This window comes from Dasypus novemcinctus, chromosome X, assembly GCF_030445035.2.
Source record: "Dasypus novemcinctus isolate mDasNov1 chromosome X, mDasNov1.1.hap2, whole genome shotgun sequence".
In the NCBI taxonomy this organism is placed as follows: Eukaryota; Metazoa; Chordata; class Mammalia; order Cingulata; family Dasypodidae; genus Dasypus; species Dasypus novemcinctus.
The window spans coordinates 182,994,280-183,060,710 of NC_080704.1; the positions used below are offsets into that span (position 1 = coordinate 182,994,280).

Genomic DNA, 66,431 nt, shown 5'->3' on the forward strand with positions numbered 1-66,431 from the left:
ATCAAAGAAGACCTAAATAAATGGAAGAATAGTCCCTGTTCATGGATAGGAAGACTATATATTATTAAGGTGTCTATCCTACTAAAAGTGATCTACAGATTCAATGCAATCCAAATAAAAATCAACACAGCATTCTTTAAGGAACTAGAAAAACTAACTATGAAATTTATCTGGAAAGGAAAGAGGCCCTGAATAGCCAAAGACATATTGAGAGAGTAAAATGAAATTGGAGGAATCACACTACCTGACTTCAAAGCATCCTATAAACAACAGTAATGAAAACGGCACGGTATTGGCACAAGGATAGACACAGTGACCAATGGAACCGAATTGAGAGTTCTGATATAGAACCTCATATATATAGCCATATGGTTTTTGACAAGGCCATCACAACCTCTCAACTGGGAGAGAATAGCCTCTTCAACAAATGGTGCCTGGAGAATTGGATATCCATATGTAAAAGAATGAAAGAGGCTTACCAACTCATACCTTGTACAAAAATCACCTCAAGATGGATCAAAGACCTAAATATAAGAGCCGAGACCATCAAGACATTGAAAAGTAATGTCGGGTAGCATCTACAGGACCTTTTAATAGGAAATGGCTTCATGAAGTTCACAGCTAAAGCATGAGCAGCAAAAGAACAACTAGATAAATGGGACTTCCTCAAAATTAAAGCCTTCTGTACCTCAAAGGAGTTTGTCAAGAAAGTGAAAAGAGAGCCTACACAATAGGAGAAAATATTTGGTAACCATATATCAGATAGGAGACTTATATCCTGCATATATAAAGAAGTCCTCTATCTGGAAAATAAAAAGGCAAACAACCCATTTAAAAAATGGAAAAAAATATTTGAACAGACACTTCTCCAAAGAAGACATATAAGTGGTTAAAAAGGGAAGCAGACATAGCTCAATGGACAGGGCATCTGCCTACCATATGGGAGTTCTGTCATTCAAATCCCGGGCCTCCTTGAGCTGTGTGGAGTTGGGCCATGCTCAGTGCTTATGCACATAAGGAGTGTTGTGCCTTGCAGGGGTGTCCCCCGTGTAGGGGAGCCCCATGTGCAAGGAGTGCACCCCTTAAAGAGAGCCACTCAGTGTGAAAGAAAGTGCAGCCTGTCCAAGAATGATGCTGCACACACGGAGGGCTGACAAAACAAGATGATGCAACAAAAAGAAACACAGATTCCAGGTGCCCCTGACAAGAGTCCAAGTGGTCACAGAAGAACACCCAATGAATGGAAACAGAGAGCAGACACCTGGGGGGGGGGGGGAAGGGTAGAAAAATAAATTTTTAAAAATCTTAAAAAAATAGCTAAAAAACATATGCAAAAATGTTCAAAATCACTAGCTATTAGGGAAATACAAATGAAAACAATGAGATACCATCTTACATAAGATTGGCAGCTATCTTAAAAATCAGACTACAATTGTTGGAGAGGATGTGGAGGAATGGGAACACTAACCCACTGCTGGTGGGAATGCAGAAGGATCCAGTCATTCTGGAGCACAGTTCGGTGGTTTCTCAAAAAACTAGCTATAGATTTGCCATATGACCCAGTAGGTCCACTGCTGGGTATATACACAGTAGAATTGAAAACAAGGACACAAACCGATAAATGCACATGAATTTTCATAGCAGCACTATTCACTATTGCCAATATTTGGAATCAACCCAAATGCTCATCAACAGATGAATGGATAAAAAAATATGTTATATACATACAATGCAATACTACTCAGATATAAGAACAAATACAGTACAAACACATGTAATAACATGCATGAATCTTGAGAACCTTATGTTGAGTGAAGCTACCCAGGCATTCAAAGACAAATAGTACATGAGCTCTCTGATGAAATAAGTAAAGCAAGCTGTCTCAGAGAGCTAGAGACTGGATGATAAACTTAAAGGAAGTTGGAGGGTAGAGGAAGTTTGTGAACTGACACCTCCATGGGTGAATCTATGATAACCTGGAGGTAAGTATTTGGACATGGAAAGAATAAATTGGGGGCATAGGGATACCTTTGGGTGTAGCTTTGTGTGCTTGAGGGGGCTAGGTATGGGAGGATGCGTGAGATAGCCTAAGAAATTGAGGAAAGGGTGGGGGGAACATTTGAACATAAGAGATTGTCAGGTATGTGGTTGAAATTAGAATGCAGATAAAACTGTTTAGAAAACATAATATGGAAGGTTACCTTTTTAAGATGCTTAAGCGGGGGCATCTGAGAAAGGGCAAGCTTCTAGGAAGTGTGTGAGTGTTCATTTTGTCATAGTGGGTTATATCATTGGGTGGAGATCTGTACAATGAGAGTGAAGGTATAACCACATCCCATGGAGGACTGATGATCTCAAACAGAGGGAATTGTATCTCCCGAGATAATTGGAGACTCTGAATGGGTTAGGGCAGTCAAGTATGTGAAGCCCTCAACATTTTTGCAAATTCCTCTGAATATGGTCCTTTAAAATAATGAAGAATGATTGTAATTTTGGGCCCTGATGGGATGAGGAAAGAGATACTGAATAGATGGCATCAGTGTAAATGGGGGGCAATGGAAGTGTTTGAAAAGGTCGTGCAATGATGAATATAGGACATGTTAAATTACACCAAAAATGTATAAATGTCTATAGGCTAAAAGGTAAACCATAATGTAAAACATAAGATAACTAAATATTTAGAAAATGGTATATTCTAAAATATAAACCGTAATGCAAACCCAAATGGAATCATGTTTGAAATTTACTGTTTCCATATCTGTACATCAACTGCAGCAAATAAAATTTGAACATGTAAAAAGATCATTGCTGTGGAAGGGACAAAGGGTTTGATATTGGATATGTGGGAGTATCATATATTCTATATGTGAATTAATTACATTGATCTAAAAGTTATGTGAAGACAAACTTATAATTAGAAAGGAACAAAAAAGAAAGGATGTAGACACTGAAGAAGAAGTGGAAGAAATTTCCTTGCCACTGTACATACAGGGCAACAACTACAGCAGTGATGAAATGCAAAATTTCAAAAACACAGCTTTTTCATTTTTTCATTTTTTGATGCCCTAGTTTATTGCTTCTTTATTTAATTTTCTAAATTACTATATATTCTATATCTAACCATTAAACACAACACTATATTCCATTTTACTATTAATGGAATCTGGCATTATATTGAGCTTCCTTGTTGAAGTAATTTGGACTACTCAGAGGTTCAACTATGTTGGGGAAGGAGCACTTGTGTGGGGTGTCATTGTTGGGGGGCATCTGGTTGGGGGAAAGTCTCCAGGGCATGTATACAGGGTACATAGAAAGGTTTGGATATTTTTATAGTAGTTTCAGTTGGAAATGACAGCTGAGAGAGTGCCAGGTTCCTGGCCAGGGGAGTTCTATCCCATTCCTCAATGGAACAGCAACAATCCCCCAAGTGCAATGGCAAAGACCAACAAAGATGGATGGTCCAATGATGAGCCTTAATACTGATGTCTCTGATTATGAGCCTGTGTGCCTGAAATGTGAACTAGGCCTAGAGCTGTAGGGTGCCTAAGAGTTACCTCCTAAGAACCTCGATGTTGCTCAAATGTGACCCCTTTCTCAGACAAATTCAGCATGTACATGTGTTGTCTTCCCCCCAGCGTGGGACATGACTCCTGGGGATGAGCCCCCCTGGTGCCGAGGCATTACTTCCCAGCACCAGCTGATGATGTAACTAGAAGAAGATCTTGAATAAAGGGGTCAACTCAGACCAGCAGAATATCTTAGCTTTTATGTAATATCAGGTGTTAAAAACTGCTTTTTGACTTTGGATGAAAGGGGGAAATGGAAAGGACAAGTGAGCTTATATGGCTATGAGTCTCCAAAAAAATTCAGGAGGTCATCATAGGGGTGATGCTTATGCAAGCCTCAGCAAGGTACCCGGGACAGCCAAGGTAGATGGAAACCCAGGTGCTGGTTCTCCTAAGGCCTGCAGAGACACACAGGTTCTATGGTAATGGCAGATGGCTCTGGAGTTCAGGGCCATGTCAATTGGCCCTAATTTGGAGTTTGTGTTCTGAGTGTGATGGAGTTGGACTCAGATATGACCTTTCTAGAAATGCCTCTTCTGTTACTCTTACTGGACCTGTGGTTGACCCTTTGGTTTGTGTATCCTCAGGAGACCTGACTTTGGACTGTCCATGTGATGGCCATGTCCTTGGCCTCAGCTGACTTGCAGCTTCTACCCTCTGGTTTGTTGGACTTACCCTGTCCTGCTAACAGGGAGGTGAAGAGGGTCAACCACCACACCAGGGAGCCAAGAGTGCCTACAGCTGCCAGCAGGAGAATTGTATCCATCATCCATGTGGAATCTAAGCCCCTCTTGATGTTTAGGGGGACTGGACATAACCATCCCTGGTCCACAGGATGGAGGAATAAAGTATGTATAAGAGTGGACTTACTGGTGTTCTTCTGGGTAACTATTGTGATTAGTAAGAGAAGAAATTTTAGTGGTGATGTGGAGAGATTAGCCACAGTGGCTGCTGATTGGTAGGGGATGGAAGAAGAGAAATGGTATGGGGGCATTTTCAGGATTAGGAGTTGTCCTGGGGGTTGCTGCAGGGACTGATGCTGGATGTTGTGTGTCCTGCCGTGGCCCACTGGGTGGACTGGGGGAAAGTGTGGACTACTATGTGGACCAGCATCTATGTGGTGCAGCAGTTCTCCAGAATGTATTTGCCAGGTGCAGTTGATGTACTGCAATGATGGAAGAGGTTATTTATGTGGTAGGGCTGGAATGGGTGGGGTGGGGGATATATGGGGACCTCATATTTTTTGAATATATCAATTTAAACAAAATAAAGAAAAGAAATGGTAAAATGAGAGAACACACAAACACACAAAGAGACAATGGAAGATGACTTTTTTTTCTTTTTGAGCCAAGGCTATCATGTCTGGCAGGGGGATATCAGGGATTTAGCAATTCGACCTCAGTTGATATTTGGAATGCTGTGATTTCCAGGGCCATTCCTTTTTTACACTTACGAGGAAGGTGTTGGGTTTTGATTACCGAGGTAAGCTTATGCATCTGTGTAGATGTTTACTGGTCACTTTCACATAAGGAATCCCATTAAAACCCTACTGCAAATATCAGGGTGGTTTTCAAAACCCTCTCTCTAATGTCACTTCTCTATCCCAAAACCCAGTGGATTCTGTTCCAAATCAAAGTTTAGTAGCCAGCCCACTTGGAAAACACAATGCGATGTGTTGGAGATGCCCCAGGAGAATGAGCAGATGTCTAAATGTCACTGTCCAAAGCCATAAGGACTATAAGATAGCACTGAGAGTGTATGTCAGTGGTTCCTGAGGTACTGTCTCTAACTTTAGGGTTATATCCCAAGACACAGATCATGGATTGTGTCCTAATCATACTCCACTCACTAGCCCATTTGAAAACACTCTGAGAGTGCATTGAAGATACTGCGTTGAGGAGGTGTGTTACCAGGTGCCTAAACACCATTGTCCAAAGTGCATTGTTATGATGATGGGGCTGTTGCTATCAGAGGGATTTCCTGTCTTCTATAGGAAGTTGGAGGCTCTTCATGAGGGGAAGGGCAGAAGATTTTAGGCTAACTCACTGGGTGCAAGATACAGCCTTCAGAGCAGGCTGCAGTAATGAATTGCTCAGCAGGCTGGTTTCCAGAGGTGGGGAGGAGGACACTCTCTGGAAGAGCAGGGGAAGGGGGCTGCTATGCAGGGCATGCTGGGACTGTGCAAAAAGTCAGGCCCTTGGCTGAGTCAGCTCTCATGGAACCCTGGGGCTTGATGAAGAGGACACTATGTTACTAAGAGCCACAGAATGCCCCCATTTTCACCTTCCTTCTTTAGGTCTGCTTTTAGTTCTTTGGCAGCAGGACCCTTTGTGTCTCCTGAGAGACACTATGGAGTAGTGAGAAGAGAAATGCTTTGCCTTGGGCTAGTAGGAACAGGAACAACTTGGGCTCTAACTGAACTCAAAGCAGGGATTGAGTCCAGCCTTGACACTTCACAGCTAGCCCTGTGATATTAATCAAAAGACCCAGTGCTATGAGCCATAGCTTCTTCATCTGTAAAATGGGTTTCCTAAGCTCTGTCTTATCAGACTGGTGTGGTGCACTTAACATATGGACAGCCCCTCGGACAAAGACTGGCATAGATTGGATCTTCTCTGCACGGCAGTTCTTTCTATTATTATTTTCACCCCAGACTCTACCACCCTCTCCTCTGGCAATTAAAAAAAAATCCAGATCTCAGAGAATATGCAGCATCATTGGGCAGCTTTATTTTTCCTGACCTGCTAGGACGAATGTACAGCGGGATGGTTTGGCAAGAGGAATTTATTGGCTTGTGGTTTCAGAGACTGGAAGGCTGGCTTCCTCCTGGTGTGGGTAGCATCTGGCTGCCCAGCAATCCTTGGATTTCCCTTCACGTGGTGATGTACTCACCTTTCATTCTTGGTTCTGTTGCCTTCCATCTCTTGGCTCTTGCCCTTTGCTTTCTCTTACAGACACAGCTTGTTTGACTCTGCTTTGCTTTATTACACTTGGCAGATACAGAATTGACAGGCCTGAGTCTCCTACCCCTGCCCACCTGAGTTCTCACTCCACAGAATATAGCCCCTCCTGCCTCAGAATCCCTTCCCTAGGCAAAAGTCAGAGGAGCCACATCCAACATCCATATCCCTGGACACCCAGGACTGAAAGCAGGGGAAGAGCTGTATTCTGAGAGTCCCTCTCTCCTGGGGTAGGTAGTCCCTCAGTCCTCTCTCAGGAAGGCCACCTTCCTCTCTTTATGCCACTACCATCCTGCTTTCTCATCACTGTAGCTACGTAATACTTTTTAAAGTCCAGAAGTGAGAGTCTTCCAATTTTACCTTTTCTTTTTAAGAGGTTTCTGGCTATTTGGGACCCTGTACCCTTCCAAATAATTTTGATAATCATGTTTACCATTTATTTTAAAAATGTTTTTGATATTTTTAGTGGGATTGCATAGAATTTGTATAGCAGTTTCTGTAGAATTGACTTTCCTTTTTTTTAGAATTGGCATGTTAATGGTATTTAGTCTTCCAATCTGTGAGAATGGAATGTTCTTCCAATTATTTAGGTCTTTTTTAAACTTCTTTTAACAATGAATTTAGTTTTCTGAATACAAGTGCTTTCCATCGTTGGTTAAGTTTCTTCCTAAATATTAGGGTGTTAACTGTCATTTTTTTCCACCACTCTTTTGATACTTTTAGTTAGTTTTCTTGATATCATATTGATTTCTAGACTCTCTTCCAAGCCCCTCTCTCCTGTCTTTTCTTTTCAGGCTGTAGCAGTTAGTAATTACCCAGAGCTATCTAAAGCACCCGTTTGTTGTTTCCAGGAGACCAGAAAAGCATCTTGCAGTATCCTTGAAAGAATGGGAGGAGGAGACTGCCCATCTACAGAGAAAAAGACTGAGTAGAGCCCTCCACATTCCACAGGCCAGTGCTCATCCTCCACTGCTCTGGGTAATTACTAACTGTCCTGTAGTACTAGCTGACTCTAGGAGCTCCTTACTCTCCCATCATCTTGCTGGTTGTCCCTGAATTACTTTTATTAAAGTTGCAAAGTATACCTTTGAGGTTCATTGTCTTATAAATGGATGACTAAGGTGCCAGCATTATTTGTTGAAAAGACTTCCCTTTTTCAACTGAGTATCCTTGGACCTTTGGCAGGAAAAATCAGTTGACTATATTAGCACTGGCCATACCTGGGTTCTGTATGCTGTTGGCTTGATAGATATGCCTATCGTTTCCCCACAACTACACTCTCTTGATTACTTGGGCCTTATAATAAGACTTTATATTGGGTAAAGTAATTCCTCTGAGTTTTTTCTTTTTCAGATTCAGTATGACTCTTCTAGTTTCTTCTCTCTATACATAAATTTTAGACTCTGTCAATGTCTACAAAAATGATTAATGGGAATTTGTTTTTTTTTTTAATTGACTTTGTAATAATATTACATCAAAAATATATATGTGAGGTCCCATTCAACCCCACTCCCCCACCCCCCCTCTCCCCCCCAAAACACTCGTTCCCATCATCATGACACATCCATTGGATTTGGTAAGTAAATCTTTGGGCACCTCTGCACCTCATGGTCAATGGTCCACATCATGGCCCATACTCTCCTCCATTCCATCCAGTGGGCCCTGTGAGGATTTACAATGTCCGGTGATTGCCTCTGAAGTACCATCCAGGGCAGCTCCATGTCCCAAAGACACCTCCACCTCTCATCTCTTCCTGCCTTTCCCCATACCCATCGTCCACCATGTCCACTTTTCTCAATCCAATACCACCTCTTCTATGTGGACATTGGATTGGTTGTGTCCATTGCACCTCTATGTCAAGAGGAGGCTCAAATTCCACATGGATGCTGGATGCAATCCTCCCATTTTCAGTTGTAATCACTCTAGGCTCCATGGTGTGGTGATTGTCCTTCTTCAACTCCATCTTAGCTGAGTGTGGTAAGTCCAATAAATCAGATTGTAGGTGCTGGAGTCTGTTGAGGCTCAGGACCTGGCTATCACATTGTCAGTCCAGAGATTCAAATCCCCTAAATATATCTTAAATCCCAACATTAACTGCACCTCCAGCACATTAGCATGAAAGTCTTATGAAGGGAGATCCCATCTGAGTCCACATTCATCACACATAAACACCATTTCCAATGAGGGGCCATCTGACCTGGTAGTTAACCCCATCGGCCATGGCCATAACTCTCATGGGTCTCTTTAGCCTTCAAAGGAACCAATATCTGGGGGTTGTATCTGCTTTATCTGTCTCTCTGACTCTGCTCAGTTGTGCATGAGGGCAATCCTTCTGCCAGCCTCCAGACTCTTTTTTAGAAACTCGTAGCCATATAAACTCATTTCTCCTTTCCATTTCCCCCTTACTTTAGGTCAAACAGCATTTTAAAGTCATGTTATTTTATGTAGACATGGATATTCTGCTGATCCGCATTGAACCTTCCATATAAGGTCCTTTTCCAGTTGCATCATCAGTTAGTATTTGATAGTGGTCCCTCGTTGCCAGGGAGGCTCGTCCCCGGGTGTCATGTCCCACGCTGGAGGGAAGGCATTGCATTTACATGCTGAGTTTGGCTTCGAGACTGGCCACATTTGAGTAACATGAAGGCTGACAGGAGGAAATTCCCAGGCACAATGTTGCTCTAGGTCTTGTTCTTATTTTAGGTTTATCAGCTCACAAGCATAGTCATTAGCATCAGGGGCTCACTGTTGAACCCTCACTCCCTCCAGGTGCCCGCTGCTGTACCTGGGAGACTGTCGCTGCTCCCCTAGGGATTTGTAATTAACTGAATTTCTTGATCAACTTGGGGGGAATTGACATCTTAAATAATGAAGACTGAATTTTGTACCACAATTTGGACTTTGTGATGGTCCACATTCTGGCAGGGATGGACCCATCTCTTCAAGATGCTTATTTTAGTTAAGGTGTGTGCCAATTGAATCCGGTTGATCTTTAGCGCAGATTACTGGAGTCCTTTATAAGCAGAGTGAAAATCAGATGTAGAGAGAAACCATGGGGAGCAACCAGAATCCAAAAGTCAATGGAACCCACAGGAGAAGGGAGAGGACATCATCAAGTGCATTGCAATGTCACAGATGATCCAAGGACCAAGCATAGCTGGCAGCCAGCCCAGGGAACACAATCTCCTGGGAGAAAGCACCGCCTTGATGAAAATTCGATTTAGGATTTATTCTTGCCTCAAATCCGTGGGCCAAAAAATTCCTATTATTTAAGTCCACCAATTGTATGGTAATTGTTTAGCAGCTGGGAATCTAAAATACAACCATTGAGGATTGGAATCCACTAACATAGACTATCTATCCACATGTTTGGGTCTTTGAATTCTTTCATCAATATTTTGAAGTTATAATGATAAGTACTCTGAATATATATATTTTTATATTTATACATGAATACTTCATTTTTCTGGTACAATTCCAAATGGTGTTGCATTTTTTTCATATTTTTACTTTTCAAATTCCAATTGTTCACTGCTGGCATTTAGACGTATAATTGATTTTGTGTATTGACTTTGTATCCTGCAAACCTTAGTACACTCACTTATTAGTTCTAGATTTTTTTCTTTTCTTGTATATTCTTTGGAATTTCCTACGTAGACAATCCTATCATCTACAAAAAATGAGTTTTATTTCTTTATTTCCAATTTCGATTGATTTTATTTCTTCTATTGAGCCATTTTACTAGTTAAAAATTTCACTACTAGGATGAAGTGACATAGTGAAGGTAAACATCTTGTCTGTTTCCTTAGCTCATGGGAAAAGCATTCACCCTGTCACCAGTAAATATTATATGAGCTGTAGGGTTTTCATAGATACTTTTTATTTGGTTAAAGAAGTTCCCTTCTCTTCATAGTTCGCTGAGAATTTTTGTAACAACTGGATGTAACATTTTGTTGAAGGCTTTTTCTGAAGTAATTGATATGATGATTGGTGTTTCTTATTTAGACTCTTAACATGGTGGGTTTCATTGTCAACAATTGTTTCATTTATTTTTTAAATTTATTTTATTTTTTTAATTTTAATTTTAATTTTTAAAATTTAAAGTTAATAGATCACAAGGAATGTTACATTAAAAAACATAAGATGTTCCCATATAACCCACCCCCACCTCCACCGCATCATTGTTGTAAATAGTATTTTTTGAAGTTATATATATCACTAAAATGTTACTCTAAAAAGATAAGAGGTTCCTGTGTACCCCCCACCCCCCACCCCACTCCTCCCACACCAACAACCTCCCTCATCATTGTGGCACACTCACTGCACTCATTGAACGTATTTTGGGGCACTGCTGCACTAAACAGATAATAGTTTACCCTGCAGTTCGCACTCTCCCCCATTTCATTTAGTGGGTATGGCAGGATATATAAAGTCCAGCATCTGACCCTGCAATATCATTAAGGACAACGCAAAATCCCAAAAATGTCCCCACATCACATCTCTTCTACCCTCTCCCTGCTCTCAACAACTACTGTGGCTACTTTCTCCACCTCTATGCTACAATTTCTTCCATTACTCTTCACAATTGTTTTATAGTAAAATATCAGTAAGTTCACTCTACACCACATTTTATTCCTCCATTCTGTGGACCCTGGGACGGTGATGTCCTCTCCACCTCTAGATCAAGAGGGGACTTAGATTCCACGTGGATGATGGATGCAATTCCTCTGCTTACAGTCATAGGCACGCTTGATTCCCCGGTGTGGTGGCTGTCAAAAGTTTTTTTCAATTACAGCAATTAGGTTTAGAGAAAACTGATGGAGAGAGTACATTTTCAATATACCACCCCAATTATTACCAATTTGCATTAGTGTGCTATATTTGTTACAATTGATGAAAGAATAATACTGTAATTGTAGTAACTATAGCCCATGGTTGACATTAGGAGTTTCAGTAATTTGTGTTTTTCTATGAAATATTCTATTGCATCCAAGTTATTGAATTTATGGCCAAAGAGTTTTTTGTACTATTCCTTTATTTCCTTAATGCTGTGGATTCTTTAGAACTGTTCCACCTTCTACTTCTGACAATTTGTCACTCTTCTTATTCTTGGGTAGTCTGGCTAGCGTTTGTTCAATTTTTTAGATGTTTTCAAGGAAATTTTTTGTTTCACTGATTTTCTTTTTTTGTTTTCCTGTTTAATTATTATTTCCTCTCTTTGGTTTGCTTTACAATTAAATCGCACTTTTCTTTGATTTTCTAAGTTGTACACTTAGGTTCTTGAATACAAAATTTTTGCCTGTTTGAATATAAGCACTTAATGTGATAGTAAATGCCTCAAGACCTCAGGAATAATAAAAAAAAAAACAGGCATTCACTTTAAATATAGCATGATCCAAAGTTTCAGGTATGCAAAATCACTCTATTAGGCAGAGCATTCTAAAGGCTAAGAACTTTCCTCCATGGTTCCAGCCAAAAGCCAGTCCTTAAGACAGGATTTTATTTGGAATATGGAGTTTTTGAGCAACCCAAGTCTGCTGAAATATCCTTTTTTAAAAACAATCCTAAAAGGAAGTATTTATTTGAGATCAGTATAAAAACATACAAATAAAATTTGTATAAAACACAAATCCACACTGAGGCATAACACAGATATCAAACAAAGTAAAATCTAAGAATGCTAAGTAGCAGCTATATTCAGTTGACACAGGCGTATCTTGTACCTTAGGAAGTCTTTCATGCAATAATCTTGTTAAATCAACAGAAGACCAATCTTCAACCTGGTCTTTCAAGATGGGTTACTTTAGCATTTGCTCCTCTTTTCTCCAGGGTCCTCCTTTAGTATGCCTGGTGATTGTCTTGTTGATTGTCATCCCCTTGAGGTGCCTTGCCATATGTGTGCTGTTTATCACTGTAGTCTGCATTTCCCTGCCCATATTCATTATTCCCAAAGTTATACCCAGTATTATCAGATTGGCCATAGACACTGTAATTTTGATCACCACCATAGGCAGAGCTGTAATTTCTATATCCTTTATCATCATAGTTAATAAATCCTTGGTTCCAGTTTTGACCCTGATGTTGTCCATGACCACTAGTACAACTTCATCCGTCAGGTGCACCCCCTCTTCCTCTTTTCTTCGCTGCTGTCGCTGAGTATATACCTTTTAGGTTTTGTGCAACTTTGATTTCACACTTCCAAGATCCAATCTGATGATATTTGCTCCCTAATAATTTCTTTTTTTTTAATTGATTTTGTAATAATATTACATTAAAAATATATATATATGAGGTCCCTTTGAACCCTACCACCCCCACCCCACCTCTCCCCCCACCCCCAGCAACACTCCTTCCCATCATCATGACATATCCATTGCATTTAGCAAGTACATCTTTGGGCACCTCTGCACCTCATGTTCTTTACTGGCTCTTAATCTGCACATGTAATAAAAAACAAAGCCCTCTTCTTTCATTTGTTTTTGTATCCATAGCAAGTTCAATATTGTCAATCTCTGCAAATGCTCCAAAATATTCTGCTATTTGTTCTTTGGAAGTTCCTGGGCTCAATCCTCCCACCAAAATGTTTCGGGGGATTCTTTTCTTATTATGTTTTTAACATTTATGTATTCTTTCCCCCGCCCCCCCCCCCCCCCGTTATCTCCACTCTGAGTCATTCAGTGTGGATTCCGCTGCGTCCACCCGTACCCTCATCAGTGGGCTCCAGTAACTGATACTGGGACATTCTGGTGTGGGAGAGAGGCGATCACTCTCCTGCAGCACCCCAACCCCCGCTTTGCAACATCCCCTACCATCTCTCCTCTGTATCTCCCCCTGTTGTGTCATACTGATGCACTAAATGTTCACACAGGCCCGTGCTTGCCAGTGTGGTGCAGCACTCCTGGGTGGGGCAGAACTCCTTAATAGCGTAGCACTCTGGCGAGGGCCGGCAGTCTGCGTGGCTCTGCTTGCTTTCACCAGGAGGCCCTGGGCATTGAACCCTGGACATCCTATAGGGCAGACTAACTGATCGAACCACATCAGCTTCCTAGGTTGATTCCCTGTTAATGCTTTGCCCATTTGGTGTCTTTCAAATTGCCATCCAGTTTGTGTTTCTACAGTTCCAAACCTTATTAGCACTTGCAGCATTGAAGCTGGCTAGTAAGGTAGGGAATCAGTCGGTGGATCTGGAACCTGGCAAGAAGTCTACGTGGACTTCGAATCACCCTAGATGGCGACGAACCTCCCCCAAACTCTGCCATTTAGAACAAGATTTCCTTCGGAAGACAGGAGAAGCCCCGGATATTCCCCAAGGACTTTATCATTGGACCCACCCAGGGGATTGATGGGTAGAGTAATCATTCACAACAGTCAACAGCTGGCGGTCCTCCTATGCCATTAGAAAAGGGGGAAGTAATTTACAGTTTGAAAAGCAGATGCAATGTCTGAATGCTCTCTCTTGCCTTCTCCCTGTCCTGGTGCCAGTCTTGCCCTGTTCTTGACTTCTGTACCCTGGTCTCGCTGTGTCCCTTGACACGAAGCAATACACAAATGAAACCTGGGCATTTATAATCTATAATGGGGAATTGAACTCTGTAAATCAGCTTTTTTTAATCACTCTTCAGCCCCTTCCTCTCTACCTGGGACCCATGGGCTGTTATTTTCTCCCATTTCTCCTCCCTCCCTACCTAAATAAAATACTGGTCTCACTCCATTGACATGCTCTAGAAATCCTTTCTGCAGCAGAAGAATTTGACCAACACTGCCAGTTTTATACCCTACTGAGGCATAGTTATGGTCTAATTCAGTTTCCAAGTCAGGATGACAGAGTTGTTGGCTAGGCCATCCAGGAGGATCAGCCTTTTCTCACACCCCAGGTCTTTATAGATGGCATTTTTACAGGTGGTCACGATTCAGTAATTTCCACATTCCAAATCAGTTGGGGACTAGCATATTCACCCTGTTTAGGTTCACAGGCTTTCATGGTGACTTGATTCCACTAAGTACATTATGTGGCATGACCCACCTCCTTCCTAGAGGGAGAATGCAGGTGTTATTCAGAATTGTTCCTCTCCCTACTAACTGGGCAGAGGATAAGTTTTATTCGATTAATCTCAAAGTGGGGGCAGTGATATTGCATCAGTGTAAATTACGGTTGTTCCCAGTGACTGTCCATCAGTTTGGAGGTCTCTAAGATTCCATATCTGTATCTTTGGGGCTCAGAAATTTGGATGGTAGGCCATGGTGTCCTGTCTACTTTGTCCTCCATCTGAATTAAAATAATAAAGTATCTCTATTGGATCCTAGCATTACCCAGTATTAATTTGCATTTCCCTGATCTAATTTGCCAAAGAGCCGCCATCTTTCCAGGCTCATTCCCATCATATGCCTTACTACTTGAAGAGAAGTCTCTCTATTCAGCACATTCTAGTTAACAAATCTTTTCCCCCTGAATGCCACAATCCACTGAAATAGAATTCAGTTTGTACCACTTACTGTGGTAGATTGAATTAAGTACCCCAAATAAACATGTTCTTTACCTTAATCCTCATTCTGATGGTGACGAACCCATTCAAAATGGGAACACCTGACAAAGTGTGGGCCTTCGTGAGGAAACTCAAGCCTTTATAAAGGGAATATGGAATCTCAGAAGTCAGAAAGGAGAGACCATTGCCATGTGATGGAAGGTAGAAATGCAAACCATGAAACTGCAAGGCCTCCCCACAGCCTGAAGGAGAACTCTACTGTCTTGGGGAGAACGCAAGCCCTGTCTTTATCTTGATTTGGGACTTTTCCTAACCTCAAAACTATGAGTCAATCAATTTCCATTATTTAACCCAACTCATTATGTGGTATTTGTCATTGAAACCTGGCAAAACTAAGACAATTTTGGGTACCGAAGTGGGGTCCTAGTATTACAAATACCTAAAAATGTGGTTGCAGCATTGCAGTAGGGAAATGGCTGAAGCTGGGAATACCTATGAAGAGCTTTGTGCAAAAAAGCCTAACTTGCTTTCAACAGACCGTTGGTAGAAATGTGGACATTAAATTTATTACAAGCGAGTTCTCAGAAAAATATGATTAATGTGTTACCTGAAACTGGAGTTAAGGTGGTTCTTGTTGTAAAGTGGTAGAGATCTTGGCAACACTGTCTTCTAATGCTAGATGGAAGGCAGAATCCACAAGGAATGAACCTCGATATTTACTTGAGATTTACTACCTAAATATAGTAGGTGTGGACTGTTTTTTTCTTGCAGCTTCTGGAAAAACAGGATAACCCAGAATTGATACTAGCCATGAAGGAGAAGACGCTGCCATGTGACAGGAGGCAAAGATACTAGCCAACGACTGCAATGATTTCTGGTAGCCAGCATCAGAAATCATCATCTTCAGTGAAAATTCAAGCCTACCCAATGTGTGAATTCTGGGTTTCGTCTAGCCTCAAATCCATAACCCTATAAAATCTGGTTATTTACATCAGTCCAGTCTATATCATTTGCCACAAAGCCTGACAATCTAAGGCACCCACCATGTCATAGACCAGCCCATTCTCTCCCAAATCCTTTCTGCCATGTGTACCAATATTACTAAGTCAATTTCCATGTTGTTGAAAATGTGTACTAAAGGGATGTTGCAGTTAGGGTACATGTTCTGTGCACAAATAATGTTCAGTCCCCCATAGTAGGTTACAACATATAGTTGTAGCCACATGCCTATGTAATTTAGTCTGAGTATTCTGAAAGTCCTAGCACGCTTTCCTTGCCTTATGAGGGCTCCCATTCCCCATGGAATACAGACATACCATATGTTAACTACAGTTTGATTCATATCAGGAAATTATCATTCCTTTCTGTCCTTCCCATCCAGAGAAGCGAGAATGATATGTGTTTCTGCACAGCACATTGGGAATGTTCGTCAGGTAACTGCTCAACTTGCGCCTTATAACCAGAGACCTTTGTAAATGTTTGAATATTGAGATTTCGAGTTTCACAGGGATCAGTCTTCCAGGAGTTGTACACCACATTGCCTGATGGTCCAGAAGGGAGAGGTCCCAGAAACACCTGCACACGTGATATTCTTTGCAATAGACAGAATCTGAAAAATAATATAGATGCTGGCATGTTACTAAATGGCCCTTAGTCATCTACAATTGGTACAGTCCATAGTCATAACATATGACCCAAATGCCCCCTAGAGCAGTGTCACACAGGTGTGTAGCTTGTTTATTTCTGGTTATGTGCCTAAAGCACAGGTGGTTTTGCAGGTATATGGCTCCAATCTTTCAAGCATCTGATATAGTTGTACTAAAAGACGTTATCATTCTCTTGTTTGGAGCCTCTTTTGAGGCATTAATGAAATTCCAGATTTCCCTAATTGCATAATCCATTCATTCATTCACTGACTCTAACATACTGTTTCTCTTTCTATTTGTGAATAATTTTCAAAACTTTTTATTGGAGATAAAATTCACATGTCCTAAAATTCACCATTTTAACCATTTGAAGTGTACAATCTAACAGCTGTAAATATATTCACCAAGTTGGAGAATGCTTACTAATATTTAATTCCAGAAAATTTTCATTGGACCCAAAAGAATTCCTGGACTTATCAAGCTGTCAGTTCCATTCCCCTCTGCTCCCAGCCTCTGGCAGACACAAATCTGCATCTGTCTGTGAATTTGCCTGAGCTGGACCTTTCACAGAATCAAAACCATGCACACGTGGCCTTGGTGTTTGGCTTCTTTCATTTAACATAATGTTTCAATGCTCATCCATGTTGTGGCATGTATCTGTACTTCATTCATTTCTCTCCTGAACAATATTCCATTGTGTGTGTATGTAACTGCTTGTCCATTTTATTAACCAGCTTGATACTGATACTGCATCCACTATTTTTTTCTTTATTTTCTTTTAAATGTTACATTAAAAAAATATGAGGTCCCCATATACAACCACCCCACCCACGCCACCCCTCCCACATAAACAAACACTTCCATCATTGTGGCATATGCACCCAGCGAATACAATGTGGAGAACAGATGAAGCACATGGACAATAGACCACATTGTAGTCAACACTCTCCCTGAGTCCACTCAGTGTGCCACGACAGTACACGCAATGTCCAGCATCCATCCCTGCAGCACCACCTAGGACAACTCCAAATCCTGAAAATACCCCCATACTATATATCTTCTTCCCTCTCCCGACCATCAGTAACCACCGTGGCCACCCTCTCCACATCTCTACTACAGTTTCTTCCTATACTAATAACAATAGTTCCCAAGTAGAACACCAGTAAGTCCACTCTAATCCATACTCTGTTCCTCCATCTTCTGGACCTAGGATGGCTATGTCCAGTCCCCCTCTACATCAAGAGGGGATTTATATTTCACATGGATGATGGATACAATTCCCTCGTTTGCAGCTGTAGGCACTCTTGGCTCCCTGGTGTGGTGGTTGACCCTAATCACCTCCCTGTCAGCTGGCCAGGGTAAGTCCAAGAAACCAGAGGATAGGAGCTACAAGTTGGCTGAGGCCCAGGGCCTGGCTGTCACATGGACAGTTCAGAGATTTATTTATTTATTTATTTTTATTTTTTATTTATTTATTTATTTATTTTTTTATTGACTTTGTAATAATATTACATTAAAAAAATATATATGAGGTCCCATTCAACCCCACCCCCCCACCCCACCTCTCCCCCCCCACCCCCCCAGCAACACTCGTTCCCATCATCATGACACATCCATTGCATTTGGTAAGTACATCTTTGGGCACCTCTGCACCTCATGGTCAATGGTCCACATCATGGCCCATACTCTCCTCCATTCCATCCAGTGGGCCCTGTGAGGATTTACAATGTCCGATGATTGCCCCCGAAGCACCATCCAGGGCAGCTCCATGTCCCAAAGACGCCTTCACCTCTCATCTCTTCCTGCCTTTCCCCATACCCATCAGCCACCATGTCCACTTTTCCCAATTCAATGCCACCTCTTCTATGTGGATATTGGATTGGTTGTGTCCATTGCACCTCTATGTCAAGAGGAGGCTCAGATTCCACATGGATGCTGGATGCAATCCTCCCACTTTCAGTTGTAATCACTCTAAGCTCCATGGTGTGGTGGTTGTCCTTCTTCAACTCCATCTTAGCTGAGTGTGGTAAGTCCAATAAATCAGACTGTAGGTGCTGGAGTCTGTTGAGGCTCAGGACCTGGCTATCACATTGTCAGTCCAGAGATTCAAATCCCCTAAATATATCTTAAACCCCGACACTAACTGCACCTCCAGCACATTAGCATGAAAGTCTTATGAAGAGAGATCCCATCTGAGTCCAGATTCATCACATATAAACACCATTTCCAAAGAGGGGCCATCTGACCTGGTAGTTAACCCCATCGGCCATGACCATAACTCCCATGGGTCTCTTTAGCCCTCAAAGTTCAGAGATTTAGATCGCCTGAGTATACACCAACCCAAATGCCAACCATAGTTCCGGTAATAGTGGCAGAAGAGGCTTGTGCACAAAGGTTCTATATGAGCTCACCTCCATCACACTCCGAAACACAATCTCCAAAGTAGGGCCAACCAACATGCCCTGAACTCCAGAGCCCTCTGCCTTGACCATAGAACCTGTGGGTCAACGCAGCCCTCAGGAGAACCAGCACCTGTGTTTCCATCTACCCTGCCCTCCAAGTGCCATTGCACTTGGAGGATTGTTGTTGTTCCATTGGGGAATGTGATAGAGCTCTCCTGGTCAGGAATTCAACGCACTCTGATCTGTCGTTTCCAACTGAAATCACTACGAAAATATCCAAACCTTTCTTTTTTATTTTTTTTTTACAATCCACAAATCTTTTATTATTATTATTGTTTTAACATCACTTATGCCATGAATTTATAGGGAATAGGTTCCCGTAGCTCAGGTTCTTTTCCATTAGTTCTCACAAAGTTTGCTTCCCTAGGTGGAGCAGGCTGGTGTTTCAGTTGGACCCAGGTACCTTTCTCTTTAGCTTCCTTCTTTTTCTGATCATTTTCCTTCACATGTTTCAGGAAGCTATCTCAGCTCTTAGAGTGCTTAATATGCTCAATGTGTACATTAATTCTCTTGGCAAGAATCTTGTCCTTAACCTGTTTGTTTACCACTATGCCAACAGCATGCTGGGTAACGTTGTAGACTCTTCCGTTTTGCCATTGTAACATTTGTGGGGCATTCCTTTTTGAACAGTGCCCATTCCATTTATGTCTATGATATCACCTTTCTTGTAGATTCACATGTATGTGGCCAAAGGAACAACTCCATGTTTTCTAAAAGGCCTAGAAAACATATAGCGGGTCCCTCTCCTCTTTCCCTTTGTGTTTGTCCTTTTGGCAAATTACTGCAAGATGGCGGTTCTGGCCAAAAGGCACAAACCTTTCTATGTGCCCTGTATACACACCCTGCAGAACTCCCTCCCAACCGTGTGCAGCCCACCAATGATACTCCACACAAGTGCTCCTCCTCCGCCATAGTTGAACCTCTCTGTAGTCCAAAACGTCTTCAAAAAGGAAGCCCAATATATTGCCATGTTCCCTTAATAGAAAAATGGTATATAGTGATGGGTTTAAAGGTTAGATAGAGAATACATAAAAATTTAGAAAAATTAAATAAAAAAAATTAATTCGGGTATGAAAGAAATGAAAAAATGAAAAAGCTTTGTTTTTGACATTTTGCCTTTTATCACTGCTACAGGTGTTGCCCTGTATGAGCAGTGGCAAGGCAATTTCTTCCATTTCTTCCTCAGTGTCTACATACATTCTTTCTTTTATTTCCTGATTTTTAAGTTTCTCTTGACATAAGTCTTAGGTCACAGTAATTCACATATACAATATATGGTACTCCCACATATCCAATATCAAACTCGATGTCCTTTCCCCAACAATGATCTTTTAAATGTTCATATTATATTTGCTGCAGCTAATGTACAGATATTGAAACAATACCTTTCAAACATGGTTCCATTTGGGTTTACATTATGGCTTATATTTTAGACTATAAAATTTTCTAGATTTTTAGTTATCTTACGTTTTACGTTATGGTTTACATTTTAGCCTATAGACTTTTATACATTTTTTGTGTAATTTAACATGACCTATATCCATCATGGCATGATGTTTTGGAACACATCCATTGCCCCACAGTTAGACTGATTTCATGTATTCAACACATCTTTCCCGCTCCCCACAGGGCCCAACATGACAATCAATCTTCATTACTTGAGAGAACATATTCAGAGATACTTGCCAAAATGTTGAGGGCTTGACATACTTGATTGCCCTAACCCATTGGGAGTCACCGATTCTTTCAAGAGATACAGTTCCCTCTGTTTGAGAACATCAGTCCTCCCCAGGATGTGGGTATACCTTCACTCACATTGTATGGGTCTCCACCCAATGATATAATCCACTATGAGAAAATGAGCACTCACACACTCCCCAGAAGCTTGCCTTGTGTCAGATGCCCCCCCCAATAAGCATCCCAAACATGCAACCTTCCATATTACATTCTCTAAAGAGTTTTCTCTGCACCACAATTTCAACCAAATACCTGACAATCTCCCATGACCAAATGTTCCCCTCACCCTCTCCCCAATTTCTTGGGTAATCTGACCCATCCTCCCAACCCTAGTGCCCCTAAAGCCCATGCAGCCCCACCCTAAGTTATTCCTCTGTCCGCGTTTTATCCCTTCCCTGTACAAATACTTACCTCCTGCTTATCATAGATTTCACCCAAGTAGCAGTCAGCTCACAACTTTTCTCTACCCTCTAACTACTTTAAAGTTTATCATCCAGTCTCTACCTCTCTGAGACATCTTGGTTTACTTATTTCATATCAGAGAGGTCATGTAGTATTTGTCCTTCAATGCCTAGGTTGCTTCACTCAACATAAAGTTCTCAAGATTCATCTATGTTATCACATATGTTTGTATTGTATTTGATCTTATAGCTAAGTAGTGTTCCATTGTATGTATATACCACATTTTATTTATCCATTCATCTGTTGATGGGCATTTGGGTTGATTCCAACTTTTGGCAATAGTGAATAGTGCTATTATGATCATTGGTGTGCATACATCAGTTTGTGTCCTTGTTTTCGGATCTTCTGGGTATATACCCAGCAGTGGATTGCTAGGTCATATGGTAAATCTATACCTAGTTTTTTTAGAAACCACCAAACTGTGCTCCAGAATGTCTGGATACTTCTGCATTCCGACCAGCAGTTGATGAGTGTTCCCATTCCTCCACATCCTCTCCAACAATTTTAGTCTTCTGATTTTTTGATAGCTGCCAGTCTTATGGGAGTAGGATGGTATCTCATTGTTGCTTTGATTTGCATTTCCCTAATAGTTAGGGATTTTGAGCATTTTTTCATGTGTTTTTTAGCCATTTGTTTATCATCTTTGGAGAACTGTGTGCTCAAACTTTTTCCCGTTTTTTTAAATGGGCTGTTTGTCTTTTTATTTTCAAAATATAGGAATTCTTTATATATGCAATATATAAGTCTCCCATTATATATATGGTTACCAAATATCTTATCCCATTGTGTAGGCTCTCTTTACTTTCCTGACAAACTCCTTTGAGGTGCAGGAGGCTTTAGGTTTGAGGAAGTCCCAATTATCTACTTGTTCGTTTGCTGGTCATGTTTTGGTGTGAAGTTCTTGAAGACGTTTCCTATTACAAAGTCCTGTAGATGCTTCCCTACTTTGCTTTCCAAGGTCTTTATCATCTTGGGTCTTATATATAGGTCTTTGATCCATCTTGAGTTGATTTTTGTATAAGGTATAAGTTGGTAATCTTCTTTCATTCTTTTCCATATGGATATCCAGTTCTCCAGGCACCAATTGTTGAAGAGGCCATTCTGTCCCAATTGAGAGGGTTTGTTGGCCTTGCCAAATACCATATGGCTGTATATATGAGGATCTATATCAGAACTCTGAATTCGGTTTTATTGGTCAGTGTGTCTATCCTTGTACTACATCCATTATTAAAGCACTTTCCACTCCTCATAAAGGAAAGTACTCTCATTTAAACAAAACAAAACTAACATAAATTTCATCATGATTTCAGATTATTGAAGTTACAAAAGCAAAATATAAGGAGACATGTGCATGACCTTGATATATCAACTTGTAACTGTAGTTTATCCAGTTAAGTTAACATAGATGTGCTCCTTGCTCACCATCGTTTTCCTTTCTTTTCTTTCCATTTTGTGATGCTTTGTATTTATTGAAATACTAGCATTTGAAAATAGGATACCCTGGATAAACAACTGTATAGTATATGAAGTTCCGTGATCCAGGCTTAATTTTAAGAAGATCAGTTGATATGTGTTCTGGGTTAGATTACTATGTGTGTAACTTGCTTCCCACTCATTTGGATTAAACAGGATTCGTCTAGTTCTCCTGCATTTTAGGGCATCACACATCTCCCTGCTGGCAACCTCATAGAAGCTCCTCATTGGGCCTCAATTCTGTAACCTCTCTGTCTGGTTGGCAGCCTGCAAAACCAGGGACACAGGTCAAGCGATGTCAAATGATAGTGTCCAGGTATTCACTCACTGAGCTTGGCAGCCCATAGCTAGGAACATACGTTTCCTTTCTCCTGTCATTTCTCTTCCTTGTCTTCTCTTTAGAAGTGACTCTTCCTTGCAGCAAGGCAAGGTTGGTCCTCCTCTCCAGTCTAACATGCTACTGAGTACTTCTCACTGCCCTGCACACAACCCCGGGGTAATGCACTTCCCACTCAGGGCTGCTGTCTTCCCTAAAAAGTGGCATGCCATGTGTCTTCATCCAGGAATGTGGCATGGGATGCATTACAATCCTCCCTCTTCCCTGGATCATCACTTGAGTCACAAATTCATGGGGCAAAACTCCCTTCCTTTCAAATAACCCTCACTGTTTTGAGAGGGAGATGATTCATGTACTCTTAGGAAGCTCAGTCCTTGGAGTAGCACGGGATCAATGTCCTGGCTCAAGTTTACCAGTAAGGCTATTTGTCCAAGTAGCGAAACAAATCATGTAAGCAGGAAAAGCAAGAAAAGGCACCCTGATGACATGATCTTTTGTATTGTAAATTTCAAAGAATGTGCAAGAAATCTCTTAGTGCTAATAAGCAGATTTAGCAAAACTGTAAGGACAAGATCAGCATACAAAAATCAGTCTTGTATAATACACCTACAGTAAACCATTCCATCTTAAACAGCTTTTAGAAGATAAAAATTACTAGGAATACATTTAATCAAAGAGGTGAATGATTTTACAGCAAAAACTATAAAACTCTGCTGCACGAAGTAAAGAACACCAAAGTTAATAGAAAGCCATCCTCTATTCATGGTTTGGAATACTTAATTAAGAGATTCAACACAACCCTTACCAGTATTCAACCAGCCTTTCTTTTCTTCTGTAAGAAGAAGAAAGAAGGCTGATCCTTAAATTCATATGAAATCAAAACGGGTTCTGACTTATCAAATCGTTCTTGAATGGGAAAAAGAAATTTGGAAGACTCACACTTTCCCATTTCAAAACATACTACAAAACCACAGTAATCTAAACAGAGTGGTACTGGCATAAGGACACTCTGAGACCAATAGAATAGAATTAACCATCCAGAAATGACCAATCTATTTAGAACAACTGCTTTCAATAAGGGTGCTGAGTACATTAAATAAAGAAAGAACAGTATCTTCCACAGATGTATCTGGAAAAACTGTATATCCATATGAAAAGAACGAAATTGGTCCCTAAAAGGGACCATTTTCAAAAATTTAATGAAAAGATCAAGGATCTAAACAAACAGCTAAAACCATAAAATTCTTAGAAGATAATACGGGGGAACAGCTACATGATTTTGGATTTTGCAATGAAGTCTTAGATATGACACCAAAGGCACAATTAACAAAACAAAATGGCCTATTTTTATTTCTTCCAAATTAAACGCTCCTGTGAATGAGAGGGCATGCATAAAGTGAAAAAGTAATTGAAGAACTGTAGAAAATAGTTGCAAATCAAGTATGTGAGAATGGCTTAATATCCAGAATATATAAAGAACTTTGAGAACTAAACGACAAAAAGCCAAACATCCCAATTTGAAAATGGACAAACTACTAGGATAGACATTTATACAAAGAGGATTTACAGATGGCCAATAAGCATATGAAAAGATAGCTGCATTATGATCCATTAGAGACAAAACAATCAAAACCAAAATAAGATACCACTTCATTCCCTCAAGGATGACTGTTTTAGAAAACGAAAATAACATGTATGGGAGAGGAAGTTGAAGTGGTAGGCTGGAGCAATCGTTACCTTCTGGTTCTGGACTCTTGAGCTGTACCCCATCAGGCAAATGGCTCATCTCTCTCCTGGGCTATAACTCTCTGAACCTTCTCCTTTCTGTCACATGTCAGGACAGAAAAGATCAAGTTCTCTTTTCTTCTGTGTCTATGGAGATCTCCTCTTTCTTCCTTTACCTTTTTCTATGTGCCTTCTTTTTTTAAATATATTTTTTATTCTTTTTAAAAAGATACATAGATCACACGAAATGTTACATCAAAAAATGTAGGGGATTCCCATATGCCCCACCCCCATACCTCCCACTTTCCCCTCATTAACAACTTCTTTCATTAGTGTGGTATATTCATTTCAATTGATGAATACATTTGGAGCATTGCCACTAAGCCTGTATTAAAATTTACATTGTAGTTTATACCCTCACCCATTCCATTCTGTAGGTCACAGCAGTATATATATTTTCCTGAACCTGTCATAGAGTTGTTCTATGTGTCTTCTTGAGTGTCTGCATGTATATCCCACCAAGTGGGTGGGGATTCCACCCTGATGTATATACCCTACTGATGTGGTCAAATCAAAAGCCCTTAATAGATTTAATTGAATAAACTCACAACCTTTGACAGTAATAGAATCAATGTACATCACACCAAGAACAGACCAACTTACAAACGTCATCGATATATTTATTTGGAATTCATAAATAATACTATATATAATATAAAAATATCAAACCAGTATAGCGGGAGCTTTTGACTGCTGGGTGTAGCATTTCCAAATTTTGTAAATTAATTTTCAGAGAACATAACTGCTCAAAGTTTAATGTGGATCAACTTTTTCCACTGCCCTGGTCTTGGTAAGGCACTGTGATATTCCCAGTTTTCCCAGAAGAAAAGGGTTTAAAGATTGTTGTATTTGGAATCCACACTATGTTTTTTTCCTCTTTGAGGATTCTGTTGATGAACTGAGTAGGGTGAAATGCCTGACCTTCTGCAGACCTTTAGTTACTTACCACTGAGGGTGCACAGCCTGCACCACCGTGAGGTAGGGGGACTGGAGGTGATATATGTCTGCAATTTTTGCCTTCCCCCACACCTCACCCCATCTAGGGTCTGGAACCTGTCACCCCCACCCTCACCCCCTGCAAACACACTCTTTGCCCATGGGCTAGTGTTAAGGAGGATATTTGTCTTCATGCTCAGTTCCGTCTCAGGCCTTCTACCTAATGTCTGGCTTGCTGGGACCTGCCGCTCTGACTCCCATCCCTGTGTGACCCTGCCTCCTCCCTGCTCACACCTGCATCTTCTTCCCACCCCAACATCAAAGAACTCGCAGACACACATCTCCTTTTCACAACTTATTCATTTTATTTTATTTTTTTAATTAATTAATTGATTAATTTATTTTTATTACATTCAGAAAATATGAGGTCCCCACATACGCCCCACTCCCCTTTCTCCACCCCTCCTCCCACAGCAACAATCTCCTCCATCATCATGAGACATTCATTGCATTTGGTGAATACATCTCTGAGCACCACTGCACCTCATGGTCAATGGTCCACATCATAACCCACACTCTCCCACGTTCCATCCAGGGGGCCATGGGAGGACATACAATGTCTGGCAATTGTCCCTGCAGCACCACCGGGGACAATTCCAAGTCCTGAAAACGCCCCCACATCTCATCTCTTCCTCCCATTCCCCACACCCAGTAGCCACCATGGCCACGTTCTCCACACCAATGCCACATTTTCTTCGATTACTAATCACAATAGTTCATGATTAGAATATCATTAAGTCCACTCTAATCCATATTCTATTCCTCCATCCTGTGGACCTTGGAATGGTTGTGTCATCCCTCTCAGTGTACTCTGGGGATTTCTGAGTCAGGCCCTGTGCCTGATTCAGCCTTGCCCGTTCTCAGGAGGTTAATATTGGGGTCTTCTGCAGGCAGCTTTGAGGTGCCTGGCTTCACTGGCAATTTGGGAAGTGACTGCCTGCTCAGGTTGATCCCTGAAGTAGAGGGCAGCTCCAGGGTCTCTTGGGCCTTCACTTGCACACTTTCACGCAGGTTCTTGCTCAGCGTTTGGTAACGGGTAAGTAGTGCTGACGCTTAAGTGCCCTTATGCATTGTGGATGTATTTGGAAAGGTAGATCTTTTCATTGAACTTCTCTGACTAGATGTTTGCACTCCCATGGTTTTCTTCATGACCTGGAGGGACAGCGGGGAGAGCAGAGAGGGCACTGGTTTAGGGTAAGAATTAGGGGTTGGATGGAAGGGAAGGGGACTTCAGGAGAGTGGGTGCAGGGTGAGGAGGGGATTGTGGAAGGTAAGGGCAGGGAGGGAGTCCTGGGGCTGGGGGGCAATGGGGAAGAAGAGGAGGCTCTTGGGTGGGGTCATCTCACATCAGCGTTCATGCTGCCTCTGCGCCTGGGTCTAAGGCTATAGGCGATCCCCTTCTTACTCCCCTTGGTTTCAGACTTTTGGGCTTCTTCTAGTTTGCTGGTCACGCTCTCCATCTCAAGTCCTCCTGGTGCCTACACCAAGGCTCCTGACCTCCCTACATATACCCTCCCCAGGACAATGGGGAGCCACGCCCTTCATTTTGATTGGTTGGTAAGGCTCTCCGCAGCCAATGGGAGCCCTATGGGGTTGAGACGTCACAAAGCACCATTGGACACCTCCAAGGAATTTGGGTATTACAATTTGGAGGACCAAGATGTCGTGGTTGGAGAAAGGGGCATTTGTTGCCTCCCCACTAGAGCCTTCCAAACCTCTCAGCCAGCCGTCTTCACATCCCCATTTTCAATGCTGGAGGCACACATGGCAGGGGGAGGGCACCTCCTTCAAGCATTTCCCAAAGCCACCCCCCATTTGGTGTTTCATTCCATTCTCTCACCGGTCACCATGACCTGGTTTGCATGTGTCTAACCTAAAATCCCTTATTGAAATGTGGCAAGACTTAAGTCCCTGTGGATGTAAATCATCCCACTTCTCTCCTACAAATTTCTTTTATGCTCAAGACACTTCATGTCTTAGCTACAGGGATCTTTCCATCCACCTCCACTGCCAATATCCACGTAGCTCTCCTCGGTTTTCTGTTTTCAATGTTGAAATCACTACCTTCAGGCTGTCAGAACTCAGAGAATACATTTGACCCATAGGGTGTGCTACCTATGTCCAGTCCAGGGTCATGTTCATTACATTGAGGGTAGAATCCATTTGGGTTTTAATCATGTAGGAGAGTGAGGCAGAGACCCACATGCCGGACATCGTGCTGAGTGTCCATGTGCAGAAAACTATACTTATCACTGAGGTAAGCTCATGCTTCTTTGTAGGTGTTACTGGTCAATTTCACATAAGGATTCCCATTAAAACCCTACTGCAAATACCAGGGTGTTTTTCAAAACTGTCTCTGTAATGTCATGGCTCTATCCCAAAACCCAGTAAATTCTGTCCCAAATCAAACTTTACTAGCCAGCCCCCATGGAAAACACTACGAGATGAGTTGAAGATGCTCCAGGAGAAATGAACAGATGTCTAAATGTCACTGTCCAAAGCCATAAGGACTATAAGATAGCACTGAGAGTGTATGTCAGTGGTTACCGAAGCCCTCTCTTCTAACTTCAGGGTCATATCCCAAGACACAGGTCATGAAGTGTGTCCTAAATCATACTCTACTCACCTTTCCATTTGGAAAACACTCCGAGAGTGTATTGAAGCCATCCGTGTTGAGGGGAGTGATACCAGGTGCCTAAACACCATTGTCCAAAGTGCATTGTTATGATGACTGAGCTGTTGCTACCAGAGGGATTTCCTGTCTTCTACAGGAAGTTGGAGGCCTTTCATGAGGGGGAGGGGAGAAGATTCTAGGCTAACCCACTGGGTGCAAGATACAGCCTTCAGAGCAGGTTGCAGTAATGAAGTGCTCAGCAGGCCAGTTTCCATAAGGGGAGAGGAGGGCACTCTGTGGAAGAGCAGGGGAAGGGGGCTGTTATGCAGGGCATGCTGGGATTGGGCAAAAAAGTCAGGCCCTGGACTGAGTCAACTCTCATGGAAACCTGGGGCTTGATTAGGAGAACCCTGTATTACGAAGAGCCACATAAAGCCCCATTTTCACCTTCCTTCTTTAGGTCTGCTTTTAAAAAGTACCTCAGCCACAGGACCCTTTGAGTCCCCTGAGAGACACTATGGAGTAGTGAGAAGAGAAATGCTTTGTTTCAGGCTGGCAGGAACAGGAACAACTTGGGCTCTAGATGAACACAAAGCAGGCATTGAGTCCGGCCTGGACACTTCACAGTTAGTCCTGTGATATTAATCAAATGACCCAGTGCTAGGAGCTGTAGCTTCTTCATCTGTAAAATGGGTTTGCTAAGCTCCGTCTTATCAGACTGGTGTGGTACACTTAACATATGGACAGCCCCTTGGACAAAGTCTGGCATAGATTGGATCTTCACTGCATGGCAGTTCTTTCTATTATTATTTTCACCCCAGACCTTACCACCCTCTTGTCCAGGAAATTTAAAAACGTACTCCAAATCTCAGAGAATATGCAGAACCATTGTGCAGCTTTATTTTTCCTGACCTGCTAGGACAAATGCACAGCGTGATGATTTGACCACAGGAATTTACTGGCTTGTGGTTTCAGAGGCTGGAAGGCTGGCTTCCTCCTGGGGTGAGTAGCATCTGGCTGCCCAGCAATCCTTGGATTTCCCTTCACATGGTGATGTCCTTGCCTTTCTCTTCTGGGTTCTGTTGACTTCCGGATCCTTGCTCCTCCCTGTTGCTTTCTCTTACGGACATAGCTTGTTTGACTCTGCTTTCCTTTATTGCACTTGGCAGATGCAGAGTTGAAGGGCCTGGTGCTACTCCCCCTGCTCACCTGAGGTCTCACCCCTCAGAATATGGCCCCTCCTCCCTCAGATTCCCTTCCCTTTGTTGAATTCAGAGGAGCCACATCCAGCCTCCATATCCCTGTACACCCAGGACTGAAAATAGGGGCAGAGCTGTATTCTGAGAGCCCCTCAGTTCTGGGGTGGGTAGTCCGTCAGTCCTCACTCAAGATGGCTGTCTTCTTGTCTTTATGCCAGTACCGTGCTGTTTTTATGACTGCAGCTAGGTAATATGATTTTAAGTCCAGAAGTGAGAGTACTCCAATTTTGCTTTTCATTTTTAAGATGTTTCTGGCTATCTGGGACCACGTACCCTTCCAAATAATTTTGATAATAATGTTCACCATTTATTTCAAATATGCTTTTGAAATTTATATTTTGATTGCATAGAATTTGTACATAAATTTGAGTAGAATTGCCTTTTTTTTTAAATTAGCATCTTAATGATATTTATTCTTCCAATCTTTGAGAAGGGAATTTTCTTTCAATTACTTAGGTCTTTTTAAAATTTCTTTTAACAATAAATTTAGTTTTCTGAATACAAGTACTTTCCATCGTTGGTTAAGTTTATTCCTAATTATCTGGATTTTAACTGTCATATTTTATTTTTACCTCTCTTTTGATACTTTTAGTTAGTTTTCTTGATATCATCTTGATTTCTAGACTATCTTCCAAGCCCCTCACTCTTGTCTTTTCTTTTCAGGCAATAGCACACCTTTTAGTATTCCCTGGAAAGCCAGCATCTTGGTTACAAACTCTCTCAGTTTCTGATTATCTGTGAATATTCTAAAGTTGACTTCCTTTTTAAAAGACAATCTTCATGGATATGATTCTTGACTTGAAGTTATTCTCTTGCAGGATCTTAAATATACCATGCCACTGTCTTATTGCCTCCATGGTTTCTAATGAGAAATCAGATCTTACCCTAATTCACTATCTGTTAAATTTTATGCATTGCTTTTCTCTTGCTGCTCTCAGAAAACTGTTTGTCTTTGGCATTTCACATGCTGATTAGTATGCATCTCAGAGTTGGTCTTTTTGATTTATTCAGGTGGAAGTGCATTGTGCTTCTCTGGCATAGATGTCTATGTCTTTCAATAGATTTGGGAAATTTTCTACCATAGTTTCTTCCCCTTTTCCATCCTCATCTCCTTTTGGGACACCCATGACACGTATGTTTGCATATCTCTTACTGTCATTTAGATCCCTGAGACCTTATTCAATTCTTTCCATACTTTTCTTCATCTGTTCTTTTGTATGCTTGCTTTCAGAGGCCATTTCTTCAAGCTCACTAATCCTTTCTTCTGCCTCCTCAAATCTGCTCTTATATGATTACAGTGTATTTTTAATTTTGGTTGTTGCACCTTTCATTCTCATAAGACCTGCTATTTTTCTATGTATGCTTTAAACTTCTTCTTCATGCTTAGCCAATATCTTCTTAATGCCTTTAATCTCTTTAGCCATCCCATTGAGTTTATTATGGAGATTTGTTTGAACATCTATGATTAGTTGTCTCAACTCAATTATGTCCTTTAGAGGTTTTTCTTGCCCCTTTAACTGGGACATATATTCTTGTTTCTTGGTATGAATGATAATTTTTTGTTGGTGTCTTGGTATCTGGTTTACTTAATATATTTATTCTGGGTGCACTTTTTCTCTTTAGTTTAGGGCTTTCTTGCCCTTTCTCCCTTGCTGGTTGTGAGGCAAAGGCCAAGGACGTAGTTGGTGGTGACAGCAGAGAAAGCTCAAGCTGTCCTCATTACCCCAGGGACTGATGAAACTTCTCCCAAATTTCTCCTTTGCCAAGGATAGGGACAGAGTCTTAGCTGTGTGTAATAATCTAAGTCATGCAGGTCTAGGCTGCAGTTGCCCAGAGAGACTAAAGAAGTTTTCATGCCCTTTCCCCCCCGGCCTGGAAAGAGGAAGGAATTGCACATTTGGGCAGCAATCTATGCTGTGCAGTTCCAAAATGACTTCAGTGGCCCTGGTAAACTTCTCTTTCCAGCCAAATGTACCTGTAGTTGCAGGGAGAGGCTGGTGCAGGGTCCACCAGCTTCCTCCCTGCCAGTGTTGGGGCTGGAGCTTAGACAAGAGCTCCAATCTGATCTGGATGGAAAGACACTGGTCCTACAAGCACTATGATTTTCAGTTCACACTGCTTCCACTCGTGCCAGGGGTAGAGCTCAAATGGCAACTACCAGCCTCTCTCTGACTTGAAAAGGTTCAAATTTAGCTGTTCTTAGAATTATACTCTAGGCTGCCTATTGACTAATCAATAGGGGAAGTTGATGCTCAACCATCTCTTCCTCCCCTATTTTTGGCAAGTGGAGCTTCCAATTCCAGCCATGGAATAGCTCGTGAGGCAACTTGTGTCACAAGTTTTGATTGGGCATTAGCCTGTGGGATGTGGAGGGTTCTACTCAGGAAGCTTCTCTTCAGATAAGCATTCTCCTCCTCCCAAATTCAAGGACATTGCATGATGCTCTTCTGGTCTCCTGTAATGCCCAATAGGTGCTTTGGAGAGCTCTGGGTAATTACTAATTGCTTTGTAGCACTAGTTGATTCTAGGACCTCCTTACTCTGCCATCATCTTGCTGGTTGTTCCTGAATTATTTCTAGTAAATGTGCAAAGTATATCTTTGAGGTTCATTGTCTGGTAAATGGATGACTAATGTGCCAGTATTATTTATTGAAAATAACTCCCTTTTTCAACTGAATTTCTTTGGACCTTTTGCAGTAAAAATCAGTTGACTGTATTAGCACAGTCCATAGCTGGGTTACCTACGCTGCTGGCTTGACAGATGTGCATAACCCTTCCCCACAACTACATGCTCTTGATTACTTGGGCCTTATAATAAGACTTTACATTGGGGTGAGTCCTCTGAATTCTTTTTCAGATACAGTTTGACCCTTCTAGTTTCTTCTGTCTATATATAAATTTTAGAATCTGTCAATGTCTAGTAAAATTATTAATGGGAATTTGTAATTAAATGAATCTATTGATCAACTTGGGGGGAATTAATATCTTAACTAATATAGACTGAATCTTGTACCACAGTTGGACTTTGTTCTCCATTCACATTCTGGCAGGGGTTGACCCATCTCTTCAGGATGCTTACTTTAGTTAAGGTGTGTCCAAACTGAATCAGGTTGGGCTTTAGTTCAAATTACTGGAGTCCATTATAAGCAGAGTGAAAATCAGACACAGAGAAAGACCATGGGGAGCAACCAGAAGCCAAAAGTCAATGGAATGCAGAGGAGAAGGGAGAGGACATCACCAAGTGCATTGCAATGTCACAGATGATCCAAGGACCAAGGATAGCTGGCAGCCAGCCCCAGCAAACACGATCTTCTGGGGGAAAGCAGCACCTTGAGGAAAATTCGATTTTGGATTTATCCTTGCTTCAAAACCGTGGGCCAAAAAATTCCTATTATTTAAGTCAACCAATTGTATGGTATATGTTTAGCAGCTGGAAATCTAAAATACTAACATTGAGTATTGCAATCCATTAACATAGAATCTCTCTCCACATGTTTGTGTCTTTGAATTCTTTCATCAATATTTTGATGTTATAATGATAAATACTTGGAATATATATATTTTTATATTTATACATGAATACTTCATTTTTCTGGTACAATTCAAAATGGAATTGCATTTTTTAAAACTTTTACTTTTCAAATTCCAGTTGTTCACTGCTGGCATTTAGACATATAATTGACTTTTGTGTATTGACCTTGTATACTGCAAACCTTAGTATACTCACTTATTAGTTCTAGATTTTTTTCTTTTTTGTATATTCTTTGGAAATTCCTACATAGACAATCATATCGTCTACAAAAAAAGAATTTTATTTCTTTCTTTCCAATCTCGCTATATTTTATTTCTTTTATTGACTCATTTTACTAGCTAAGAATTTCACTACTAGAATGAAGTGTCATAGTGAGGGTATACATCTTTGTCTGTTGCCTTAGCTCACAAGAAAAGCATTCAGCCTGTTACCAAGAAATATTATGTGAGCTGTAGGGTTTTGATGGATACTTTTTATTAGGTTAAAGAAGTTCCCTTCTCTTCATAGTTTGCTGAGAATTTTCATAAAAACTGGATGTAGAATTTTGTTGAAGACTTTTTCTGCACCTATTGATTGATATGATGATTGGTGTTTCTTATTTAGTCTCTTAACATGGTGGGATTCATGGTCAACATTTTTAAAAAATTACAACTATTGTAGTTTTTCAGAAAACTCATGGAGAGAGTACAGTTTCCATATACCACCTCCATTATTACCAATTTGCATTAGGGTGCTACATTTGTTACAATTGATGAAAGATTATTATTGTAATTGTAGTAACTATAGCCCATGGTTGACGTTAGGAGTATCAGTAATTTTTGCTTTTCTAAGAATTGATCTATTGCATCCAAGTTATAGAATTTATGGCCATAGAGATTTTGTACTATTCCTTTATTTCCTTAATGCTGTGGATTCATTAGCAATCTTCCACCTTTTACTTCTGACAATTTATCACTCTTCTCTTTATTCTTGGTTAGTTTGGCTAGCGTTTGTTCAATTTTTTAGATGTTTTCAAGGAAATTTTTTGATTTGCTGAATTTCTTTTTTCATTTTCCTGTGTAAAATTAATTGATTTCATTCTCTAATCTTTATTATTTCCTCTCTTTGGTTTGCTTTAGATTTAAATTGCACTTTTCTTTGGTTGTCTAAGTTCAACAATTAGGTTCTTGAATATAGATTTTTTGCCTGTTCTAATACAAGCATTTAATGCCATAGTAAATAGCTCAAGAATTCAGGCATATAAAAACAGGCATTCACTTTATGTATAGCATGATCCAAGGCTTCCGATATGCAAAACCACTCTTCTCAGGAAGAACATTCTAAAGGCTAAGAACTTTCCTCCCAAGTTCTAGCCAAGAGCCAGTCATTAAGACAGAATTTTATTTGGAATATGCAGCTTTTGAGTAACCCAAGCCTGCTGAAATATACTTTTTATAAAACAATCCCATTGGGAAGCATTTATTTGAGGTCAGTATAAAAGCTTACAAATAAAATTTGTATAAAACACACATTCATATTATCAGTCCAGAGATTCAAATCCCCTACGTATATCTTAAACCCAGCACCAACTACAATTCCAATAAAGTAGCATGCAAGTCTTGTGAAAAGAGATCCCCTCTGAGTCCAATTCCATCATGCAGAAACACCAGCTCCAAAGAAGGGCCATCTGTCATGGCAGTAAACTCCTTCTGCCATGACCATAGAACCCGTGGGTCTCTTTATCCCTCAAAAGAACCAATACCTGGGGTTGTATCTACCTTATCTGTCTCTTAGACTCTGTTCAGTTGTACATAGGGGTATTCCTTCCGACAACCTCCAGACTCTTTTTTAGAGACTCACAGCCTTATAATCTCATTTCTCCTTTCCATTTCCCCCTTACATTAGGTCAAACAGCTTCCCGAAGTCATGTTATTATATGTAGACAGGTATATTCTGCTGTTCTGCATTGAATCTTTAATTCAAGGTCATTTTCTAGTTGCTTCTTCAGCTGGTATGTGTGACCGAGGCATAACACAGATAGCAAAAAAAGTAAAATCAAAGAAAGCTAAGTGGCAGCTGTATTCAGTTGGACCTCGGTGTGTCTTGTACCCTAGAAAGTCTTTTATGAAATAATCATCTTAAATCAACAGAAGACAAATCTTCATCATGGTCTTTCATGATGGATTACTTAAGCATTTTCTCCTCTTTTCTTCTTTTCTCCAGAGTCCTCCTTTAGTATGCCTGGTAATTGTTTTTTTTGTTGTTGTTGTTGTTGTTGTTTTAAGATTTATTTATTTATTTATTTATTTCCCCTCCCCGCTCACCCCGGTTGTCTGTTCTCTGTGTCTATTTGCTGTGTCTTGTTTCTTTTGTCCGCTTCTGTTGTCAGCAGCCTGGGAATCTGTGTCTCTTTTTGTTGCGTCATCTTGTTGTGTCAGCTCTCCGTGTGGGTGGCGCCATTCTTAGGGAGGCTGCATTTTCTTTCGTGCTGGGCCGCTCTCCTTAGAGGGCGCACTCCTTGCAGATGGGGCTCCCCTATGCAGGGGACACTCCTGTGTGGCACGGCACTCCTTGCGTGCATCAGCACTGCGCATAGACGAGCTCCACATGGGTCAAGGAGGCCCAGGGTTTGAACCATGGACCTCCCATGTGGTAGATGGATGCCCTAACCACTGGGCCAAGTTCGTTTCCCTGGTAATTGTTTTGTCAATTGCCACCACCTCAATGTGCCTTGCCATATGTACTCTGTTGACCTCTGTAGTGTGCATATCCCTACCCATATCCATCATTTCCATAGTCATACCAGTATCATCAGATTTGCCATAGCTACTGTAATTTTGGTCACCACCATAGGCAGAGCTGTAATTTCCATATCCTTGATCATCATAGTTAATAAATCCTTGGTTCAAGTTTTGGACCTGACTTTGTCCATGACCCTAGTACCACTTCATCTATCAGCTGCAGCTCCTCTTCCTCCTTTCTTCGTTGTTGTTGCTGACTATATACCTCTTACGGTTGTGCAACTTTAATTTCACACCTCCAAGTGCCAATCTGATGATATTTGCTCTCCAATAATTTATTTACTGGCTCTTCATCTGTATATGTAATAAAACAAAATCCTCTTCTTTCATTTGTGTTTGTATCCACAGTAGGTTAATATTGTCAATCTCTGCAAATGCTAGAAAATATTGTTTTATTTGTTCTTTGGAAGTATCTAGGCTCAATACACCCACAAAAAATTTGGGGGATTCTTTCCCTCTCTTTTTTTTGTTTTAAGATTTATGTATTTTCCCCCTCCCCCGTTATCTGCTCTCTGTGTCATTCACTGTATGTTCCTCCGCGTCCACCCATACCCTCATCAGAGTGCTCCAGGAAGCAATCCTGGGACTCTCTGGAGTGCGAGAGAGGCGATCACTCTCCTGCGCCACCCAGCTTCCTGCTTTGCAATATCTCCTCCATCTCTCCTCTCTATCTCCGCCTGTTGTGTCATCCTGCTGCACCAAATGTTCACACTGGCCAGCTTGCCTGTGTGGTGCAGCACTCCTGGGTGGGGCAGAACTCCTTCCTGGCATAGCACTCTGGTGAGGGCCAGCACTCTATGGGGGCCTGCTTGCCTTCATCAAAAAGCCCTGGGTTTTGAACCCTGGACATCCCATAGGGCAGACTGGACACCAACAGCTCGACCCACAATAGCTTCCTAGGTTCTTTCCCTTTTAATGCTTTGCCCATTTGGTGTCTTTCAATTTGCCATCCAGTTTGTGTTTCTTCAGTTCCAAAGCTTATTAACACTTGCAGCATTGAAGCTGGCTAGTAAGGTAGGGAATCTGTAGATGGATCTGGAACCTGGCAAGAAGTCTACGTGGACTTCGATACCCCCAAGAGGGCTGCTGGACAACCCTCTCCTAAATTCTGCCATTTACAACTAGATTTCATTCGGAAGCCAAGAGAAGCCCTGGATATACCCTAAGGACTTTATCATTGGATCCTCCTGGGGGATTGATGAGTGGGGTAATCATTCAAAACAGTCGTCAGCTGGCAGTCCTCCTATGCCATTAGAAAAGGGGGGAGTAATTAACAGTTCGAAAGCAGACACATAGTCTGAGTGCTTTGTCTTGCCTTCACCCTGTCCCGGTGCCAGTCCTGCCCTGTTTGTGCCTTTTGTATCCCTGCTCTCACTGTGTCGCCTGACACAGGGGAACACACAAGTGAAACCTGGGCATTTATAATCTATAATGGGGAATTGAACTCTGTAAATCAGCTTTTTTTTTTTTTTTTTACTCCTCAGCCCCTTCCTCAGCCCCTTCCTTAGCCTCTCCCTGGGACCCATGATCTGTTTTTTTCTCCCATTTCTCTTTCCTCCCTACCTGAAGGAAATACTGTCATCCCTCATCTGACATGCTCTTGAAATTGTTTCCGCAACAGATGAATTTGACCAACACTGCCAATTTTGCACCCTACCAAGACGTGGTCATGGTCTAATTCAGTTTCCCAGTTAGGATGACAGAGGTGTTGGCTAGGCCATCCAGGAGGATCATCCTTTTCCCACACCCCGGGTCTTTATGGATGGCATCCTTACAGGTGGTCCAGATTCAGTAATTTCTGCATTCTAAGTCAGTTGGGGACAAGCATATTCACCCTGCTTCCATTCACAGGCTTTCACGGTGACTTGTTTCCACTAAGTACATTACGTGGCATGGCCCACCTCCCTCCTACAGGGAGAATGAGGGTGTTATTCAGAATTGTTCCTATCCTTGCTAACTGGGCAGAGGATATGTTTTATTCCAATTAATCTCGAAGTGCAGGCAGTGATATTGCATCAATGTAAGTTAGCCTTCTCCCAGCGAATGTCCATCAGTTTGGAGGTCCCTAAGATTCCATGGCTGTATTTTTGGGGCACAGAAGTTTGGATGGTAGGCCATGGTGTCCTGGCTACTTTGTCCTCTCTCTGAATTAAAATACTAAAATATCTCTGTTGGATCCCAGCAGTACCCAGCACTATATTTGCATTTCCGTGATCCAATTTGCCAAAGAGCCACCATCTTTCCAGGCTCAATCCCATCATATGCCTTACTACTTGAAGAGAAGTCTCTTTATTCAGCACATTCTAGTTAACAAATCTTTTCTCCCTGAATGCCACAACCCATTTAAATAGAATTCAGATCATACCACTGACTGTGGTAGATTGAATTAAGTGCCCCAAAATAAACATATTCTTTACCTTAATCCTCATTCTGATAGGTATGAACCCATTGAAAATAGAAACTCCTTTTAAAGTGTGGGCCTTAGAGAGGAAACTGGAGGCTTTATACAGGGAATATGGAATCACAAAAGTCAGAAAGGAGAGAACATTGCTATGTGATGGGAGGCAGAAATGCAAATCACGAAACTGCAAAGCTTCCAGGCAGCCAGAAGCAGAAATCTACGGTCTTCAAGAGAAAGCAAGCCCTGTCCTCATCTTGATTTGGGACTTTTTCTAACCTCAAAACCATTAGTCAATCAATTCCAATTATTTAAGCCAACTCATTTTGTCATATTTGTCATGGAAATCTGGCAAAAGTAAGACACTTTTGGGTACCGAAGTTTGGATCTGGTATCAAAAATACCTAAAAATATGTTTGCAGCATTGGGGTTGGGTAATGGGTAAAAGCGGGAATAACTATGAAGAGGTTTCTGCAAAAAAACCTAAAGTGCTTTCAACAGCCTGTTGGTAGAAATGTGGACATTAAAGTTATTACAAGTGAGTTCTCTGAAAAATATGATTAATGTTTTACCAGAAACTGGAAGCAAGGTGTTTCTTGTTATAAAGTAATAGAGAAGTTGGCAACGTTGTGCTCTAATGCTAGATGGAAGGCAAAATCCACAGACGATGAACCTTGATATTTACTTGAGGAGATTTCCTACCTAAGTATGGCAGGTAAGGACTGATTTTTTCTTGCAGCTTATGGTAAAACAGGATAACCCAGAATGGTCAGTAGCCATGAAGGAGAAGACATTGCCATGTGACAGAGGCAAAGATAGTAGCCAAGAATTGCAATAATTTCTGGCAGCCAGCAACAGAAAGCATCATCTTCAGTGAAATTATAAGCCTACCCAATGTCTGAATTTTGGATTTTGTCTAACCTTAAGTCCATGGCCCTATAAAATCTGGTCATTTACACCAGCCTGCTCTGTATCATTTGCCATAGAGCCTGACCATCTAAGGTACCCGCTATGTCATAGACCAGCCCATTTCCCTCCCAAACCCTTTTCTACCACGTGTGCCAGTACTCCCAAGTCCAGTTTCCATGTTGTTGACAATGTATACTAAAGGGCTCTGTGCATTTAAGGTACATGTTCTGTGCCCAAATAATGTTCAGTCCCCCACAGTAGTTTAGATGAGTGGTAGCCACATGCCTATGTGATTTAATCTGAGAATTTTGTAGGACCTAGCAAGCTTTCCTTACTTTATGGGGGCTCCCATTCCCAGGGGAATTCATACCCACCATATGGTCCCTATGGTTTGATTCACATCAGGGATCTCTCATTCCTTTCTGTCCTTCCCATCCCCATAAGCGAGAATGATATGGGTTTCTGCACAGCACATTGGGAATGTTGGTCAAGTAACTTGCCCCTAATTACCAGGGGCCTTTCTAAATATTTGAACAATGAGATTTCGAGTTTCATACTGATCAGTCAGCCAGGAGTTGTACACCACATTGCCTGATGGTCCACATGGGAGTAGGTCCCAGAAACACCTGTACACATGATATTCTTTGTAATAAACAGAATCTGAGAAATTAAATAGATCTTGGCATGTTACTAGAGTTGCCCTTAGTTATCTACAATTGATACAGTTCATCATCATATATTATGACCCAAATGTCTGCCAGAGCAGTGCCACTCAGGTTTGCAGCTTGTTTGTTTCTGGTTAGGTCCCTAAAGCATGGGTGGTCTTGGCAAGCATATGGCTCCAACCTTTCAAGCATCTGATATAATTGTACTAAGAGACATAATCATTCTCTTCTTTGGAGCCTCTTTTGAGGCATTAATGAAATACCAGATTTCACTAATTGCAGAATCCATTTATTTATTCCTTGACCCTAACATACTGTTTATGTTTTTATTTGTCAATAATTTAAAAAAATGTATTGGAGATAAAATACACATGACCTAAAATTCACCATTTTAGCCATTTGAAGTGTACAGTCTAACAGCTGTTAATATATTCACCAAGTTGGAGAACGCTTACCAATATTTAATTCCAGAACATTTTCATTGGCCCCAAAAGAAAGTCTGGACCTATTAAGCTGTAAGTTCCAATCTTGGCTGTTTCCAGCCTCTGACCGACACAACTCTGAATCTGTTTATGTGCCTGAGCTGGACATTTCACAGAAACAAAATCATGCACATGTGGCCTTGGTGACTGGCTTCTTTCATTTAGCATAATGTTTCAAGGCTCATCTATGTTGTAGCATATATTTGTACTTCATTCCTTTCTCTCCTGAACAATATTCCATTGGGTGCATATGTACTTGCTTGTTAATTTTATTAACCAGCTTGAAACTGATATCATAACCATTATTAAAACACTTTTCACTCCTCATAAAGGAGAGAAATCTCATTTTTTAAAAAATACAATTCAGATTATGAAAATTGCAAAAGCAAATTAGGAGACATGTGCATGTCCTTGATATTTCAACTTGTTATTGTATTTTATTCAATTAACATAAATGTGCTTCTTGCTCACCATCTAATTACTTTCTTTTCTTTCCATTTTGTGATGCTTTGTACTTATTCAAACACTAGCATTTGAAACGAGGATACCCAGGGTAACAGCTGTACAATATATGAGGTTCTATGATCCAGATTTAATTTTAACAAGACCAATTGCTGTGTGTTTTTGTTCAGATCACTATGTATTTGCTTTCCACTCATTTGGATTAAATAGGTGTCATCTATTTCTCCTGCATTTTAAGGCCTCACACATCTCACTGCTGGCAAACACATAGAAGGTCATAATGGGGCCTGAATTCTTTTACTTTCTCTTTTTTTTATTCATTTTTAAAAAAATATTACATTAAAAAAATATGAAGTCCCATTCAACCCCACCGCCCCCACCCCACACTCCCCCCAAAGCAACACTCTCTCCCATCAATCACCATGACACATCCATTGCATTTGGTAAGTACATCTCTGGGCTTCGCTGCACCTCTTGTTCAATGGTCCACATCATAGCCCATACTCTCCCAAGTTCCATCCAGTGGGCCCTGGGGCGATCTACAATGTCCCGTAATTGTCCGTGAAGCACCACCCAGGACAACTCCAAGTCCCGAAACGCCTCCACATCTCATCTCTTCCTCCCATTCCCTGCACCCAGCTGCCACCATGGCCACTTTTCCCACACCAATGCCACATTTTCTCTGTGGACTTTGGACTGGTTGTGTCCATTGCACCTCTATGTCAAGAGGAGGCTCAGATTCCACATGGATACTGGATGCAATCCTCCTGCTTTCAGTTGTAGGCACTCTAGGCTCCATGGTGTGGTGGTTGACATTCTTCAACTCCATGTTAGCCGAGTGGGGTAAGTCCAATAAATCAGAGTGAAGGAGTTGAAGTCTGTTGAGGCTCAGGGCCTGGCTATCATATTGTCAGTCCAGAGATTCAAATCCCCTAGATATATCTTAAGGACCAGCACCAAATACAATTCCAGTAAAGTAGCATGAAAGTCTTGTGAAAAGAGATCCCATCTGTGTCCAGCTCCATCACGCAGAAACACCAGCTCCAAAGAAGGGCCAACTGACATGGCAGTGAACCCCATCTGCCATGACCCTAGAACCTGTGGGTCTCTTTAGCCCTCAAAAGAACCAATACCTGGGGTTGTATCTACTTTATCTGTCTCTGAGACTCTGCTCATGTGTGCATAAGGGCAGTCCTTCTGACATCCTCCAGACTCTTTTTTAGAGACTCATAGGCATATGAACTCATTTGTCCTTTCCATTTCTGCCTTAATTTAGGTCAAACAGCATTTTTAACTCCTGTTATTATGTAGACAGGAATATTCTGCCGGTCCACATTGAAACTTTAATTCAAGGTCATTTTCTAGTTGCATCATCAGTTGGTACTTGGTTGTGATCCTTCGGTGCCAGGGAGGCTCATCCCTGGGTGTCATGTCCCACGCTGGGGGGAAGGCATTGCATGTACATGCTGAGTTTGGCTTTGAGACTGGCCACATTTGAGTAACATGAAGGCTGTCAGGAGGAAACTCCTAGGCACAGTGCTGCTCTAGGCCTTGTTCTTATTTCAGGCATATAGGCTCACAAGCATAGTCATTAGTATCATGGGCTCACTGTTGGACCCTCATTCCTTCCTGGTCCTTACCGTTGTACCTGGGGGACTGCTGCTGCTCCCCTAGGGACCACGACAGAGCACCCCTGGCGAGGCACCCAGTACCCCCCCAGCTGTAGTTTTTAATTGTTGCCACTATGAGTATATCCCAACATTACCATGTACCCTGGACATATGCCCTGTATAGCTCCCTGTCAACCATATATCACCTGTCAATAGATTCCTATACCAGTATTCCTCCGCTGCCGTTGTTGAATCACTCTGTGATCCAAAACTTCCTGAAAAGTGAAGCCCAATATAATGTCAGGATCCCTTACTAGTAAATTGGAATATAGCGATGGGTTTAAAGGTGACTCCAGCACCTACAATCTGATTTATTGGACTTACCACACTCAGCTAAGATGGAGTTGAAGAAGGACAACCACCACACCATGGAGCCTAGAGTGATTACAACTGAAAATGGGAGGATTGCATCCAGCATCCAGGTGGAATCTGAGCCTCCTCTTGACATAGAGGTGCAATGGACACAACCAATCCAATGTCCACATAGAAGAGGTGGCATTGGATTGGGAAAAGTGGACATAATGGACAAAGGGTATGGGGAAAGGCAGGAAGAGATGAGAGGTGGAGACGTCTTTGGGACATGGAGCTGCCCTGGATGGTGCTTCAGAGGTAATCACCGGACATTGTAAATCCTCACAGGGCCCACTTGATGGAATAGAGGAGAGTATGGGCCATGATGTGAACCAATGTATATGAGGTGCAGAGGTGCCCAAAGATGTACTTACCAAATCCAATGGATGTGTCATGATGATGGGAACGAGTGTTGTTGGGGGGAGGGAGAGGAGGGGTGGGGGGGTGGGGTTGAATGGGACCTCACATATATATTTTTAATGTAATATTATTACAAAGTCAATAAAAAATAAAAAAAATAAAAAAAATAAAAAAAAATAAAGGTTAGATATAGAATACATATTGATTAGGAAAAATTCTACATCCTATCTTTTTCTTTTCTTTTTTCCTAATTATCGAGCTTCTCTTCACAGGAGCCCTAGATTACAGTAATTCATATATACAATATACAGTACTCCCACACATCTACTATAAAACCTTTTCCCTTCCACAGCAATATTCTTATAACTTATTCATATCATATTTACTTAAACTGATGCACAGACTCTGAGACAATAGCTTTCAAACAAGGTGACATCTGTGCTTACATTGTGGTGCATACTTTAGGACACGCAGTTTTCTAACATTTTTAGTTATCCTATGTTTTACATTATGGTTTACATTATTAGTCTGTCATCCCCTATATGTTTATCATGTAATATTACATGTTTTATATCTATCCTTGTGTACTCTTGTGAAACTCCTCTCTTACCCCCACATTTACCTTGGTTCCATCCATTGAACATCCATTTTCCCCTCCCCTTGGGGCCCACAGTGACAACCAACCTCCATTTCCCGAGGAGCCACATCCAGAGATACTTGCAACAGTGTTGAGGGCCTGACTTGCTCAACTGCCCTAATGCCCTGGGAGCCACCCTTTCTCTCGAGAGATACAGTTCCCTCTATTTGATGGCATTAGTCCTCCCCAGGATGTGGGTCCACCCCCACTCTCATTACCTGGGTCTCTACCCAATGGTACAACCCACTCTGGCAAAACGAACATTCAGACATTCCTCAGGAGCCCATCCCGCATCAGACCATCCCCTCTGAGCATCCTAAACAGGTAACCCTCCTAATTATATTTTGATATGAATTTCTCAGCATTTTAATCTCAACCAACACCTGACACTCTCCTGTGTTCGTATGTTGCCCCTCCCTCCCCCCCTTTTTGGGCAATATTACCCATCCAGTTATCCCCAGCCCCCCTCAAATCCGCAAAGCCCCACCCAAAGGCTACCCCTTGCCCCCATTTTATCTCTTCTTTGTGTTCATACTTACCGCCAGCTCATCATAAATTCCACCCCTGAAGACGTCGGCTCACATCCTTCCTCCACCCCCTGATTTCCTGTAAGCCTATTTTCCAGTCTCTAGCTCTCTGAGGCAGCTTGCTTATTTCGTATCATTGAGGTCATGTAGTATTTGTCCTACAATGCCTGGGTTGCTTCACTCAACATAAGGTTCTCAAGATTCATCCATGTTATCACGTGTGTTTGTAGTGTATTTGTTCTTACAGCCGAGTAGTATTCCATTGTATGTATATACCACATTTTATTGATCCACTCATCTGCTGATGGGCATTTGGGTTGATTCCAACTTTTGGCGATAGTGAACAATGCTGCTACGAACATTGGTGTACATATATCGGTTTCTGTCCTTGTTTTCAGTTCTGCTGGGTATATACCCAGCAGTGGTATTGCTGGGTCATATGGCAAATCTATGATTAGTTTTTTGAGAAACCGCCAAACTGTCCTCCAGAATGGTTGGCTTCTTCTGCATTCCCACCAGCAGTGGATGAGTGTTCCACTTTCTTCACATCCTCTCTAGCATTTGTATTCTTCTGGTTTTTTTCATAGCTGCCAATCTTATGGGAGTAAGATGGTATCTCATTGTAGTTTTGATTTGCATTTCCCTGATAGCTAGAGATTTGGAGCATTTTTTCATGTGCTTTTTAGGCATTTGTATTTCTTCTTTGGAGAAGTGTCTGTTTAAATCTTTTCCCCATTTTTTAAATGGTTGTTTATCTTTTTATTTTCAAGATATAGGAGTTCTTTATATATGCAAATTATAAGTTTCTTATCAGATATATGGTTGCCAAGTATTTTCTCCCATTGTGTGGGGTCCATTTTTACTTTCTTGGCAAAATCCTTTGAGGTGCAGAAGGCTTTAATTTTGAGGAAGTCCCATTTATCTATTAGTTCTTTTGCTGCTCGTGCTTTTGGTGTGATATTCATGAAGCCATTTCCTATTACAAGGTCCTGTAGATGTTTCCCTACACTGCTTTCCAAGGTCTTTATGGTCTTGGCTCTCATATTTAGATCTTTGATCCATCTTGAGTTGATCTTTGTATAAGGTGTGAGATGGTAATCCTCTTTCATTCTTCTACATATGGCTATCCAGTTCTCCAGGCCCCATTTGTTGAATAGGCCATTCTCTCCCAGTTGAGAGGGTTTGGTGGCTTTATCAAATATTATATGGCTATATATATGAGGTTCTATATCAGAACTTTCAAATAGATTCCATTGGTCTGTGTGTCTCTCCTTATGCCAATACCATGTTGTTTTCACTACTGTAGCTTTGTAGTATGTTTTGAAGTCAGGTAGTGTGATTCCTCCAATTTCATTTTTGTTTTTCAATATGTCTTTGGCTATTTGGGGCCCCTTTCCTTTCCAAATAAATTTCATAGTTAGTTTTTCTAGTTCCTTAAAGAAGGCTGTGTTGATTTTTATTGGGATTGCATTGACTGTTTAGATCAATTTTTGTAGGATAGACATCTTAATAATATTTAGTCTTCCTATCCATGAAAAAGGAATATTCTTCCATTTATTTAGGTCTTCTTTGATTTCCTTGAACAGTCTTGATTAGTTCTCAGTGTATAAGATTTTTACATCTTTAGTTAAATTTATTCCTAAGTATTTGATTTTTTAATTTACTATTGTGAATGGTATTTGTTTCTTGCTTTCCTCCTGATCTTGCTCATTATTGGTGCACAGAAATGCTACTGATTTTTGCTCATTGATCTTATAACCTGCAACTTTACTAAACTCATTTATGAGTTCTAGAAGCTTTGTTGTAGATCTCTCAGGGTTATCTATGTAAAGGATCATGTCATCTGCAAATAGTGAAATTTTGACTTCTTCCTTTCCAATTTGAATGCCTTTTATATCTGGTTCTTGCCTCAGTGCTCAAGCAAGTATTTCTAAGAGAATGTTAAAGAGAAGGGGAGACAATGGGCATCCTTGTCTTGTTCCTGAGCTCAGAGGGAAGGATTTTAGGATTTTTCCATTGTAAACAATGTTGGCTGTAGATTTTTCATATATACTCTTTATCATGTTCAAAAAATTTCCTTGTATTCCGATCTTTTGGAGTGTTTTTATCCAGAAAGGGTGCTGTATTTTGTCAAATGCTTTTTCTGCATCTATGGATATAATCATGTTATTTTTTTCCTTCAATCTGTTTATATGGTGTATTACATTGATTGATTTTCTTATGTTGAACCATCCTTGCATACCTGGAATAAATCCCACTTGGTTGTGGTGTATAATTCGTTTACTGTGTTGTTGAATACGATTAGCAAGTATTTTGTTAAGTATTTTTGCATCTAGGTTCATTAGAGGAATTGGTCTGTAATTTTCCTGTCCTGTGGTGTCTTTGTTTGGCTTGAGTACTAGGGTAATGTTGGCATCATAGAAGGAGTTAGGCAATGTTCCTTCTGTTTCGATTTTTTGGAATAGTTTCAGCAGGATTGGTGTTAGTTCTTTCCAGAATGTTTTGTAGAATTCACCTGTGAAGCCGTCTGGCCCTGGGCTCTTCTTAGTTGGGAAGTTTTTAATGACTGATTCTATCTCTTTACTTGTGATTGGTTTGTTAAGATCATCTATTTCTTCTTTCGTCAATATGGGCTGTTTATGTGTTTCTAGGAATTTGTCCATTTCCTCTGAACTGTCATTTTTGTTGGAATATAGTTTTGCAAAGTATCCTCTTATGATAGTCTTTATTTCTGTGGGGTCAGTGGTGATATCGCCTTTCTCATTTCTTATTTTGTGTATTTGCATCTTCTCTCTTTTTTTCTTTGTTAGTCTCACTAAAGTTTTGTCAATTTTGTTGATCTCAAAAAACCAGCTCTTGGTCTTGTTTATCTTTTCAAGTGCTTTCTTAGTTTCTATTTCATTTAGTTCTGCTCTTATCTTTGTTATTTCCTTCCTTCTTCTTCCTGTTGGATTACTTTGTTGTTTTTTTTCTAATTCCTTCAAAGGTGCAGTTCTTCAATTTTTGCTCGTTCTTCTTTTTTGATATATGAATTTATGGTTATAAATTTCCCTCTCAGTACTGCTTTTGCTACATCCCATAAATTTTGGTATGTTGTGTTATCATTATCATTTGTTTCAAGGTAGTCATTGATTTCTTTTGAGATTGCCTCTTTGACCCACTGTTTTTCTAAGAGTGTGCTGTTTAATTTCCAAATCATGGTTTGAAATCTGGGCCTCTGTCCCTTGCAAATTTCCAGCTTCACTCCACTGTGGTCAGAAATATTGTTTTGTATGATTTCGATCTTTCTGAATCCATTAAGCCTTTCTTTGTAGCCTAGCATATGGTCTACCTTGGAGAATGATCCATGTGCGCTTGAGAAAAATGTATATCCTGCTATGTTTGGGTGTAATTATCTATATATGTCTATTAGATCCAGCTCCTCTAATATACTGTTCAAATATTTTGTTTCTTTAGTGATTCTCTTTTGAGATGTTCTGTCGAGAGTTGATAGTGGTGTATTAAAATCCCCCACTATAATTGTAGATGCAGCTATTCTTTCACTTAGTTTTTCCACCGTTTACCTCACATATTTAGAGGCGCCCTTGTTAGGAGCATAAATATTTATGATTGTTCGATCTTCTTGACAGATTGTCCCTTTCACTAAAATGTAGTATCCTTCTTTGTCTCTCACAATTGTTTTGCATTTAAAGTCTATTTTGTCTGATATTAATATAGCTACTCCTGCCTTTTTTTTGGTTATTGTTTGCTTGTATGATTGTTTTCCAGCCATTCACTTTCAGCCTCCATGAATCTCTGGGTCTAAGATGTGTCTCTTGTAGACAGCATATAGATGGGTCCAAAGTACTTATCCAAAGTCCCAGTCTGAATCTTTTGTTAGGTGAGTTTAATCCGTTGACATTCAGTGTTATTACTTTCTTTTTTTTTTATTGACTTTGTAATAATATTACATTAAAAAAAATATATATATAAGGTCCCATTCAACCCCACCACCCCCACCCCACCTCTCCCCTCCCCCCCAGCAACACTCCTTCCCATCATCATGACACATCCATTGCATTTGGCAAGTACATCTTTGGGCACCTCTGCACCACATGGTCAGTGGTCCACATCATGGCCCATACTCTCCCCCATTCCATCCAGTGGGCCCTGTGAGGATTTTCAATGTCCGGTGATTGCCCCTGAAGCACCATCCAGGGCAGCTCCATGTCCCAAAGATGCCTCCACCTCTCATCTCTTCCTGCCTTTCCCCATACCCATCAGCCATCATGTCTACTTTTCCCAATCCAATGCCACCTTTTCTATGTGGACATTGGATTGGTTGTGTCCATTGCACCTCTATGTCAAGAGGAGGCTCAGATTCCACATGGATGCTGGATGCAATCCTCCCACTTTCAGTTGTAATCACTCTAGGCTCCATGGTGTGGTGGTTGTCCTTCTTCAACTCCATCTTAGCTGAGTGTGTTGAGTCCAATAAATCAGATTGTAGGTGCTGGAGTCTGTTGAGGCTCAGGACCTGGCTATCACATTGTCAGTCCAGAGATTCAAATCCCCTAAATATATCTTAAACCCCGACACTAACTGCACCTCCAGCACATTAGCATGAAAGTCTTATGAAGAGAGATCCCATCTGAGTCCAGATTCATCACTCAGTGTTATTACTTTCAAGGAATTATTTATGTTAGCCATATTTTGATTGGATTTGTGTTTGTCATATTTTGTTTGCATTTTTTTCCTTCTCTTTTTGTCTTTTTTGTTGCTCTTACACTCTCCTCCAACTCTGCCTGTCTTGTTATTTCCTTTCTTCCTGCAGAACTCCCTTTAGAATTTCTTGAAGGGGAGGTTTCTTGTTGGCATACTCTTTCAGTTTCTGTTTATCTGTGAATATTTTGAATTCTCCATTATTTTTTTATTGACTTTGTAATAATATTACATTAAAAATATATATATATGAGGTCCCATTGAACCCTACCACCCCGACCCCACCTCTCCCCCCCCAGCAACACTCCCTCCCATCATCATGACACATCCATTGCATTTGGCAAGTACATCTCTGGGCATCCCTGCACCCCATGGTCAATGGTCCACACCATGGCCCACACTCTCCCCCATTCCATCCAGTGGGCCCTGTGAGGATTTACAATGTCCAGTGATTGGCCCTGAAGCACCATCCAGGGCAGCTCCATGTCCCTCTCCATCATTTTTGAATGCTAGTTTAGCTGGATAGAGTATTCTTGGTTGGAAATTTTTTTCCCTTTAGTACCTTGACTATATCATACCACTGCCTTCTTGCCTCCATGGTTTCAGATGAAAAATCAGCACTTAATCTTATGGAGCTTCCCTTGTATGTGATGGTTTTCTTTTCTCTTGCTGCTTTTAGGATTTTCTCTTTGTCTTGAGCATTGGATAATTTGACAAGTATATGTCTTGGGGTGGGCCTGTTGGGGTTTATGACCAGTGGGGTGCGCTGTGCTTCCTGGATATGTACATTTGTCTCTTTCAGAAGATTTGGGAAGTTTTCAGCCATTATTTCCTCCAACACTCCTTCTGACCCCTTTCCCTTCTCTTCTCCTTCTGAAATGACTCTAATACGTATTTTTGAGCCTTTTGCATTATCATACAGGTCCCTAAGTCCTAGCTAGATTTTTTCTATGTTTTTATCGACCAATTTGTGGTCACCCCTTGGGCTGAAGTGTGGTTTGCTGGCCTGGCAGGGGAGCGGCCACGGTAGGCCTAATTCCGCTGCCCCCATAATAGGGTGGCTGGTCGGACTCACCGCCACCCCTGAAGGAAGCTCGGCATGGGTACAGAGTGCCCTCGGGTCTCCCCTTCTCGGCAGCCATGCTTCCGCGGCCGCCCCTCCTCCCAGATGGCGCCACCCGATGCCTTGTGGGGCGGCACCCTTCTTCTTCCTTCTCCCTGCGCAGGCGCACAGCAGAAAATTCCAGTCTGCCCTTTTCCCCTCCCCCGACAGCAGCAACAGCCAGGTGTGGGCGGAAAAATCCGGCCCGCCCTTTTCCCTTCCCCCGACAGCAGCAACAGCCAGGCGTGGGCGGGAAACTCAAGTCTGCCCTCCACCCCAGCAACAGCAGCCACCAATCCCTAAACCCTGCCCCTTCCCCCAGCAACAGCGACAGCCAATCCCTAACCACCACCCCTCCCCCATCCAGTACCGCCCACTGACCTTTCGCCGGCAACCAATCAGAACAGGGCGTGGCTTCGACCAATCAGCCTTCCCCAGCCCCTATAAAACTGTTGCCTCTCCCTCAGTAAAGTGGACTTGCGTGTTTACCTTGTCTCCGCGGTAGTTCTTCTGCCGTGCGCCCTCCAGTCCTGAGAGCCCCCGACAAGGGCCTGGCCTCCCTTGTCCCCAGTTCGTCGCCAGCTTCGCCGGGCGACCCCTTCGTCGCCGGCTTCGCCGGGCGACCCCGTCAGCCAAACCGCGCAACCCCTTGTGAGACCGATCCCTCGTCTGCTGCCGGACCGACCCCTCGTCCCAAGCGGGACCGACCCCTCGTCCCAAGTGGGACCAACCCCTCATCCAGAGCTGGACCGACCCCTCGTCCGCAGCCAGACCCCACCTCTACCGACCGAGCAAGCCGCCGCACCAATTCTACTATCTGTTTGATTTCCGATGTACTGTCTTCCACATCACTAATTCTCTGCTCTGCCTCTTCTAGTCTGCTGATATTTGCTGCAAGTGTATTTTTGATTTCTTGAACTCTGGTGTTCATTCCCATCATATCTGTTATCTTTTTGCGTATGTCTGCAATTTCCCTTCCAAGTGTTGTCTTCATGTTGCTAATCTCTTCCTTTACTTCATTAACTTTGTCGGTAATAAATGTTCTGAGATCTTTCATTACTTGTGCGAAGTTCTGCTCCCCTTCCTGATTTTTAGTTTGTTGATTGGATTCAGCCATGTTTTCCTGATTACTGGTTTGGTTTGTAGATTTTTGTTGCTGTCTGGTCATCATTTTATCTTGACGGGTTTAATCAGTTCCTTAGCTTCTTTGTCAAGTCTTGGAGATTAATTAGCTGTTGTTTTTGCATAAGTGTTATATCTTCTGTTTGTCACTTTGTTCTTCTTATTCTAATTTCTTATTGCTGGTTGAGTTCACTTCCCACCAAATCGATGTCCAGACACCTCCTGTCCTGCAAAAATCCTGAAACAGTCTGGTCCCGAAGAACCTACAGCGCTGCCCAGCTGCTTCTTTGCAGGAGATATTATCAGGTAAGCTCACTCAGCCACCATCTTGCCCCCTTTGTCTCTCTTTTGTTGCATCATCATCTTGGTGTGTGACTCACTTGTGCAGGCACTGGCTAACTGCATGGACACTGGCTCACCTCATGGGCACTCACATGGGCACTTCACTCACCACACGGGCACTTGCAGAGGCACTCAGCTCACCACATGGGCACTGGCTCACCATGCAGGCACACTTCCTTTTTTTTGCCTGAAGGTCAAAGTGATCAAACCAGGGTCCTCCCATATGGTAGGAAGAGGCCTTATCACTTGAACCTCATCCACTTCCCTCAGTAGACTTTTAATCTTCTGCCCCTGCTTCAGTGCAGAAATCTGAGTCAGGACCTCAGAACACAGAAGGCAGTAGCCAAGGGAGTGATACCAGAAAGGCAGGAAATATAGGGTTAATTGAGGCAGTATGATTGGATAGAGTGTGCCAATAACCACCTAAAACCACTTAATTACTTTAGTGGGTGTAGAAGTTTGATATTATTTATGAATTCCAAAATAGATATTGAATTATGTTTGTGAACAGGTCTGTTCCTCTGGGCATGTTAGATTGTATTGGATTCAGAGGTTTCACTCTTAATTGATTAAATTATGATTAGGGCTTTGATTGGCCCATTCTAGTATGACAGCGAGTCTCTGCCCCCTTGGTGGGAGGGGACTCAAAGAGAAAACAACATGGCAGAGGAGTTGGTTGGAGTTTAATTCTGGAGCCCTGGGAAGTAAATACATAAAGAAGCAGATACATAAGGAAAGAGAGAATGCTACATGAGACACAGCAGAGGCCCTGGGAAGAGACACGAGCTGCTCGACTGAGAGTTTATAGCTGACTTTACAGACAGAGTAGAGCAGCTGAGCCCAGGGAGAAAAGAGCCCCAGGGGGAGAATAAAATTGTCCCAGCCTATGGTTGAGATTGGAAGAAGCTGGGACCACAGATCCTTGAGAGGAAGAGGAAGCCTCAACCCTTGCAGACATCAGCAGCCATCTTGCTCCAACCTGTGGCAAGAAGTTTGTGAGGGAATTAATTTATGCTTTATGGCCTGGTAACTGTAAGCTTCTACACCAAATAAATACCCTTTATAAAAGCCAACAGATTTCTGGTATTTTGTATTAGCATCCTTTTGGCTGACTAATACAGTGAGTATTGGAGATTGACTCATAACTCCTACAAAAGGCATATTCAGGCACCAACCCCAGGCCCTGTGGGTGTAGAGTGATTTGTAAATAGGACCTTTGAAGGTGTTATTAGTTACATTGTGCCCAAATGAATGAGGGTGGGCTTTAATCCAGCATGGCTTATATGTAGAGGAAATTGGATGCACAAAGAGAAGCCATGGGGAGCAGCCAGAAGCTGGAAGTCAACAAAATTAAGAGGGGAAAGAAGACATTGCCACATATATTGCCCTGTGACAGAAAAGCCAGGAATACCAAAGATTGCCAGCCACCGAGAAGATACCAACCCTGGGAAAAAGCCAGCCTTTTAGCCTCTGAAACCATGAGCCAATAAATTACTGTTGTTAAGCCAACCTCTTCTATGGTACTTGTTTGAGCAGCCAAGAAACTAATCCAATTTGTCAGGGCTTCCTTTTTAAATATTATCATTTTAATAAAATATAAAGAATGCAATGGAAGTAGAATAGTATCAGACTGAATCATGCATACTAAGGGTAGCTATTCTTTCCTGAAATTATGTGTATAGTCAATGGAATATTGGATAGACTCAGGCCCTCCTTAAGTCATGAGATCAGCCTTTTCAGTTAAACATAAACCTTTTTTTTTAGGTAGCTTATTTTTAAAATTTTTAAATTTTATTGTCTTTTTAAAAGATACATAGATCGCACAAAATGTTACATTAAAAAATGTAACAGCAGGTAGTTACCCACTACCAACTGTGTTAAAAAATACACAGTAGGTAGTGTGTAACTCTACCTACTATGACAATACTCAGTGAATATCCAAACATATTTATATACCTTATATACATTCCCTGGAGAACTCCCTCTCACCCATGTGTAATGAAACCCCACAGCAGTACTCCTCACCTGCGATAGTTGAACCCCTTTGTGATCCATGATTTCTTCAAAATGAAACCTAATATATTGCCAAATTCAATTAGTAGGTGAAATCCATGAAAAATTCGAGGTAAGTAGTTGTGCAGTGAAGGGGTAAGATGGGGGCATATGGATACTATCGGGTGGGACTTTGCAGGCTTTAGTGGAGCTAAGGTTGGGAGGATGGGTCAGATGATCCGTGGAATTGGGGGGAGGGTTGGGGGGGACCAGGCAAACACAAGTGATTGTCAGGTACATGGTTGAAATATAATGTTGAGAAAACTCTTTAGAAATATAATACGGATGGGTTACTTGTTTAAGGTGTTTGATGGGGGCTATCTGGCACAGGGTGCACCTGGCACAGCCTTCTAGGGAGTGTATGAGTGCTCATCTTGTCCTAGTATATCAGATGGTGAAGACCCATACAATGAGCTTGAAGGTGTTGTGCCCCCAACCTGGGGAGGCCTGATGTTCTCAAACTGAGGAGAGGATGTCTCTTGAGAGCATGGGTGGGTTCAAATGAGGGAGGACAGACTCATGTGTCAAACTCTCAGCATTGTTACAAGTATTTATTAATCTTGTCCTCCAAGCAGTGAAGCTTGGTTGTCACTGTGGAACCCGAGGGGAGGGGGAGAGAGGAACAGAATAGATGGAGGAGGGGGTAACTCAGGGGCAATGGAAGTTCCACAAGTTCATGCAATGATGGATACAGGTCATGATAAATTGCACCAAAAATTTGTAAGCATGCATAATCTAAAATTTAAACCATAATGTAAACCATAATGGCACCATTGTTAGTAGCTATGTTTTCAATATCGGTACATTGGCTCTAACAACTATAATATCCACATGTGATAGATTATTGCTGGGGAAGGGAGAAAAGGGTTTCATGTTGGGTATATGGAAGCCCCTAATATTGTATATGTGACTTTACTGTGATCTAAGTCTTTTCTGAAACAATTTTAAAATAAAAAAAAGGATATAGACCCTGAGGAAGGAATGGAAGAGATTGCCTTGCCACTGTATATACGGGGTTATGTACAACTATTACACTGATGAAAGGCAAAACATCAAAAAAAAGTTTTCTGATATTTTTCATTTTTTAATACCCCAATTTATTTTTCACTTTATTTTAGTTTTCCTAAATTATTATGGATTCTCTTTTTAATCTTTAAAACTACCATTACTGTTTCATTTTCCTCCTAGACAAATAGAACAAAAGGTTATCAAAGTCAGGCTTGTGCAGAGACCTCAGAAAAACATATTTTTGGTGTTTTTTTTGGTTTTCTCTGACATTTCCCCAACTGTCACAGGCACTGCAGTTACCCCATTTAAGATCTAGCCTGGCACCTGGAGCCATTCTCTGCAATAAAACCAGGTAGATAAACACCCAGAGCAGGCAGGAAGCAGTGTATCCCAGAGCATCTAATGAAGGAGCCAAGATGAGGGCCCTCAGGAGCGAGGATTGAGGGATCCACCCACCACAGAACAGGGGGGCCTTCTCAGAATCCAGCTCTGTCCCGCCAGTATGCTCTGGGGAGCCCAGGCAGGAAACGTGTCAAAGTGGGGAGCCAGAGAGTATATAGGGTAATTCCCACCACAGAATAGAAGAGATTTGAGCCCTGCACCTGCTGTCAGCTCTGTTAGATCCCAAACCCTGGGCAGGGCTGTCAGGATGAGGTCCCCATTCTGCCAGGTCAGAAGTCTCAAGGTGGGGAAGCCTTGGTGTGAGGGCACACACACCCCAAGAGAGGAGTTCCAAATCAAGTCAGATGTAAAGGTTACAACCCTGAAGTACTATGGACAGGACCCACCCCATTCTACAAGAGAGGGGACCCAGCCATGCCCTGTTCCCTGCTGTCAGCTGGGAAGACCCAGGGCAGGGTAGCCAGATGTATGCCACCTGATTTCTACCCTAGGAGTCTGAGGGAGGGAGGTTTGCTCAGAGAGGGTGGCCTCAGGTTAGCAGAAGAGGAAAGGTCCTGCCGGACATTCAGGTGAGGACCCTGCAGAACAGTGAGGGGATCCCCAATTCTAGAAGAGAAGGCCCCAGCCTTGTCCCCGGCTGTAATCTCAGAAGCCCCAAGCAGCATGGACGGATGTGGTACTTCCTGACTTCCACCTTGGGGGTCTGAGGGAGGGATCTTTGCTCAGAGAGGTGGACTCAAGTCAGCAGAGGAGGTAAGGTTCTGCTGGACATTCATGTGAGGACCCTGCCAAACAGTGAAGGGATCCCCCATTCTAGAAGAGAACGCCCTAGCTCTATCCCCTGCTATCACCCGGACAGCATGACTGGATGTGGTGCTTCCTGAGTTCTGCCTTGGGGGTCTGAGAGAGGAAGGTTTGCTCAGAGGGCAGCCTCAGGTCAGCAGAAGAGGGACCACCTTGCATCCTAAAAGACACAGTCGCAGTCCACACATTCCCTGCTGTCAGGCCAGGAAGCCCCAGGCAGCTGAGGGAGCATCCCAGGTCCTGTGACAGGTAGCCCCAGCACACCCTGCCCCTGCCGTCACCCTGGGGGACATTGGATGTGGGTCTTCAGATGTGGTACCCTGTCACTTTTGTCTCCTGGGTTTCTGGGAAGGGAGGAGTTTTGTTTGAGAGGGGTCAGCAGAGGTCGCAGTCGAGGATATACCAGGAGACAAGGTGAAGACCCTTAGAGGGGAACAAAGGGACCTCCAACAGCAGAAGACACAAGCCCAAGGAACTCATCCCCACCAGCCCTGGGACAAACCAAGCAGGGCTGTATGGCAGTGGCACCCCACAGTAGGGTGCAGGTCCTAATCTGAGGAGCAACATCAAGTAAGCAGAGGGGTATAAAGCCCCTGCCAGGAGCCAAGAATGAATAATCCAGGAGAGGTCTGAGGCCCCTGCACACAATAGAAGGGGCCCAGCCCCTGCTGTAGCACTGGGAGAATATGGACCTTCTCACTTTTTTCTCAGGTGTCGCAGGAACAAGTGGACCTTGATCTGAGGAGCAACGACAGCTCAGCTGAGGGAGGTGGCCCAGGTTCTGCAGGGAGTCAAGGTAAGAGCCCATAAGTCAAAAGAGGGGACCACTCCAAGCATGTGCCAGAACATGTGGGAGCCCAGGCTTCCCTGCCCCTTCTATCAGAAAAGAGAGGTCTTGATGCACAGCAGCTGGATGTGGAGTTCCTCACATCCTCCTTCAGGGTCACATGGAGGTGGGAACTTGGTTTAAGGGGGGTGGCCTCAGGTAAATGGAAAGAGGCCTTGCCAGGCCTCAAGGCAAGGATTGAGGGGACCCTCATCTCAGACATGGAACCTCATTGTGTTCAGCCAGCCCTTGCTGTCACCCTTGTAAGGCCCTGGGCAGGTGTAGATGGTTGTAGGGTCTCCTCACTTCTTTTCTTCAGTTTCAGTGATGTGGTTTATATTCTGAGAGTTTTCTCTCAGGGAAAGAGAAAGGTGGGTCCAGGCCCTGTCAGGGGAAAAGTGAACACCAAGTGTACCATCCATTGAGGAACAACAGGGACCCCAGAGTCCACACTGCCTCTCCTGTCAAGCCAGAAGGCCCAGGCCTGAGTTTGCACTCTGCACCCTGAGGCCCCCCTCAATTCCTCTACAGGCTCCAGGAACTGGGGGAGAGGGCTGTGGTCTGAGGCAGGTGTCCTCAAGTCAGCTGAGAGGAGGCCCAGGCAGTGCCAGGAAACAAGGTGAGGTTCACATGCCCCTGAACCTGAACAACAGCCCCCCTCCCCAACAGAGGGGACCCCACAATGCCGGGAACCACCTGCCTTATCTAGGCCTTGGAAGCCTTTGTCTGTGCTAGTGGCTGAAAGGAAGAAACTGTCTCATTTCCTCCCTCAGGTTCTTCGGGTATAGGTCCACCAGGAGGACAGGAGAAGACTTCTGAAAAAGACTTTCGGGAAGACCTGTAAGTCAGCCTTTGTCCAAACCTACAAGGTTGAATTTACCAGCTGAGTCCTCTCACACTCTCCTTTCCTCCCTCAGGCCTGTGGGCCCAGCATCCACCCTCCTGCCCACATTCCTGTCTGCCACCACCAACAAGAGTCATCATGCCTAGTGGTCAGAAGAGTTAGGCCTGCAAGCTTGAGGAAGGCCTTCAAGCCCAAAGTGAAACCCAGGACCAGTGGGTGCACAGGTTCCAGGGACTGAGGAGGAGGTCTTTTCCCCCTTCTTCTGCTCTTCCTTCTTTACCTCTTTTCTTATTCCAGGCAACCTGGAGGAAGTTTCTGCTGCTGAGATGCCGAGTACTCCCCAGGGTCCTCAGAGCGCCTACTCCTGCTCCTCTGCCCAGGCAGCTGCTCCATGGAGCCTGTCAGATCAAGGCTCTAGCCGCCAAGGAAAGGAGAGTCCAGGCACCTCGCAGCTCCAGCCAGATGCTGAGTCCTTGCTCAGAGATGAAATTGGTGATAAGGTGGCTGAAATGGTGACATTCCTGCTCGTCAAATATTGAATGAAGGAGCCCTTTACTAGGGCAGAAATGCTGGAGGCTGTCATCCAAAACCAAAAAGACCACTTCTCAGTGATCTTTGGGGAAGCCTCTGAGTGCCTGCAGCTGGTCTTTGGTATCGATGTGAAGAAAGTGGATCCCGCCGGCCAGTGCTATGTCCTTGCAGCATGCTGGGCCTCACCTACGATGGGACCCTGAGTGATGGTCATAGCATGCCCAAGACCGGCCTCCTGGTGATGGTTCTGGGTGTGATCTTCCTGGAAGACAATTGCATCCCTGAGACGGAGATCTGGGAATTTCTGAGTGTGATGGGGGTGTATCCAGGGAGGAAGCTCTTCAGCTGCAGGGAGCCCAGAAAGCTCCTCACCAGAAACTGGGTGCGGGAACAGTACCTGGAGTACCAGCAGGTGCCTGGGAGTGAGCCTGCGTGCCTGGGGTCCCAGGGCCCATGCCAAAGCCAGAAGGATAAAGGTCTTGGAGGGTTTAGCCAAGGTCTATGGTCCTGTCCTCAGTACCTTTCCAACATTGTATGAGGAAGTTTTGAGGGATGAGGAAGACAGAGCCATGAGCAGGGCAATTTCTGGGCCCTCCTCCAGCAACCTCCCTTACCCCTAGTGAAGCCTGAGGCCGAGTCCTCAGACCCTGGCTGAACATGGCAGTCAGCTGTCTAAGGAGTGGAGGGCCAGGCTGGGGCTGGGGAACACTGTGTATAATGCCTTTGTGACCCCAGAATATAGGGGTCACCTGGAGTTTTACCTTTCGTTTCTTCTTGATATTTTTCAAATGCTGTTCGTTTAAGTAAAAGTTTAACTTGGTTTTACATTCTAAGTTTATAGATAACATTGAGCACACATTTATTGCTGATTATCCAGTGGAAGGGTAAGAGTACTAATAGTTTGAAAAGAAACTGGGAAACTTTCCACTTTGATTTTATGATCTAGAACAAGATATACATCAGAATGGGAATTTTCTTGGAAATTTGAAAGAACTGAGCAGTAAAATAGATAGGGTCATATTCTTGCTTCAATTAGAGAAGAATTGTTTTGATAATGGGGAGTATGGAAAATGTGTGTCAAATATACACTATGGCCCTGATCGAATGATATTATCTCATAGTCTGTAAAAATGTTCCACCATGGTGTAGTGTGTTGATAAAGAGGTGTTTTTTGGGAATTCTGTACATGTGTAGGATTGTTTTGCTACCTTATGGGATTATAATTAGTAAGATTTTGACAATGTTCTTTCATAATTTGTCACAAATGTCTCATGACAATGCAAGGCGTTGGTGAAGGGTTGATGTATGGAACCCCTGTATGATGTTATGCATGCTTTGTAAGTTTACAACTTTTACTATATACTTTATGTATGTTCATGTATAAATGACATAAAAATCAAAATGATAGGGTGGGTTGGATGAAAATTACTTTGGTTAGTAGTAACATTTTGAGGATGCTCTTTAATCATAGTTAAAATATTTAACAACAAGGCAAATTATTTGTGGTAGGGTGAGGTATGGGAGCTCTTTATGATGTTATAGAAGTTTATTTTTTAAGTTCACGTCTATTACAATACACTTATTGTTTAAGTATGCTCAGGTATGAGTCATATACTTAAATAATTTTTAAATAAAAAAGAAAGAGAACAATATTGATATTTCTTGTTTTATTTATTCCTTTGAGGTCTGTTATGTAAAAATAAAAACTGTTTACCTGGATTGACTTGGCATATTCGAGAATGTATTAGAAATTGTGGTCAATGAGACTCCCTGCTCACTGGCTCATTCATTCCCTAAATATAAGGTGAGCATCTGCTCTTTGGGAGGCACTGTGAGTAGTGGGGGACCAGGGCAAGTCAGACACACCTCACCCCTAAGCATGGTAGGGTGTAGGATGAACAATCATATAAGGCTGATGGCCAAGCATCAGCTCAACGTGAAGAACAGTCTGAGGAGGAGTGATGGGATGAGGGCTACAGAGGAGAGCAGGCTAGTGGAGGTGCTCTGAGGCATGACAGTTTGGGGCTTTGGTGGGAGTTCACATAATTAATCCTGGTGCTGGCAGGGCCAGACTTCTTGGTGTGTCTCAGATGTGAGAGCAAAGCCAAGCTTGGAAAACAGCTCTGGGCAGTTACTTTTGTTTGTTTGTTTTTAAAGATTTATTTTTATTTATTTATTTCTCCCCCCTCCTCCCCACTCCATTGACTGCTCTCTGTGTCCAGTCGCTCTGTTCTTTCTGTGTCTGCTTGTATTCTCATTAGGTGTTTCCAGGATCCGATCCTGAGAACTTCCGTAGTGGGAGAAAGGCAATCTCTCTCTTGCGCCACCTCAACTCCATGTTCTGCTACATCTTCTCATTGTCACACCTTTGTGTCTCTTGTTGCATCATCTTGCTGTGCCAGCTCTCTGAGTCAGCTGCCACTCCTGCACGGGGCGACATTCTTGTTCAGGGCAGCATGCTGGTCAACTGAGAGAGAATTCTCCACCTGGGGTAGGTGTGGAAGGTGGCCTGCACTCGTGTCCCAGAATAAATGAACACTTTGCAGGAACTGGGTGCTTTATACACATCACGTGCCAGAATTTCCTGAGAGATAATGGGGACTCACCCTTGAGTTGTTGCCCAGAAGCCACTAGGCTCCAACTCCTTTCCCTGGACTAGGAGAGGCAGAGCCCCTTCATTTAAAGCACATTTTTATTAGGTGATATTGAGTGTAATTTGGCCAACTTTAAGCAAGGAACAGAGTTTTGCATGGGAGTGAAATGAATGGAAATAGCAGTTTGGGTGGAAGAGCAGCTGGGAAAGAGAAAGACATTGGTCCTCGGTTCATGTTCTAGGAGCTTTGATATGAATACAGTTGGAGATGTCACCTCTCCCCATCCAAATTAAAATAATAATGCTCAAAGAGGGAAAGTTTACTGGCATTTGCAAAGCAGCATTTTTCTATGAGTTGGTTTTCCACATTGTATCAGACAGCATATTTGCTGAGATATCCCAGATAAAATTTCAAGAAGAGACAATGGTGGGGTCTGGGTTAAAAATAATAATAGAACTGCCATGCAATGAGCATCCAATGTATGCTGGGCTTTGTGCCAGGGTGTATGAGGGTTCTCTAGGGAAACAGAATCAGCAGGAGATATCTGTTAATAGCATGAGATTTTATAAGAGTCATGTGACTGTGGGGATACACAAGTCCATTTTCCAAAGGCAGGCTGAAAACCAGGGGCTCAGATGAAAGTCCAATTAAGGTCCTTAGTGAGTTGCTGGGAGATGTTGGCTGTCCAAACATGAGATGGGAAATTCTCTGAATGCTGAAATCATTTCCCCCTTTAAGGTGCTCAAATAATTGGATAAAATATCACTCATTGCTGATGGCAGTCTCCTAGCTTGATGCAGATGTAATTAGCCATTTATGTAGTAAACTCATCGATGACCTAAATCCATAAATATCCTTGTATTACAATTACTCCAGTGCTTGCTTGACCGTACACCTGGACATAATTACCTGGCCAAGGTGACACATTAGCCTTAGCTTCATCAACCTCACCATCACAGTCCACACCTCGTCAACTCAGCGATCATACACATTATCTGAAACCATCCTTAATCTCTAAGTAAAAACAGTAACAAACATTCATGTATATATATATATATATATATATATATATATATCCACCTAAAAATATCCAGCACTCCTGAATACAAACAGAAATGCATTAATTACTTACAGAATAGGGTGCAAGTTCTTGGGTAATATTACTCTTAAACTTGACATCCTTGAATATTATATGACATGAAACTAATACAACTTGTATGATAAGGAAAAAAGTTGGGGAAGAAAACAAAGAAATTCGTTTTGTACAAATACAAATTTGTATTTGTACAAATAGAATCATATTCATAATGGAACAAGGAAGAAAGATTCATGACCATTACAGTTCTCATTTCTGTAACTGGTCACGTGGACAAAGTTCATATTTATCACTACCTTCTTCCACTACCCATTCCACGGTCCTGTTACCCTCAGCAAGCATGTCAGCTGGCCATGGTTTTTTGCCTGGTGGGGTGACCCAAACATTCATTCTCAAAGATCTGGACCATTGCTAATCCTGCTTGGATTGGGTTGTTGCAATTTTCCATTGACCTTTTTTTTCTTTTTAATTTTATATATTTTATTATTTTTTATTATTCCAATTTATTTTAAATATTTGCTATATTATTTATTATTTTTAAAGCTATCATTATTTCATTTTCTTATTAATTGTATTTGGTTATTTTGTTGGTTTTAGTTAAAAAATTTTTTTTTATCGTCTTTTTTAAAAAAGATGGATAGACCACATAAAACGTTACATTAAAAATATAAGAGGTTCCCATATATCCCACTCCCAACCCCACCCCCGCTCCTCCCACATCAACATTCCCTTTCATCAGTAAGGCACATTCATTGCATTTGATGTATACACCCTAGAGCACTGCCATACCGCATGGACCATAGTTTACATGGTAGTTCATACTCTCCCCCTGTCAATCCATTGGGTTATGGCAGGATATACTATGTCCTGCATCTGTCCCTGCAATATCATTCAGAACAACTCCAAGTCCTGAAAATGCCCCATATCACAGCTCTTCCTCCCTCCCCCTGCCTTCAGTAGCTCCCATGTCCACTGTCTCCACATCAATGATACAGTTTCTTCCATTGCTAGAGTCACAACAGTTCTATAGTAGAATACCAGCAAGTACACTTCAATCCATATTATATTCCTCCATCCTGTGGACCCTGGGATGGTAATGTCCACTCCACCTCTAAATCAAGATGGGGCTTACATTTCTCCTGACATGGCTTTCTAATTTTATTTTTCATGGACTCGATTTCTTTAAAATCCCATATAGTTCCTTTTTATCACTTCTCCCTTCCTTAGCCAGATTGACAGGTTATCAATGTAATGTGCTAAGGCAGGGCTCTTGTAAAGCAGTGACCTCTCACATGTATACAAAATGTAAAACCCTCCAAACTCTCGAGAGATGAACGATCTAGAAGCAGAGAAAGGGCTAGGTCAAAGCAAGTGAGGCAACTAGTCCCAAAAATATAAGGAGGCTTTCAAAGCACCTTGAAAGTAAAATACTCCCTTTCCACAAATCTTATTTTCTCGATTATTTTCAAAACGATTTTTCCAGCAGACAATATATTTTTGACAAAACCCATTGTTACTGAGGTGTGATTGGTAGTAAATAATGTTCCCAATTGGATAAGTTGTGACACCTGTGTACACCCAGGAACTCATCTCCTCTAACAGGATAGTGAACATATCCATCACTGCCACAAATTTCTAAGCCTTTGTAGTTGCTCCCCCACCTCTCCCTGCATTCTGCTCCCCAAGCAACCACTAATCTGATTTCTGTCATTATAGATTATTTTGCAATTTAAATACTTATATGGCCTTCACAGCTGATTGCACAAATACATACTTGGCTCCTGCTATCCAACAAGCAAGGGAGAAAGGGCAAGAAAGCCCTAAAATAAAGAAAGTGCACTCAGAATAAATACATCTAGTAAGCCAGGTGCTAAGACACCAAGAAAAAAATTACAATCAATACCAAGAAACAGGAAGATATGGCCCAGTTAAAGGAACAACATATGTTCCAGATGACTTAAAGGAGTTGGAACAACTTATCATAGATGTTCAAACAAATCTTAATAAATTCAATGAGATGGCTAAAGAGATTCAGGGTATTAAGAAGACATTGGATGAGCATGAAGGATTGGAAAGCATACATGGAGAAATAGCAGATCTTACAGGAATAAAAGGCACAATGAATTAAATTAAAAATACATGGGAATCATCTAACAGCAGATTTGAGAAGGCAGAAGAAAGAATTGGTGAGCTTGAAGAAATGGCCTCTGAAAGCAAACATACAAAAGAAAAGATGAAGAAAAGATGGAAAAATTGAACAAGGTCTCAGGAAATGAAACAATAGCAAGAGATGTGCAAACATATGTGTCAAGGGTGTCCTAGAAGCTGAAAAGAAGGGAAAAGAGGTAGAAGGAATATTTGAAGAAATAATGGTAGAAAGTTTCCCAACCCTGTTGAAGGACATATATATCCATGTCCAAGAAGCACAATGTATTCCCATGTGAATAAACTTGATTAGATCAACTCTGAGACACATACTATTCTGTATGTCTAATGCCAAAGACAAAGAGAGAATTCAAAGAGCTGCAAGAGAAAAGCAATGCATAATATATAAGGTATACCCAATAAGATTAAGTGCTTATTTCTCATCAAAAACCATGGAGACAAAAAGGCAGTGGTATGATATATTTAAGATACTTCAAGAGAAAACTGCCAGCCAAGAATCTTATATACAGTAAGATAATCTTTCAAAAAATGAGGGCAAGTTTAGAATATTCATAAATAATCAGAAACTCAGAGAGCTTTTAACCAAGGGACTGGCTTTACAGGAAATACTAAGGAATGTGGTACAGCCTGAAAAGAAAAGACAATAGTGAGGGGCTTGGAAGAGAGTACAGAAATGAAGATTATATCAAGAAAAGTAAATAAATGTGTCAAAAGAGTGGTGAAAATAAAATAAAATATGAACACAAATATTTAGGAATAAACTTAACCAATGATGTAAAGCACTTGTATTCAGAAAACTAAATTCATTGTTTAAAGAAAAAAAAAGACCTAAATAATTGGAAGAACATTCCATGCTCACATTTTGGAAGACTAGGTATCACTTAAGATGTCAATTCTTAAAAACAAAAACAAAAACAAAAAAAACAAAAGTCAATTCTACTCAAATTGATATACAGATTCTATGCAATCCCAATAAGAATTCCATCAGTTTTAAAAATAAATGGTAGGTGGCGGACTTGGCCCAGTGGTTATGGTGTCCTTCTACCACATGGGAGGTCCGCGGGTCAAACCCCGGGCCTCCTTGACCTGTGTGGAGCTGGCCCATGCACAGTGCTAATGCACACAAGGAGTGCCCTGTCATGCAGGGGTGTCCCCCACGTAGGGGAGCCCCATGTGCAAGGAGTGCGCCCCATAAGGAGAGCCATCTAGTGTGAAAGAAAGTGCAGCCTGCCCAGGAATGGCACTGCCCACACGGAAAGCTGACACAACAAGATGATGTAGCAAAAAGAAACACAGAATCCCGTGCCGCGGACAAAGAAGACGCAGTGAATAGACACACAGAACAGACAACTGAGGTGGGGGGGAGGAAGGGGAGAGAAATAAATAATAAATAAATCTTTAAAAAAATAAATGGTAAACATGATTATCAAATTTATTTGGAAGGGTAAGGCGTCCTCAATAGCCAGAAACATCTTAAAAGGAAAATCAAAGTTGGAGGACTCTCACTTCTGGACTTTAAATGATAATAACTAGCTACAGTGATTAAACAAAAGCATGGTATTGGCATAAAGACAGAAATAGACCAATGAAACACACAACAGTGGCTCAGAAACAGCCCATCACTTCTACGGTCAAGTGATTTTTGACTAGTCTTTCAAACCCATGCAGCTTGGGCAGAGCAGAACAGTCCATTCAACAAATGGTGCTGAGAGAACTGGATATCCATAGCCAAAAGAAGGAAAGAGGACCCCTATCTCATACTTGTCAATTGACTGAAAGCTAGAGAATAATCTAAGGACTGAATAAAACAGTAAGCCAGGAGGTGGATGAGAATTGTGGTTGATGGTATAGATTCACATTTTGAATAATTGCTGTGAGCTGGAGCAGATGTACATCAGTATTGCAGGTTAGTAGGAACATGGAGAAGCTTGGGAACAATATACAACCTGAGTGACCTATGGAATGTGGTTAACAGTAATAATATAATATCCTTGCATCTATGCCAAAGATGTATTGTGTTGATAATGGGGAAGTACGGAAAAAGTGGGCCAAATGTACACTATACGTGGTAATAGTCTGATAATATTATCTCATAACCTGGAACAAATATTCCACTATGGATTGGTGAGTTGAAAGAGGTGTATTCATGGGAATTAGGCACATGTACATGATTGTTTTATAAGTATACAACTTCTGTCATAAAAATATATTTAAAAATAATAATAAGGTGGGTTAGGGGGAAATACACAGATGTAAGATAAGGACTACAGTTATTAGTAAGATTTTGA

At 41.9% G+C, this 66,431-nt stretch overlaps 2 pseudogenes; one reads left to right on the plus strand and one right to left on the minus strand.

Annotated features, from left to right (window-relative positions):
* Positions 1-19,404: 19,404 nt before the first annotated feature.
* Positions 19,405-19,895, minus strand: LOC131277163 (large ribosomal subunit protein eL21-like; annotated as a pseudogene).
* An 8,215-nt stretch (positions 19,896-28,110) lies between these two features.
* Positions 28,111-58,907, plus strand: LOC101411458 (melanoma-associated antigen 10-like; annotated as a pseudogene).
* Positions 58,908-66,431: the final 7,524 nt, after the last annotated feature.